The sequence below is a fragment of the Apium graveolens genome, chromosome 5, assembly GCF_009905375.1.
Source record: "Apium graveolens cultivar Ventura chromosome 5, ASM990537v1, whole genome shotgun sequence".
Taxonomy (NCBI): Eukaryota; Viridiplantae; Streptophyta; class Magnoliopsida; order Apiales; family Apiaceae; genus Apium; species Apium graveolens.
In genome coordinates this window covers 2,013,731-2,077,448 of record NC_133651.1, presented here as the reverse complement: position 1 = coordinate 2,077,448, position 63,718 = coordinate 2,013,731, and the positions used below count along the sequence as shown (strand labels likewise).

General features: G+C 36.6%; 3 protein-coding genes and 2 non-coding genes across 6 annotated transcripts; all 5 read right to left on the bottom strand.

Moving 5' to 3' along the window:
* Positions 1-37,926: 37,926 nt before the first annotated feature.
* Positions 37,927-38,000, bottom strand: TRNAR-UCG (transfer RNA arginine (anticodon UCG)). The gene has a single exon. It is a non-coding gene; the product is annotated as a tRNA-Arg (tRNA).
* Positions 38,001-38,700: 700 nt separating this feature from the next.
* On the bottom strand, positions 38,701-38,774 carry TRNAR-UCG (transfer RNA arginine (anticodon UCG)). The gene has a single exon. It is a non-coding gene; the product is annotated as a tRNA-Arg (tRNA).
* A 752-nt stretch (positions 38,775-39,526) lies between these two features.
* Positions 39,527-40,453, bottom strand: LOC141723358 (triphosphate tunnel metalloenzyme 3-like). The gene has a single exon (XM_074525146.1). It carries the CDS (start codon positions 40,382-40,384, stop codon positions 39,611-39,613), a length of 774 nt encoding a protein of 257 aa, XP_074381247.1. The 5' UTR covers positions 40,385-40,453; the 3' UTR covers positions 39,527-39,610.
* Positions 40,454-42,106: 1,653 nt separating this feature from the next.
* LOC141661924 (uncharacterized) lies at positions 42,107-45,211 on the bottom strand. Of its 2 annotated transcripts, XM_074468952.1 has the most exons (7): positions 43,846-45,211; positions 43,639-43,763; positions 43,446-43,542; positions 42,967-43,076; positions 42,771-42,845; positions 42,535-42,590; positions 42,107-42,451 (listed from the first exon to the last, which is right to left on the bottom strand). In XM_074468952.1, the coding sequence occupies exons 1-6, from the start codon at positions 43,913-43,915 to the stop codon at positions 42,579-42,581; spliced, it is 489 nt and encodes a 162-aa protein (XP_074325053.1). In that variant the 5' UTR covers positions 43,916-45,211; the 3' UTR covers positions 42,107-42,451; positions 42,535-42,578. The 2 variants fall into 2 exon arrangements, with proteins under 2 accessions (XP_074325053.1, XP_074325052.1); XM_074468951.1 differs by lacking the exon at positions 42,535-42,590.
* A 145-nt stretch (positions 45,212-45,356) lies between these two features.
* On the bottom strand, positions 45,357-50,576 carry LOC141661923 (pyrophosphate-energized vacuolar membrane proton pump). Its single transcript, XM_074468950.1, has 8 exons — positions 50,234-50,576; positions 48,213-48,787; positions 47,728-48,107; positions 47,517-47,603; positions 47,085-47,415; positions 46,278-46,688; positions 46,040-46,099; positions 45,357-45,899 (listed from the first exon to the last, which is right to left on the bottom strand). Exons 1-8 carry the CDS (start codon positions 50,478-50,480, stop codon positions 45,693-45,695), a joined length of 2,298 nt encoding a protein of 765 aa, XP_074325051.1. The 5' UTR covers positions 50,481-50,576; the 3' UTR covers positions 45,357-45,692.
* Positions 50,577-63,718: the final 13,142 nt, after the last annotated feature.

Below are 63,718 nucleotides of genomic sequence, written 5' to 3'. Positions count from 1 at the left end.
CTTGAAGTCAGAGCAAGATCATCTTTTCCATCAGTAATTTCTTCTTCCTCAGGAGGTACATAAGGCTTGATAGGTTCACCAACCTTTTCTTTACCCTTGGATCTTGGATCTATCTGTGGTTGTGATCTAGCCAAAGTTTCTTCAGTATGTATCCTTTCTTTGATCACAATGCCTTTAGGTTTTAGAAGTAACTTTTTACCAGAAGCTTCAGATTTAGATGTGACTTTCTCTGATTTAAGTCTGGCTTCTTCTTCCTTTAAACTTTCCAAGTCCATCCCTGGATTTTCTTGAAGAAATAACTGTCTTGACATTTCCTCATCAAGATCTAGAAGTTCATCAGAACTTATCCTTTTACCAGCAGCAGAACTTATTCTTTTCCCAGTATCAGAACTTGTTCTGTGACTAGCTTGTCTTGATGTAAACCTTCTACCTTGACTATGACCACTACCCATTCCAGAGTTTCCTTGGTCATCTTTTCCATCATCATTTCCTTGCAGTGTCTTGTTGGTTTTGCATTTGGACTTAATTACCTTCTCCCCCTTTTTGGCATCAGCAGGTAATAAAAGAGAGATAAGTAATTCCACTGAGGTCTGGATTTCAGTAAGTTGCGATTGCTGAGAAGCTTGATTTTTCAGAATTTGATCAATCTGAGCTTGTTGCTTCTCTTGAGTTTTCTCAATATAAGCAACCCTGTCAATGGTAGGTCGGAAGAACTTTTTCTTATCAATTTTCCAAACTTGTTCCTGTTTGATAAAGTTCTCCTGAATCTTGTATAGCTCTGCATGAGTGTTGGAATGAAGAACTTGTAGATGTTTAGTACTCAATGCAGTGACTCTAAGCTGGGTTTTAAAATCATCAGAATGTAACATTTCATCAGCTTTAGTCAAGTGCTCAGCAAGATGTAAAGCATTTGGAACACATGAAACTGAGTTCCATTCCTTAGTCCACTCCTGACCTGCAGGAGTTTCACTCCAAGGTACTGGTGCATCCCTGATAACAAACTCCTTTACCAGTTCAGACTTAGGAAGAGTCAGTGGAGGAGTATGTCCTGAAGGACCTGCTTCATCAGCATCTACAGTTGTAGCAGCCTCACCAGTATCTCCAACATTTGCAGCATCAGAACTTAGAGAATCAGTATCTTCTGATAAGACAACAGTGTGAGTAGCAATGGAGGCTTCATCATCCTCTAATCGCTGATCTGATACTAAGTTCTGATCAACAGCCATATCCTGATGCTCACCTAAAATCTGATCATCAGCATCTTGATGCAGAGAAGGTGTTAGTGATAACTCAGGAGTTTGAACAGCATCAGTAACAGGTGTTGTGGAAGGATTATTTGCTGTTGGAGCTTCTAAGAAAAGTATTTTAGGCACAACCAGGTTCTGAATATCAATTTCAGCACTTGTGCCTGGATCAACAAAGAGACACAGAAGGTGAATTAGCCTTGTCAGATACAGGTTCCTGAGATGGAGTTGATGGAGAAGAAGTGACTGGAGCAAATTCCTTGTCTTGTGAGATCAGAGATTCCTGATCCCCTTCCTTAGCTGCTTCCTCCCCATCATCTGAAACTGGCCTTTGTGCCCTCTGTTTCTTGTACTTCCTTGTTGATTTGGATTCCTTGGGAGTTTCAGGAACCGTCATACGTCTAAGCCTCTTGAGAAGCCTAGAACCCCCAATTGCAGAATCCTTCTGAGAAGTTGCCTTCTCAGCTTCATCTACCACAGGTTCTGAAGAAGGAATCTGATCCTCAGAATCTGATTCATCTCTCAAAGTAATTCTCCTCCTCTTTTGAGGTGTTTGAGGAACAGTCTTTGTTCTCTTTGGCTTAGAGGATGTAGGCTTCACAGTAGGTGCTGAAGAAGAAGGTTGAGCAGTCTGGGAAGTGGAGAGATAGGATTTGAGATAAGTTCTAAGGGTAGGTTGAGTAGAATGAGAGGTAGGTACTGAGGTTGATGGATTTTGGTTATGGTGAGTTGGTTGAACATTTGAGTAAACAGATTTGTAAGTAGCTGGATCAGCATTTACCAGAATCTGTTTCACAGACTGAGGAATCTGTAATTGTCTCACCATTGATTTCTTTGTGTCAGCATTTATCAGGTCGTTAAAGTACCTTTTTGCAACCTTAAAAGGTGGGGTTTGAGTGCTGACTAACTGAGGTTCATCAGTACAATAAGTGTAAATAAGTTGACAGAATCTAGCAAAATAAACAACATCTCGATCCTCTGTCATCCTATCCCCAATAAAACCAATTAAAGCAGTTGCAAAGTCAAAATGAGTTTGATTGATAATTGCATACCCGATGTGCTGACTCATAATGGGAATAGCATCAAAATTTGAACACTTGTTGCCAAAAGCCTTGATGATGCAATCGAAGAAGAAACTCCATTCTCTTCTGATATTAGCCCGTTTCAACTGTCCAAGTTTCGTCAGACTCTTTTCATATCCCAAATCAGTCATTAACCCCCGAAGTTCTGATTCCTCTGGTATAGAGAAGGTACAATCTTCTGAAAGATGTAATGCTCTTCGTACTGTACCAGGAGTGACCACATAGGATGAATCACCCACTTGGAAGATAATACTGGGAGTTCCTCGTTTACCACCATCATCAAAAACTCCAGTCCTCCAGAACCGCAGAACTTGTTGACTTGAAAATAATTCAGGCTGAGTTAAGGCGTACCCAACCTCACTATGTGCAAGAAGATCTTGCACAAAGTGCAATTCAGATGGAGCTTCAGCATGATCAAGAATTGCAGCATAGTTGTTTGGAACAAACTTTGCTCCATCAATGATAAAATCCTTTGGTGCCATGTGAAAAATATTGAGAGTCAAGTATGCCTGTTAGGTGTATGAGATAATGTCTGTATGAAAAACCAACGTGAGAAAGAATGAGAAATAGAGTAAAAGTAATAAGAGAGATAAAGTATAAAGAAAATAAAAGATTAAAGAAATCTTCTCTCTGTTGTTCTTATACTCTGAAACAAAATGTTACCGTTGGACACCTGTCAGACATGCAGTAATAACGGATAGTTACTGGGCTCGAGAAAACATGAATGATTACTTACCCAGTTGCCTTGTTTTAAGGAAAAACCGTTCCATTTATCAAGAGACACAGTTTTAATTCAAAATTTAAACCGTTAGCACTGATTGAATTATTTTTCACTGCAACATTAATATTCTGAAAATGAATCATGTTAAAAATGATCGAGATAATTTCGATGAATAAGTGCTGACAGAGAATCAGAACTTAAATAAAGACAAAATTTAAATGGTCATCAGAATATCAAGCAGGATTTAACAACACAAGATAAAATAACTCAGAGATAAAATCTTGAAGTAAAAACTGTTTTCATTAATATATCAAGTCAATACATATATGAAATAGAAATTACATCAATACAAGATTTTCCCTAAGCTTCTAATCCTAACGTCAACAGCTTTAGTCCTAGCTAAGAAGCCTGACAAAGCTGAGGATGAAGAAGAACAGGAAGAAGATGAGATTAAGTCATCTTCCTCTTCCTATCTTCGACGAACAAGATGGCGAGTCATATGATTCGTTCTTGCTGACGGATAGCTTTCCGCCTTTCCTCCTCCAGGCGCTCCAGATGGCGATGATAATCCATCTCGAAGAATAGAAGGTGAGCCAGCACCTCCTGTGGGACAGAGTCCCAGATCTCCTCAGGAATGGCTGTTATATGCCACTCCTGCTGCCAGTCGGCACAACTGAGCTCCATTGTGAAGGTTTGTGTGTTCAAAAACATGTTGTATCGAACCATTGTGTTTTTGACAGAAGAAGGAGGATAAATGTGTGAGAAGAATGGGATGGAGAGACTGATGTGAAGTGGTTGTTTATATAGGCAAAAGAATGCCAAGAGACGCAAATATATTTAATGCTGACAGGTAGAATTAATTCTACCTCGTCTCCCTAGACTTTAAAAAAGAATAACAGTCATTGGAAAGAGGAATCATGGTCTAGACCGCACAAGACACAAGAAACAGTGGACTGTTCAAGTACAAAACCATTAATCCTAATTATAGTGACTATTAATCTTCCACTGCAACATATACGAGTACAAACTGAGACTGTTATTAAATTTCATTCAAAGATAAGCAAAGTAAAGGATTAGACTGAGAAATCAGAACTTAGACCTATACCAGAACTTAACAGTCATCAGAACATAATTTCTTAACTCGAAAAAGGAATGCTCATCTTAGTAAATACTCATACAAGTTCTGAGTTATGAACGTCAGAACTTAATCATCATAACGTGTAACTTAGAACTTGTCCTCAGAATTTGTGCAATAATGACACAATGACTGTTTATCTAAAATAACATAGACCACCACAGAAATTTTCATCATTCAGATGGAGTGATTAGTGTGTGCATTAAGCTAAATAACAGACTAAGAGTAAAGTCTGATTCACTTCAGTACATCTTAGAAATAAGGCATAACTAAAATTTTGCTAAAGATCTGTCATGGTCCTGAAACCTACTGAAGAATGAGTTTATGCTTGAGTCCACCTCAACTGTTCTGTGCTAATTTTTTGCATCTTTTGAAATTCTATTTTACAGTGGCTTCTCAGTGTAAGTGAGTCACGACTGTTTATCAGAATTTATGCTATTATCAGAGTATTTCTCCAGTAATCATAGAGTGTGAAAAGTCACCAAAAAAATATTTTGCTTTTCTAATGCATATTTACTTAATACCAGCAATGCACTTGGGTCGTCCCTTCCACATTTTTACTCTAGATCTCAAAGGAGTACCTGATTTTATTCTTTGATCTTTTTACTTTTTCTTTTGATAAGAGAGGTTTATCAGCACTTAGTACATTCAGCAGTTTTACTAGTATCAGAACTTAACAGATGAGTAGCATTATTCTAATTTGTGACTTAGTAATAAGATATACAAAGTAAACTTAACTAAGCTCAATTATCAGAATTTGCTAGTGTCATAAGATTTCCACTGAAATAATTACTTCTTCCATGAAATCATTTGTTTATTGAAGATTACTAGGTCAGTATCTAGCACAGTTATCCTCATAGGATTGAATAATTACTGAAACAGACCTTAAAAACTTTTCTGGTGGATTGTTGTTCCACCAGAGATGGTATTTCAGAAAATCTGTGATTCTAGATGTTGATCACAGCTGCATCCTAGTACAAACTAGATAATTTTTCTCTCAAGATTTTTCTAAACAGCACTGGAAAAACTTCTTATCTAATTACTAGTTGCTACTTGGTTTATATATCACCAAGTGTACAAGTGAAGACAAAGATAAAAATACAATAATAAAATAAGTTCTCCACTTGTTTCTTCTCCATATCACTCAAGTACTTTGTTGACTATTGCCTCTTTGTACTAGAGTAGAACGGCTGCTTTTTCTGATGTTCCTGAAATTAGGCTTCCACATTTCAGTTATCTCTGTCAACCCATGTGTCTCTGTCTGCTGTTACAACTACCACTTATCAACTGCTATTTAACAGAACATCCGTTGAAGCCTTCATCCGTTGATGGCTTTATCCGTTGATGTGTTAGCAGTTGAAGCTCTATCCGTTGAAGCTTTAGAGACATCCGTTAAAGCTTTGTTTCTCATCCGTTGAAGGTCTTTAAGACATCCGTTGATACCACTTCATTTATACAAAATTACAAGGCATGAAATATTTACAATTGGCCTTCCTATTTGCATATCTTCTAGTAGTCAACATGACTTATATTTTCTTTCAACTTCTAAGAATTATATCTTGAATACAGAGACTGAAATGTGCTACAACACTAGACTTATTTCTAAGTAAAGCTGCACCATCAACGGATAGCCAAAGTGGTCTTATCCGTTGAGGCTGCAAACACTAAACTTCTACTTAAGTGTTTTGTTAAACATCTCATCAAACTAATGCACATATATACCTAACAATCTCCCCCTATTTATGTCTATAAGAATTGTAGACATAAATTCAGGGTTAACTTGATGATAACAAAACACTTAACAAATATATGAATTGAAACTAAGTAGAAATTTAAAAGTGCTGCAAAAGTGTATGTACTAGGAGGTAATTGAAGATTTACAGAATTTCCAAGGGTGCTCCTTTAGTCTGAGCAAATCATCTTTTTCTTCTTTGTTCCCTTGTTTTCTTTCCTAGCCCTTTGTCATTTTCCTCAATTTGGAGTTGGAGTTGTCTGTAGAATTCAGCTTCATCTTCATTATTGATATCCAACTTAGATTGCATTTCCTTGAGAGTTTCATTGTTGGCAATCTTGAGTTGGTCTTCAAGTCTGAAAAATCTTCCGACTCCTTTATCATCTCTAAATTCCATCAACCAATGAGGTGATTTGTGGATTGTAATTCCCCTTTCTTGAATAAGTAAAGTTCTGGGCAAAGCATTGGGCTCCCTCCAAGTTTTCCTTATGTTGGCAATCTTGTTGAGAATTTCAGTCTTGGCAGTCCTGGTAAAGCCAGAATCCTTTTGTATGGCTGAAAAGACTCTGATCAAGGTAGAGTAGCCTTCATTCAGAATCCTGTAGAGAGGCCATGTTCTTTCCCCAACTCCTTTGTATCTGAACACCAATCTCTCTGGTAGCTGTCTGTAGGCAGCTATTCCCCTTACATCCTCCAGCTCATCCAGATAGAGTTCAATGTTTGAAATTTCTTTTATGTCACAGATGTGAACATAATCATCTTTAGAAATGGGTGGCTTAGGCTTAGGTTTTTGTTTTTGAGTGAATTTCTTAGAGGTTAGGGGAGGTGTAGATTTGGATTTTCTTTTCTGTTTCTTTGGTAGTGGAAGAGTGGTTAAAAAGGTAGGCAATTTGATGGTGTCCCAATCAATAGGTTCCTCTTTTGGGATGATTAGTTCACCATGGATGTTTATAGTGGGATCAGCAACACAAGGTTCAGGTATGGGAGGTAGTGGTTTAGATATTGATTTAGTTTCTTCGGTGTTATCTTCACTCCTTCTATGTGCCTTGGCCTTTCTTCTGTTTCCCTTCTGCCATTCCTCTCTTTCCTCCATACTCTCACCAAATATACTCCCAAAAACCTCATCTAGGTTTGCAATCTTGTCTTCACCCCTGACTTCAATTCCTTTCTCTCCTTCAACTTGACTTGACTTTAGCTGTTGTTCAAGCTTTGCTTGTGCTCTTTTGTCAGCCTTGAGTTTTTCAGCTTCTTTCTTCAACCTTTTGGTTTCTTCCCTCTTGGCCTTTGGAAATTTGGGATGTCCTTGCATCACACAGATACTCTTTTCCTCTCTAAAGATAATGGCCATTTTCATTCTTTCAACTATGTCCTTGGTCTCCTTGTACTTTATGATGTTAGCATCCAAAACTTTGTCTTCATCAGGCTTTGGAAGATGAAAGTCCACTTCTTTCATCTGAGCAAAGTGTAGGGGGTTCTTTGTGGAGTCCTTGCTGGATCTAGTGTTGGGCTTGAGAACCATAGGTTTTAGATTCTTGAAAGAAGTCTCTCCAACCTTATTCCTCCTTTCTGGCTTGTGCTCCATAATGATTGGTTCAACCTTTGTGCTATGTTTCACAGATATTGATTTATCTTGTGTTGAGCCAAACACTTGTTGCACCCTTTCATCAATTCTCCCCCTTTGCTCTTTCACTTGAATTTCAGCTGCTGCTAGCTGGATTAGGTCAATTCCATCAGGCTTTCCTTTGATTTGCATAATTGGAGAAGTAGTGATGGCAGGAACTAGCACTTTAGATATCTGGATTTTTGTAGATGGCTCTCCTTCCCCTTCCCTTTTTATCTCCCCCTTTTTGTTATCATCAAGGAGAGGGGTTAAGCCTTGTGCCTTTTCCAGCTGCATAAGTAGATTTGTTTGAGATTGTTGGTTGTGAAGAATGCTGGCCACAGAATTTTCAATAACTTGGACTCTGTCTTCTAACTTAGCCAGCCTCTTTTCAGTATTTGAATCCTTTTTCAATCTCAACAATAAGTCCTTCATTGTACCATAGGGCATGACTGAATCCAATTTTTCAGAATTGTAGGATTTCAAGTCAGCAATATCCTTCATGAGTTCATCCACACTCAGATTCTGTCTTACTTGCTGCAACTTCATGAGATACAGTGAGTCCAGGTGAGCTGTAAGGATTGCCTTGGTACCAGCATGTGAAGTTTTCTGAATGGCCTGTTGGATAGTACTGATTTGTTTGACTAAGGAGACATTGAATTGCCCTGATGTAGACTCCTTTGTCAAGGCCCATTCAGGTAAATTTGGAATTGAACTATGGCCTTCATCTCCCCCTAAGTTCATGCTTCCATCAAAGGAAACAGAGTCATCATCATCAGAATTTACTCCAAATTCCTCAGATGACTCACCAGCTGTAGAAGGCATCTTGTTAATAGCAGCTTTATCCCTTTGAAGAGATTCTGTTGTATGTACTAGATGTAGTGTCTTTTCTGCCTCCTCATTGCCCTGAGCAGCCAACAACTGATAGGCTGACACATGATGAGTAAAAGTGTCAGCATCCAAGGAAATGTTATCAATTACAGCTTTGTAATATTGCTGAAATTGTCTTTCCTTTTCAGCATCATCCACAATCATTGACTCACTAGCAATGGCTGGATCCACCCTTATATCTGCTGTACCTGCCTTTCTCTCTTTTTCTCTATATTCTTGCATCAGGGGCTCCCCCTGGCTCACACTCCTCACACCCTCACCTTCACCTACTAAGGTGGTACTCCTCTCACTTACTTTTGCCATGCTGGAAGAAATAGCATGCTTATTTGAGCTCTCAATCTCTCCTTTTGCCTGGGAGCAACCCAGCCTCTCACTCAAATTGTCACTCCCTTCCTTCAGTCCTAAAAGTGATTGTACAGTAATCATGTCTTCTACACTTGGAATTGTTTCAGTTGAGTGTGTAGAGACTATCAACGGATATGAAATAGCCGTTGAAGGTGACACTGATGGTATCAACGGATAACTGCTGTTAAGCTTATCCGTTGAAGAACAACCACTTGTCAACGGATGAGTGATATCCGTTGAAGAAGGAAAAGAAGTAGAAATTAAAAGTGATATAACTGTTGAATCTGTGTGGATTGATTTGAGTTTTGGTGACACAGATCCTTCAATTACATCTGAAAGAATTTGCGGGTGATCCAACAAATCATCTAAAAGATGATGATCACCTGTATTTGAGTGGGGCTCCTCCCTGAGTTGTAAAGAGGGAGAATCAGGAATTGATGGGAATAACATATCCACATCCAGAGATGGTGATGAAGTGTGTGGTGATTGATGTGTGTGAATTGTGAGAGAATGGGGCTGTGACTCCACATTTGTTGGAGCCACATCAAACTGAGTTTGAGAAGGCATAGATACAGATGGATGTATCTGTGCAGTGTGTGCACCCTGTGTAGAAGATTGGGTTCTAGCCCTCTTTCTTCTAATAAAAGCTTTTGTAGGCGAGTGTTTGGCTTCAGTGTCCCTCCCTCGTTTGTTCTGTGTTCCTGGTTGGGAACTATTTTCAATAGTTACATCTTTTTGGGAGGATGCAGCTAGGGATATGCTAGAGACCTTTTCAACCACCACAGCTTTTTGAGAAACTGTGGCTTGGCTAGCTTGGGAAGCACTTATCTCTCCTTCCTTATCCTGGGGGTTTCTTTGATGTTCACCCCTCCCCTCACCACTCACACCCTGTTCACTCCCCTCAGGGTTAAGGGTAGGTGTTACAACTGTTGTCTTTTGAGAAATAACAGAGGTGGTTTTCTTTGTCTTTGACTTTGAAATTTTAGTTTTGGTGACCTTGGTAGGAATCTGTTGGGGCATTGTCACAGATTCCATGGGCACACTAGAAGATAAAGACATAGAGGGGTTGGAAGAAGTAGGAGTTGTGGAAACAATTACCTCATTTACCTGAGGTGCATCCATGATTGGTAAATATACCAATGGTACACTGCTGTTGAGATCCATTCTCAATAAATCTGCAAGAACTCTTTTCTCTTGTGCCCAGCACTTGAGTTGATTATTCTCATTGGTTATGACCAAACCTTCAGCAACATGGTTAGCCAATAACATAAAGAATCTAGCATAATAGATGTTATTAGGTCTATTAGCTTTGTTACCTAATCTAGTACCCAATTCTAGCATAACATAATTGCTAAAGTTAAAATACCTATCAGAAACAAGCATATAGAGCATATTAACAAGAGATGAAGTTATGTCATCAAAATTACTAATTTTCCCAGAGAAAACCTTGATAAAGGCATCCCCAAGAAAACTCCATTCTTTCCTAAGGCCTTTTCTTTTAATACTCCCTAAACTAGCAGAGTTAAGAGAATAACCTATGGAATCTAACATGCTGGATACATCATTATCAGTGTGTGGTGTCATGGCATTGTTCTCAGGCAATTTAAAACATGCTAGTAAATCATCACAGTTAACGCAGTGATTTTTACCTTTGAGAGTGAAAGAGATGGTCATATCTATGGAGTTGAACTCAGCAGTTGTCCAAATCTCCTCAACTACTTCACAGTAAATCGTTGGGGCTTCCAGCATTACATAGCTAAGTTTACAGTTTTTGATGAAGTCCATCATTTTGTGATAATCTGAGTGGGCTTCATTCTTTGCTACCAAAGCTATGAAATTGTTCTTCTCATAGATGAACCCAGATTGAGACATAATTTTTACTACAGGTGCCATTGTTGTAAGTAGAAGTTGCAGAGAATAACTTGAAGGATTTGCAGAGAGAAAATGGTAAAAGCTTTGAAATTTCAAGAAAGCGTAAAGTAAAAATGAAAAATCAGAAGGGCTTATATACTTTCTCAAATTAAAAAGTATTAATAAAAGATTAAACAATAAATATATGTTAGTGAATTTCAGCCGTTTAAGAATAAACTGTAAGTATTCTAAAAACTACCTTTAAAACAAATACATACAGCTGTATGTATGAGTATCAACGGTTAAGAAAATAGAATCAACGGCTGTGAAACACCTGAATCGACTGATGTGACATTTCAACGGATAAAGTAAACTGTCATCTGTTGAAAGGTACTTCAGTTTTATCCGTTGACGGATAAAAATTCCAGAAATGTATATGTTTTTCAACGGATAATGAACATCCGTTGACAGAAAATTTTGACTTTCAACGGATAGGAAATATCCGTTGATGGAATAATCTTTGTTAAGAAGTCAAATTTGTTCTAGCAACTAATACATTTCGGGCTTCAATTCAAATTGCAATAAGGACATAAATTTTATGAGTAATTAAGCATACCTAGCTCACTTACCAATTTTGTGAATGTTGATTCATCAAGTGGCTTGGTAAATATGTCTGTAATTTGTTGTTCACTTGGAACAAAATGTAGTTCCACTGTACCATTCATGACATGCTCCCTGATGAAGTGGTACTTGATATCAATGTGCTTGGTCCTTGAGTGCTGCACATGATTCTCTGTTATGGCTATGTCACTTGTGTTGTCACAAAAGATAGGAATTTTGTCAACATGAAGTCCATAATCAAGGAGTTGATTCCTCATCCATAACACTTGAGAGCAGCAACTTCCAGCAGCAATGTATTCAGCCTCAGCTGTAGAAGTAGAGACTGAATTTTGCTTTTTGCTAAACCATGATACAAGCTTGTTTCCCAGGAATTGGCAGGAGCCTGTTGTACTTTTCCTGTCTATTTTGCAACCTGCATAGTCTGCATCTGAATAACCAATTAGATCAAATCTAGATTCTCTAGGATACCAAATACCTAAATTTGGTGTACCCTTGAGATATCTGAAAATCCTCTTGATAGCAATTAAGTGAGACTCCCTAGGATCAGCTTGAAATCTAGCACACAGACATGTAGCAAACATTATATCTGGTCTACTGGCAGTTAAATATAAAAGTGAACCAACCATGCCTCTATAACTTGTAATGTCCACAGACCTTTCAGTCTTATTCAATTCAAGTTTGGTGGCAGTGGCCATGGGAGTTTTTACAGATGAACAATCCATTAAGTCAAACCTCTTTAAAAGATCATGAATATATTTAGTTTGACTAATGAAAATTCCATCACTAACTTGTTTAACTTGTAAACCAAGAAAATAGGTTAGTTCTCCCATCAGGCTCATTTCATACTTACTTTGCATTAGCTTAGCAAACTTTTTGCAAAGTTTATTATCTTTAGAACCAAATATTATGTCATCTACATAAATTTGAACAAGTATACTAGAGCCATTAACATTCCTAAAGAAGAGAGTTTTATCAACCGTACCTCTAGTAAAGTGATTCTCCAAAAGGAATTTTGATAGGGTTTCATACCAGGCTCTAGGTGCTTGCTTCAGTCCATAGAGTGCTTTCAACAGATAATACACATAGTCTGGAAAATTTGGATCTTCAAACCCTGGAGGTTGACTTACATAGACTTCTTCCTCCAATTTCCCATTTAGAAATGCACTCTTGACATCCATTTGATAGACTTTGAAATTGGCATGGGCTGCATAGGCTAGAAAAATTCTGATGGCTTCAAGTCTTGCAACAGGAGCATATGTTTCATCAAAATCTATTCCCTCTTGTTGAGAATAGCCTTTAGCAACCAATCTGGCTTTATTCCTTATGACAATGCCATTTTCATTCATCTTGTTTCTGAATACCCATTTTGTGTCAATAGGACTCTTGTTCTTTGGTTTGGGTACCAGCTTCCAAACTTTGTTTCTCTCAAATTGGTTCAGCTCTTCCTGCATAGCTAATATCCAATCTGGATCCAATAAAGCTTCTTCCACTTTCTTAGGTTCCTCCTGAGATAGAAAACTACTATACAGACATTCATCTTGAGTAGCTTTTCTTGTTTGCACTTTAGATGATGCATCACCAATGATCAGTTCAAAGGGATGATTCTTGGTCCATTTTCTTTGAGGTGGAAGATGTGCTCTAGATGAGGTGGCCTCAGTATTGTCATGATGTGAGACAGAGTGTTGATTAGTTGAAACTCCCCCTGAGTTGTTGGTTCTTTGCAGGGAATTTGGAGTTCTATCAACTGATGGTGTAAATCGATTATCCGTTGATGAACTATGATCAACGGATGCTTCATTTTGTACTTCAATGGATGATGCACTATGTCTTTCAACGGATACTGCATTGCCTCTATCAACGGGTGCAGAATTTTGTGCATTATCCAAGGGCATATTTTGAATCCCTTTTGAAGTGTCATCTCCATCAATCTCCTCTTCACTATCATCACAATATATCTTTAAAACTGCTCAAAACTAGAAAAAGTTTTGAGATTTACATTCAACCCCCCTTCTGTAAATCTCATTGTTAGTCCACTAGGAATAAGAAACTCTAACATGTGAAAGATTAGCTTCTGAAAATCTTACTTTTAAGAAAAGAAATGATTTCTTAGAAAAGGAGTTAGTTATGTTCCATCAAACTCAGAAAGATAGAGATGATGTTTTTTATGTTAGGGATGAAGTAATAAAAATGAATGAATCTCTAAAAACTGAGTTAGAAAAGGAAAGAGAGGTTATCAGGACTTGGACTAACTCTGGCAGAACAACTCAGAATTTGTTAAGTAGTGAAAACTGGAAAGAGGGCTTAGGTTATGGAGAGGATAAGAATGATAAAGGAACTGTAGAAATTAAGCTTGTTGTTGTTAAGCAAAAGCCAAAGTTAAAACCTGTTAAGTTTGTAGCTGTAAAGTCTGATAATGAGAAATCAGAAGTTAAAAAGGGATTAACTTCTGACAAACTAAAACAGGAAAAGACAGCTGAAGTAAACATAGGCTTAATGACAAAGAAGCGGCTTAAACATAAGCTGAAAGATGTTAAGAATGCAAACAAGGTAAAATCACCTAGGAAAAATAGGAATGGAAAGTAAGGTGTGAATAAAAGCAATGATTTTAAACCTGTTCCTAAAGCTCCTAGGAAAACATGTCATAACTGTGGAAGTTCTAACCATCTGGTTTTTTTTTGCAGGAAGAATAAGAACATAAACTCCTTACCTTCAAAGTCAGGAGTTAAGAGTCAGTCTGTTAGATATAAGCCACAAAATCCTTGTTTTCATTGTGGTAGTTTATGACATTCCATTTATACTTGTAAGGAATATCATAGTTTGTACTATGATTATTATCAAATAAAACCTTCTTTAAAGAAAGTTTCCATTGTTCCTTCTAGTGTAAATTCTGATTCAAAGTCTGATAGTGTAAATTCTGATAAGAAAAATGTTAACATAAATTCTGATACTAAATCCGCTGTAAATGTTAACAAACTTGATAAGGCCAAAGGATCCAAGCAAGTCTGGGTCCTTAAAACTAATCATTAGTGGTCTTTGTGATTGCAGGGCAACAGGAAAAACATCCTAGTTCTGGACAGCGGATGTTCAGGACATATGACTGGAAATAAAGCCCTGCTATCAGACTTTGTGGAGAAAGTTGGCCCAAGTGTTTCTTATGGAGATGGCAACATTGGAAAAATATTGGGATATGACAATATCAATCTTGGGAAAATGAAGTAGCTCTGGTCTCAGGACTTAAACACAATCTGCTGAGTATAAGTCAAATCTGTGACAGAGGTTATCATGTTGATTTCTTTGAAGAACACTGTGAAGTTGTGAGTAAATCTACAGGCAAAGTTGTTCTGAAAGGATACAGGCGTGGTAACATTTATGAAGCCAAGCTTTCAACAAGTACTGATGGTTCTGCAATCTACCTGATGAGTAGAGCATCAATTGAAGAAAGCTGGAATTGGCACAAGAAACTCTCTCATTTAAATTTCAACAATATAAATGAGTTGGTCAAGAAAGATCTTGTGAGAGGACTGCCAAAGTCAGTATTTGCTCCTGATGACCTTTGTGATTCTTGTCAGAAGGATAAACGAAGAAAATTCTCATTCAAGAGCAAGACTGAATCATCAATTCTTGAGCCTTATCACCTACTACATGTTGATCTATTTGGTCCAGTAAATGTCATGTCTATTGCAAAGAAGAAATATGCTTTGGTCATAGTGGATGAGTTCACCAGATACACATGGGTGTATTTCTTGCACACAAAAAGTGAAACTGCATCTATCTTGATTGATCATGTCAAACAACTGGATAAATTGGTCAAAGATTCTGTGGAGACAATAAGGAGTGATAATGACACTGAGTTCAGGAATTTGATAATGGAAGGGTTCTGCAAAAACCATGGAATCAAGCAGGAATTCTCTGCTCCTGGAACTCCACAGCAAAATGGAGTTGTTGAAAGGAAGAATAGAACTCTCATTGAAGCTGCACGTACAATGCTTGAAGAAGCAAAACTTCCAACCTATTTATGGGATGAAGCTGTGCAGACTGCTTATTTTACTCAAAATGCAACACTCATTAACAAGCAAGGAAAGACACCATATGAGATGGTGAAGAAAAAGAAGCCAAATCTGAAGTATTTTCATGTATTTGGATGCAAGTGTTTTGTTCTTAAGACTCATCCTGAACAGCTATCCAAATTTGATCTAAAAGCTGATGAAGGAATCTTTGTTGGATATCCACTTTCCACAAAAGCCTTCAGAGTCTATAACTTGAGAACAAGAGTGGTCATGGAATCTATCAATGTCTCTTTTGAAAATAAGAAGATTACTGGACTTGAAAATTTTATTGATCATGATCAGCTGAGATTTGAAAATGAAGACTCAAATTCTGATACTGAAAATCCTGACAATATAAGTCCTGATACTGCAAACTCTGATGGATTAAACTCTGATGTTATTGAAACTGTGGTGACTACGTCAAAGGAAGATGCACCTATACAGGGGGAGCATACTTAAGATCTTACCACATCTCAAGAAGCATCAGAACATACATCTGGCTCTTCAAGTTCTGATTCGTCAAGTTCTGATAAGCCAAGTTCTAATAGTACTGAAAATCTAAATTCTGAAGAATCCAACTCAGAGAGCATAGTTTCAGGGGGAGCATCAGAAAATAAAAATGAAGACAGCATGGATCATGAGGGAGCATCCAGTTCTAGAGAAAACCTTCCATTTGTAAGGAAGTGGACTAAATCACATACACCTGATTTGATAATTGGAAATCCTGATGCAGGTGTCAGAACTAGAACAAGTACTTCAAATGAATGTCTTTACAATTCTTTTCTTTCTCAGACTGAGCCAAAGAAAGTGGAAGAAGCTCTTCAAGATGCTGATTGGGTGCAAGCAATGCAGGAAGAGTTAAATGAATTTGAAAGAAATAAAGTCTGGACCCTAGTGCCAAGACCAAAGAATAAATTTGTTGTTGGTACAAAGTGGGTATTCAGAAACAAAACTGATAGTGATGGCATAATTACAAGGAATAAGGCAAGGCTGGTTGCAAAAGGATATTCTCAACAGGAGGGAATTGATTATGATGAAACATTTACACCAGTTGCTAGATTGGAAGCCATAAGGATATTTTTGGCTTATGCTGCTCACAAAAAGTTTACTGTCTTTCAAATGGATGTGAAAAGTGCTTTTCTCAATGGAGAATTAGAGGAAGAAGTATATGTTGAACAACCTCCAGGCTTTGTAGATTCCAAATATCCAGATTATGTCTACAGGCTTGATAAAACACTTTATGGACTTAAGCAAGCTCCTAGAGCATGGTATGAGACTTTAGCTCAGTTTCTTTTGGAAAGTGGATTTAACATAGGAACTATAGACAAAACACTGTTCTACCTCAACCATGGAAAGGACTTACTTCTGGTCCAGATTTATGTTGATGATATCATTTTTGGGTCTACAAATGACAGACTTTGCAAGAAGTTTGCCAAACTGATGCAGTCAAGGTATCAGATGAGTATGATGGGGGAACTTAGCTATTTTCTGGGCCTTCAAGTCAAGCAGAATGAAGAAAGCACTTTTATTTGTCAAACTAAGTACACCAGAAACTTGTTGAAGAAATTTGGAATGCAAGATTGTTCAAGTGCATCCACTCCCATGGCCACTGCAACAAAACTGGACAAGGATACCGGTAAATCCGTAGATATTACTGATTACAGAGGTATGATTGGCTTTCTACTCTATCTAACTGCTAGTAGACCTGATATCATGTATGCTACCTGTCTTTGTGCAAGATTTCAAGCAGATCCAAGAGAACCTCACTTAACAGCTGTAAAAAGAATATTCTAGTATCTTAAGGGAACAACTGATATGAGATTGTGGTATCCCAGAGAATCAGATTTTAAACTAATAGGTTACTCAGATGCAGATTTTGCAGGTTGCAAAATTGACAGGAAAAGCACAAGTGGAAGCTGCCAATTTCTTGGAGGCAGATTGGTTTCTTGGTTTAGCAAGAAACAAAATTCAATTTCCACATCAACTGCAGAAGCAGAGTACATTGCTGCAGGAAGCTGTTGTGCACAGATTCTTTGGATGAAGAATCAGTTACTGGATTATGGGTTAACATATTTCAACATCCCTATTTACTGTGATAATCAAAGTGCTATTGCTATGACAGGTAATCCAGTTCAACACTCAATGACAAAGCACATCAGCATCAGGTACCACTTCATCAGGGAACATGTGGATGAAGGTACAGTGGAATTGCACTTTGTTCCAACAGATCAACAACTAGCAGATATCTTCACCAAACCATTGTGTGAAGCTACTTTTACAAGATTGGTATGTTAGGTCACACACACACTGTAGAGGGGGTGAATACAGTGTATAGTACACTCAAATCGAACTTTAAGAACTTAAGTAACAGAAAACAAACTTTATTGAAATAATAAACTATGTTACATTATGGAACTGTTACCTCTCAGTGATGTACAATATCACGAGAGCTGCTAGGGTTACAATGAATAATCTTCTCGAATAATGATAACACTTATAGTGTAAACCCTATGTCTGTGTTTATATACTACACAGTTACAAGATAATCGCTAATTGATATGGAATATAATTCTGCTTCCTAAAATATATCAATCAGATATCTTTTCTTCCAAGTATTCCATTCTTTACAGAATTCCTTCTTCATGCATATCTCTTCTTATGTTTATCTTGATCTTCTTTCCTTTAATCAGCTACTGTCCTTATCTGATCGTCCTTCAGCACTTAAGTTCTGATATCTATCTTCTGATGATTATCTCCTGATAATATAAGTACTGATATCCTTAAGTCCTGACTTCCAGTATAAGTACTGATCAACAGTTAAGTACTAATTTATCTTGTTCAAGTAAGATCTGAAAGCTAAACATAAAACATATTAGCCATGACATTATCAAATATATCTAACAATCTCCCCCAACTTGTAAATTAGCATAATATACAAGTTTAACAGATATTTGATGATGTCAAAGACATTAAGTACAAATGCATGAGAATTAGACTAGATAACTACAACTTACAGTCCTTAAAGCTTTACCAATATTCAACTTCTGATAACAACTTCAGTCTGTATAAATATCAGAATTTAAGTAGTTTTAGATCTTCGACTTGGCTTCATTATTTTCTGATCTCTCTGATGTCAGGAGTTATTCTGAGATAGTTCTTCAACAAACATTTCTCAGCATATCTGAGTTCATCAATCATTCTCCTTTTGACATCTTTAAGCTCTGCAGTATCTTCACCAGTTTGAAAGATTGCATCTCTGAGATCATTGATCTTTGCTTTTCTCAACTCCTGATCTAGATATGACATAAGCTTTGTCAGACTTCAGATTGAATTCAAGTCCCTTAATACCAAGATATGTTCTGATCTGTGCAGTATTAGGCTTCATATCAACAATATCACCATTGTGATCTCTGTACTTTGGAACATATCTGCTGTCAGACTTAACAGAATAAAGCCTTTTCTGTCTCTGAATCTGTTCTTTTAAGTAGTTTGCAGCAGTCCCTTTTATTCTGTCATCCACTTGAAGTAAGAAAAGTACATGCTCCAATTCTTCAAAATACTTCAATGGAATGACATATTGTCTTATATGATAAACCCTACCATCTGTCATGAAATACAACATGATGTATTCTTTCAAGTAGGTATGGTAAACCATCTGTACAGATTCCAGTTGATTCAATCTCTCAGGAGTTGCTCCAATACCCGGTTCACTCAAGGAAGTTGGATCATTGGTAGTGTTGTGCACTCTTCTTTCATCAGCACTTCCCAATCCAGTTTTATCTCTTGCTTCCTTTCCAGTGACTACTCTTGCTTCAAAACCACTTGCAGTAGTCTTCAAAGATTGAGTCTGTTTTGCTTTAGTGAATCCTGGTAGGAGTGTCTTTGATCTATTTTCTGATATCAAGTTAACTTGAGCTATGTCAGAGGTTACTTGCTTCTTCTGAATATCAGAACTTACAATTTCTTGACTCTAAACAACTTGAGCCATGTCAGAGGTTGTTTTAAGAACTTTTCTTGAAGTCAGAGCAAGATCATCCTTTACATCAGTAATTTCTTCTTCCTCAGGAGGTACATAAACCTTGATAGGTTCACCAACCTTTTCTTTACCCTTGGATCTTGGATCTATCTGTGGTTGTGATCTAGCCAATGTTGCTTCAGTATGTGTCCTTTCTTTAATTACAATGCCTTTGAGTTTTGGAAGTGACTTTTTACCAGAAGCTTCAGATTTAGATGTGACTTTCTCTGATTTAAGTCTGGCTTCTTCTTCCTTTAAACTTTCCAAGCCCATTCCTGGATTTTCTTGAAGAAATAACCGTCTTGACATTTCCTCATCAAGATCTAAAAGTTCATCAGAACTTAACTTTTTACCAGCAGCAGAACTTATTCTTTTCCCAGTATCAGAACTTGTCCTGTGACTAGCTTGTCTTGATGTAAACCTTCTACCTTGACTATGACCGCTACCCATTCCAGAGTATCCTTGGTCATCATTTCCATCATCCTTTCCTTGCAGTGTCTTGTTAGTTTTGCATTTGGACTTAATTACCTTCTCCCCCTTTTTGGCATCAGCAGGTAGTAGAAGAGAGAGAAGCAATTCCACTGAGGATTGGATTTCAGTTAGTTGTGATTGCTGAGAAGCTTGATTTTTCAGAATTGCATCAATCTGAGCTTGTTGATGATCTTGAGTCTTCTCAATATAAGCAATCCTGTCAATGGTAGGTTGGAAGAACTTTTTCTTATCAATTTTCCAAACTTGTTCCTGTTTGATAAAGTTCTCCTGAATCTTGTGTAGCTCTGCATGAGTAGTTGAATGAAGACCTTATAAATGTTTATTACTCAATGCAGTGACTCTAAGCTGAGTTTTGAAATCATCAGAATTTAACATTTCATCAGCTTTAGTCAAGTGCTCAGCAAGATGTTTTTCAGTTGGAACACATGAAACTGAGTTCCATTCCTTAGTCCACTCCTGACCTGCAGGAGTTTCACTCCAAGGTACTGGTGCTTCCCCGGTAATAAACTGCTTAACCAATTCAGACTTAGGAAGAGTCTGTTGAGGAGTATGTCTGGAAGGACCTGCTGCATCAGTATCTACAACATGAGCAGTTGGAGCAGCATCACCAGTATCTCCATCATGTGTAGCATCAGAACTTACAGAATCAGTATCCTCTGATAAAACAACAGTGTGAGTAGCAATGGAGGCTTCAGCATCCTCTAATTGCTGATCGGATACTAAGTTCTGATCAACAGCCATATCCTGATGCTCACCTAAAGTCTGATCATCAGTATCTAGATGCAGAGAAGGTGTCTTAGATAATTCTGGAGTTTGAACAGCATTAGTAACAGGTGTTGGTGAAGGATTTGGTGTTGTTGGAGCTTCTAAGAGAAATACTTCAGACACAACCAAGTGTTGAACATCAATATCAACACTTGTGCCTGGATCAACAAGAGACACAGATGGTGAGTTAGCCTTGTCAGATACAACTTCCTGAGATGGAGTTGATGGAGAAGAAGTGACTGGAGCAAATTCCTTGTCTTGTGAGATTAGAGATTCCTGATCCCCTTCCTTAGCTGTTTCCTCTTCATCATCTGAAACTGGCCTTTGTGCCCTCTGTTTCTTGTACTTCTTTGTTGATTTGGATTCCTTGGGAGTTTCAGGAACTGTCATTCGTCTAAGCCTCTTGAGAAGCCTTGAACCCCCAATTTCAGAATCCTTCTGAGAAATCTCTTTCTCAGCTTCAGAAACAACAGGTTCTCTAGAAGGAACCGGTTCCTCAGAATCAGATTCATCTCTCAATGCAATCCTCCTTCTCTTTTGAGGTGTTTGAGGAACATTCTTTGTCTTCTTTGGCTTGGAAGATGAAGGCTTCACAGTAGGTGCTGAAGATGAAGGTTGAGCAGTCTGTGAAGTGGAGAGATAGGATTTGAGATATGTTCTGAGGGTAGGTTGAGTAGAATGAGTGGTAGGTGCTGAGGATGATGGTTGTTGGGTGTTTGTGGTTGGTTGAACATCAGAGTAAACAGATATATAAGTATCAGGATCAGCATTTACTAGGATCTGTTTTACAGACTGAGGAATCTGTAATGGTCTAACCACTGTTTTCTTAGTATCAGCATTTACCAGATCATTAAAGTATCGTTTTGTAACTCTAAAAGGTGGGGTTGAGGAACTGACTAATTGAGGTTCATCAGTACAAAAAGTATATAGAAGTTGACAGAATCTAGCAAAATAGACAATATTTCTATCCTCTGTCATCCTATCCCCAATAAAACCAATTATTCCAGTTGCAAAATCAAAATGAGTTTGATGAATAAGAGCATACCCTATGTGCTGACTCAGAATTGGGATAGCATCAAAATTCGAACATTTGTTCCCAAAAGCTTTGGTGATGCAGTCAAAGAAGAAACTCCATTCTCTTCTGATATTAGCCCTTTTTAACTGCCCAAGCTTTTCCAAACTCTTTTCATATCCCAAATCAGCCATTAACTCCTGAAGTGCTGATTCCTCTGGAGTTGAAAAAGTACAATTTTCTGGGAGATGTAGAGCTTTGCGTATTACACCAGGAGTGACTACATAAGATGAATCACCCACTTCAAAAACAATACTGGGAGTGCCAGATTTACCACCATCATCAAAGTGCCCAGTCCGCCAAAACGTCAGAACTTGTTGACTCGAAAAGACTTCAGGCTGTGTTAATGCGTACCCAATCTCACTGTGTGCAAGAAGATCTTGCACAAAATGCAATTCAGATGGAGCTTCAGCATGATCAAGAATTGCAGCATAGTTGTTTGGAACAAACTTAGCTCCATCAATGATTAAATCCTTAGGTGCCATGTGAAAAATTGAGATTCAAAAGTGCCTGTTAGGTGTTTGATAAAATATCTGTATGAAAAACCAACGTGAGAAGAAGGAGAGTAAGTAGAGAGAAAAAAATATGAAGGAAATAAAAGATTAAAGAAATCCTCTCTCAGTTGTACTTATACTCTGAACAAAAATGTTACCGTTGGACACCTGTCAGACATGCAGTAATAACGGACAGTTACTGGGCTCGAGAAAACATGAATCATTACTTACCCATTTGCCTAGTTTCAAGGAAAAACCGTTCCATTTATCAAGAGAAATAGTTTTAATTCAAAATTTAAACCGTTATCACTGATTGAATTATTTTTCACTGCATCATTAATATTCTGAAAATAAATCACATGAAAATGACCAAGATAAATTAGATAAGTAAGTGCTGAAAACGAATTAGAACTTAATATAAAACAAAATTTATATGGTCATCAGAATATCAATCAGGATTTATCAACACAAGATAAAATAACTCAGAGACAAAATCTTGAAGTAAAAACAACTTTCATTAATATATCAAGACAATACATTCATGAAATGGAAATTACATCAATACTTATACAAGATTTTCCCTAAGCTTCTAAACCTAACATCAACAGCCTTAGTCCTAGCTAAGAAGCCTGACAAAGCTGATGATGAAGAAAAACAGGAAGAAGACGAGATTAAGTCATCTTCTTCTTCCTACTCTCGACAAAAAGAATGGCGAGTCGGATGATTCGCTCTTGCTGGCGAAGACGATGAAGATGAAGTTCTCTTCGAACGGCCACCATATCACGTTTGATAACCTCTGGAAATTGAATCCAGAGATTGTGAGGAATGTTGGTGATAGGGTATGGAGTTGGAATTCCATTCAAAAAGACATGCACAGTCTCATCACCATAATTGTAGAACCAGCCAAATGCAGCCATTTGTGATGATAAATGAAAAATGAGAGTGAGTTTGTGATAAAAGTGTGATGGGAAGGCTGATGTGAAGTGGTTGCTTATATAGGCAAGAGAATGCCAGAAGACGCAAAGAAATTGAATGCTGACAGGTAAAATTAATTCTACCTCGTCTCCCTAGACTTTGAAAAAGAATAACATTCATTGGAAAGAGTTAACATGGTTTAAAACGCACAAGAAACAAGTAACAGTGGACGGTTCAAGTACGAATACCATTAATCCTAATCATAGTGACTATTAATCTTCCACTTCAACATATTCTAGTTCGAACTGAGACTGTTACCAAATTTTATTCACAGATAAGCCAAGTAAAGGATTAGACTGAAAAATCAGAACTTAGACCTATACCAGAACTTAACAGTCATCAGAACATAATTTCTTAACTCGAAAGAGGAATGCCCATCTTAGTAAATCCTCATACAAGTTCTGAGTTATAGACTTCAGAACTTAATCATCAGAACGTGTAACTAGAACTTGTCCTCAGAATTTGTGCAAAGTGGCACAGTGACTGTTTATCTAAAATAACATAGACCACCACAGTAATTTTCATCATTCATATGGAGTGATTAGTGTGTGTATTAAGCTAAATAACAGACAAAGAGTAAAGTCGGATTCACTTCAGTACATCTTAGAAATAAGGCATAATTAAAATTTTGCTAAAGAGCTGTCATTATCCTGAAACCTATTGATGAATGAGGTCATGCATGAGTCCACATCAACTGTTTTGTGCTAATTTTATGCATCTTTTCAAATTCTATGTTACAGTGGCTTCTCAGTGTAAGTGAGTCACGACTGCATATCAGAATTTATGCTTTTATCAGTGTATTTCTCCAGTAATCATAGAGTGTGAAAAGTCACCAAGAAAATATTTTGCTTTTCTAATGCATATTTACTTAATACCAGCAATGCACTTGGGTCGTCCCTTCCACATTTTTACTCTAGATCTCAGAGGAGTACCTGATGTTATTCTTTGATTCTTTTTCTTTTTCTTTTGATAAGTGAGGTTTATCAGCACTTAGTACATTCAACAGTTTTACTAGAATTAGAACTTAACAGATGAGTAACATTATTCTAATTTGTGACTTAGTAATAAGATAAAAAAAGTAAACTCAACTAAGCTCAATTATCAGAATTTGCTTGTGTCATAAGATTTCCACAGAAATAATTACTTCTTACATGGAATCATGTGTTTATTGAAGACTACTAGGTCAGTATCTAGCACAGTTATCCTCATAGGATTGAATAATTACTTAAACAGACATATCACTTATCAGAGTTGAGAAATATATATCAGACAACAGTCAGTACTTAAAAACATTTATCAATTAAGCACAGAATACACAATGAGATTAATTCTGTAAATACTGAGCATAAAGTCTGATAACACAGAACAAGACTAAGCAGATTTAGAGAAAGAACCTGAAACCATTCCAAGTTCATTTACCAATCTTGTAAAAGTAGCTTCACACAGTCGTTTTGTGAAGATATCTGCTAGTTGTTGATCTGTGGGAACAAAATGCAATTCCACTGTACCTTCATCCACATGTTCCCTGATGAAGTGGTACCTGATGCTGATGTGCTTTGTCATAGAGTGTTGAACTGGATTACCTGTCATAGCAATAGCACTTTGATTATCACAGTAAATAGGGATTTTGAAATATGTTAACCCATAATCCAGTAACTGATTCTTCATCCAAAGAATCTGTGCACAACAGCTTCCTGCAGCAATATACTCTGCTTCTGCAGTTGATGTGGAAATTGACTTTTGTTTCTTGCTGAACCAAGAAACTAATCTGCCTCCAAGAAATTGGCAGCTTCCACTTGTGCTTTTCCTGTCAATTTTGCAGCCTGCAAAATCTGCATCTGAGTAACCTATTAGTTTAAAGTCTGATTCTCTAGGATACCACAATCCCAGATCAACTGTTCCTTTAAGATATTTAAAGATTCTTTTCACAGCTGTTAAGTGAGGTTCTCTTGGATCTGCTTGAAGTCTTGCACAAAGATAGGTAGCATACATGATATGAGGTCTACTAGCAGTTAGATAGAGTAGAGAGTCAATCATACCTCTGTAGTTAGTAATATCTACTGATTTACCAGTATACTTATCCAGTTTTATTGCAGTGGACATGGGAGTGGATGCACTTGAACAATCTTGCATTCCAAATTTCTTCAGCAAGTTTCTGGTGTACTTAGATTAACAAATGAAAGTGCCTTCTTCATTCTGCTTGACTTGAAGGCCCAGAAAGTAGCTAAGTTCCCCCATCATACTCATCTGATATCTTGACTGCATCAGTTTGGCAAACTTCTTGCAAAGTCTGTCATTTGTAGATCCAAAGATGATATCATCAACATAAATCTGGGCAAGAAGTAGGTCATTTCCATGGTTGAGATAGAAAAGTGTTTTGTCTATTGTTCCTCTGTTGAATCCACTTTACAGAAGAAACTGAGCTAAAGTCTCATACCATGCTCTAGGAGCTTGCATAAGTCCATAAATTGCTTTATCAAGCCTGTAGACATAATCTGGATGTTTGGTATCTACAAAGCCTGGAGGTTGTTCAACATATAGCTCCTCCTCCAATTCTCCATTGAGAAAAGCACTTTTCACATCCATTTGAAAGACAGTAAACTTTTTGTGAGCAGCATAAGCCAAAAATATCCTTATGGCTTCTAACCTAGCAACTGGTGCAAATGTTTCATCATAATCAATTCCTTCATGTTGAGAATATCCTTTTGCAACCAGTCTTGCCTTATTCCTTGTAATTATGCCATCACTGTCAGTTTTGTTTCTGAATACCCATTTTGTACCAACAACAGATCTATTCTTTGGTCTTGGCACTAGGGTCCAGACTTTGTTTCTTTCAAATTCATTTAACTCTTCCTGCATTGCTTGCACCCAATCAGCATCTTGAAGAGCTTCTTCAACTTTCTTTGGCTCAGTCTGAGAGAGAAAAGAATTGTAGAGACATTCATTTGAAGTACCTGTTCTAGTTCTGACACCTGCATCAGGATTTCCAATTATCAAATCAGGTGTATGTGATTTTGTCCACTTCCTTGCAGATGGAAGGTTGTCTCCAGAACTGGATGCCCCCCCATGATCCATGCTATCTTCATTTTCATTTTCTGATGCTCCCCTTGAAACTATGCTCCCTGAGTTGGATTCTTCAGTATTTAGATTTTCAGCACTATCAGAACTTGGCTTAACAGAACTTGACGAATCAGAACTTGAAGAGCCAGATGCATGTTCTTATGTTTCTTGAGATGAGGTAGGATCTTGAGTATGCTCCCCCTGCATAGGTGCATCTTCCTTTGACGTAGTTACCACAGTTTCAATAACATCAGAGTTTAATCCATCAGAGTTTACAGTATCAGGACTTAGACTGTCAGGATTTTCAGTATCAGAATTTGAGTCTTCATTTTCAAATCTCAGATGATCATGGTCAATGAAATCTTCAAGACCAGTAATCTTCTTGTCATCAAAAGAGACATTGATAGATTCCATGACCACTTTTGTTCTCAAATTATAGACTCTAAAGGCTTTTGTGGAAAGTGGATATCCAATAAAGATTCATTTATCAGCTTTTAGATCAAACTTTGATAGCTGTTCAGGATGAGTCTTGAGAACAAAACACTTGCATCCAAATACATGAAAATATTTCAGATTTGGCTTCTTTTTCTTCACCATCTCATATGGTGTTTTTCCATGCTTGTTAATGAGTGTTGCATTTTGAGTAAAACAAGCAGTCTGCACAGCTTCAGCCCAAAAATAGGTTGGAAGCTTCGCTTCTTCAAGCATTGTACGTGCAGCTTCAATGAGAGTCCTATTCTTTCTTTCAACAACTCCATTCTGCTGTGGAGTTCCAGGAGCAGAAAATTCCTGCTTTATTCCATGGTTTTTGCAGAACTCTTCCATTATCAAATTCTTGAACTCAGTGCCATTATCACTCCTTAAAATTTTCACAGAATCTTTGACCATTTTATCCAGCTGTCTGACATGATCAATCAAGATAGATGCAGTTTCACTTTTTGTGTGCAAGAAATACACCCATGTGTATCTGGTGAACTCATCCACTATGACCAACGCATACTTCTTCTTTGCAATAGACATGACATTTACTGGACCAAATAGATCAACATGTAGTAGATGATAAGGCTCAAGAATTGATGATTCAGTCTTGCTCTTGAATGAAGATTTTCTTTGTTTGGCTTTCTGACAGGAATCACAAAGACCATCAGGAGCAAATACTATTTTTGGCAATCCTCTCACAAGATCTTTCTTGACTAGTTCATTTATATTATTGAAATTTAAATGAGAGAGTTTCTTGTGCCAATTCCAGCTTTCTTCAATTGATGCTCTACTCATCAGACAGATTGCAGAACCATCAGTACTTGTTGAAAGCTTAGCTTCATAAATGTTACCACGCCTGTATCCTTTCAGAAGAACTTTGCCTTTAGATTTACTCACAATTTCACAGTGTTCTTCAAAGAAATCAACATGATAACCTCTGTCACAGATTTGACTTATACTCAGTAGGTTGTGTTTAAGTCCTGAGACCAGAGCTACTTCTTTAATTATGACATTTCCAAGATTGATATTGCCATATCCCAATGTTTTTCCAATGTTGCCATCTCCATAAGAAACACTTGGGCCAGCTTTCTCCACAAAGTCTGATAGAAGGGCCTTATTTCCAGTCATATGTCCTGAACATCCACTGTCCAGAACTAGAATATTTTTCCTGTTGCCCTGCAATCACAAAGACCACTAATTATTAGTTTTAAGGACCCAGACTTGCTTAGATCCTTTGGCCTTTTTAAGTTTGTTAACATTTGCAGCGTATTTAGCATCAGAGTTTATGTTAACATTTTTCTTATCAGAACTTACACTATCAGACTTTGAATCAGAATTTACACTAGAAGGAACAATGGAAACTTTCTTCAAAGAAGGTTTTATTTGATAATAATCATAGTACAAGCTATGATATTCCTTACAAGTATAAATGGAATGCCATAAACTACCACAATGAAAACAAGGATTTTGTGGTTTGTATCTAACAGACTGACTCTTAACTCCTGATTTTGAAGGTAAGGAGTTAATATTCTTATTCTTCCTGCAAAAAGAAGCCAGATGGTTAGAAATTCCACAGTTATGACATGTTTTCCTAGAAGCATCAGGAACAGGTTTATAATTATTGCTTTTATTCACACCTTCCTTTCCATTCCTATTTTTTCTAGGTGATTTTACCTTGTTTGCATTCTTAACATCTTTCAGCTTATGCTTAAGCTGCTTCTTTGTCATTAAGCCTATGTTCACTTCAGTTGTCTTTTCCTGTTTTAGTTTGTCAGAAGTTAATTCCTTTGTAACTTCTGATTTCTCATTTTCAGACTTTACAGTTACAAACTTAACAGGTTTTAACTTTGGCTTTTGCTTATCAACAGGCTTAATTTCTTCAGTTCCTTTATCATTCTTATCTTCTCCATAACCTAAGCCCTCTTTCCAGTTTCCACTACTTAGCAAATTTTGAGTTGTTTTTCCAGAGTTAGTCCAAGTCCTGATAATCTCTCTTTCCTTTTCTAACTCAGTTTTTAGAGATTCATTCATTTTTAGCACTTCATCCCTAACATAAAAGGCATCATCTCTATCCTTCTGAGTTTGATGGAACATGACTAACTCTTTTTCTAAGAAATCATTTTTTTTCTTAAATGCAAGATTTTCAGAAGTTAATCTCTCACATGTTAAAGTTTGATCTCTATAACTAACAAACATGGTTTTAAGATATCTTCTCAACTCATTAATATCATGAATATGAAAAGCATAAGTAGTCTGAGGTACCTTTGTTTCAGCAGTTTCAGAACTGCTCTCAGCACTTGATTTATCAGCATTTGTCATCAATGCATAGTTCTCCTCACTTTCAGAGTCTGAGGTGTCTGTCCAGCTTTTCTGCTTTGTGACAAGAGCCTTGCCTTTGTCACCCTTTACCTTCTTGCAATCAGGAAATATGTGGCCTTTCTCCCACAGTTATAGCATTTAACATTGGTGTAATCTCCTCTGTCAGACTTTCCTCCTCTGCCTTCAGATCTTCTGAAATTCTTCTTATCAGAACTTATGCCTTTCCTGGAAAACTTATTTCCCTTCCTGAACTTCCTGTATGCAATCTTTGTGATTCCTTTCACCATAAGAGCACACAGCTTCATCATCTCCTCATCAGCATCAGTCTCAGGCAAGCTTTCAGAATCTGAGTCATCATCACTCTCAGAACTTGATGACTCAGTATCAGACTTTATGAAAAGAGCTTTACCCTTGTCTTTCTTTGAGGAAGCTGCTTTGGGGGATTCTTCTTCAGCCTTAAGAGCATCTGTCCTTGACTTTCCTCCTTTCCTCTTGCTTCTTTGTTCCATCTCAAGCTCATGAGTCTTGAGCATACCATAGATTTCGTCAAGAGTTGTTTCATCAAGATTATAGTTGTCTCTTATTGTCGTTGCCTTCAAATCCCAGCATTCAGGAAGAGCTAACAGGAACTTAAGGTTTGAATCTTCAAGATTATACTCTTTATTAATCAATGACAAATCATTCAAAAGTTTGACAAATCTATCATATAAATCATTCAATGACTCATTAGTCTTTGAGTCAAAGTGTTCATACTCTTGAGTGAGTATTGTCTTCCTGTTCTTCTTAATTGTCTCCGTTCCCTGACACCTTGTTTCCAGAGCATCTCATATCTCCTTAGCAGTCTTGCAGTTGATTACCCTGTTTGACATTACATTATCAATGGCACTATGCAGTAAGTGTCGTACCTTGGCATCCTTAGCAATTGATGCTATATCTTCAGCAGTATAATCACTCTTCTCCTTTGGTACGGTCTTTGCTGCTTCACCTGCAACTGCAACAACAAGCTTGGTTGGTTTGTGAGGGCCTTCCTTGATTCTATCAAGGTATTCTGGATTTGTTGCTTCCAGGAACATGGTCATCCTTACCTTCCATATGGGATATTCAGATGGTCTCAGTATGGGAACTCTGATGGTCTCATACCGACTCTGAATTTGTGTCTTTGGTGGTTCCTCAGTTTTGGTAGGCTTAGTTGGAGTTTCTGTGTCCGACATAATTGTGTTTGGATCTTTAACTGTATGTGTGTTAATATATAGGCTCTGATACCACTTGTTAGTTCACACACACACTGTAGAGGGGGTGAATACAGTGTATAGTACACTCAAATCGAACTTTAAGAACTTAAGTAACAGAAAACAAACTTTATTGAAACAATAAACTCTGTTACAGTATGGAACTGTTACCTCTCAGTGATGAACAATATCATGAGAACTGCTAGGGTTACAATGAATAATCTTCTCGAATAATGATAACACTTATAGTGTAAACCCTATGTCTGTGTTTATATACTACACAGTTACAAGATAATCGATAATTGATATGGAATATAATTCTGCTTCCTAAAATATATCAATCAGATATCTTTTCTTCCAAGTATTCCATTCTTTACAGAATTCCTTCTTCATGCATATATCTTCTTATGTTTATCTTGATCTTCTTTCCTTTAATCAGCTACTGTCCTTATCTGATCGTCCTTCAGCACTTAAGTTCTGATATCTATCTTCTGATGATTATCTCCTGATAACATAAGTACTGATATCCTTAAGTCCTGACTTCCAGTATAAGTACTGATCAACAATTAAGTACTGATTTATCCTGTTCAAGTAAGATCTGAAAGCTAAACATAAAACATATTAGCCATGACATTATCAAATATATCTAACATGGTAAATGAACTTAGAATGGTTTCAGGTTCTTTTTCTAAATCTGCTTAGTTTTGTTCTGATGCATCAGACTTTATGATCAGTATTTACAGAAATTACTCTCTTTGTGTATTCTGTGCTTAATTGAAAACTTGCTTAAGTACTGACTGTTGTCTGATGTAACTTTCTAAACTCTGATAGTGATATGTCTGTTTATGTAACTATTCAATCCTATGCGGATACCTGTGCTAGATGCTGACCTAGTAGTCTTCAATAAACTAGGGATCCCATGTTAGAAGTAATTATTTCTGTGGAAATCAATTGACACAAGCAAATTCTGATATTGAGCCTAGTTGAGTTTACTTTGTCTATCTTATTACTAAGTCACAAACTAGAATAATGCTTCTCATCTGTTAAGTTCTGATGCTAGTAAATCTGTTGAATGTCCTAAGTGCTGATAACCCTCTCTTATCAAAAGAAAAAGAAAAGAATCAAGGATTAAAATCAGGTACTCCTTTGAGATCTAGAGTAAAAATGTGGAAGGAACGACCCAAGTGCATTGCTGGTATTATAAAAATATGCATCAGAAAAGCAAAATATTTTCTTGGTGACTTTTCACACTCTATGGTTACTGGAGAAATACTCTGATAATAGTATAAATTATGATAAGTAGTCGTGACTCACTTACACTGAGAAGCCACTGTAAAATGGAATTTAAAAAGATGCACAAAATTAGCACAAAATATTGAGGTGGAATCAAGCATGAACTCATTCAATAGTAGGTTTCAGAATAATGACAGATTTTTAGTAAAGTTTTAGTTATGCCTTATTTCTAAGATGTACTGAAGTGAATCAGACTTTACTCTTTGTCTGATATTTAGCTTAATGCACACACTAAACACTCCATATGAATGATAAAAATTACTGTGGTGATCTATGTTATTTTAGATGAACAGTTTTTGTGCCACATTGCATAAATTCCGAGGACAAGTTCTGATTGCACGTTCCGATGATTAAGTTCTGAAGAATCTATATCAGAATTTGTGTGAGGACTTACTAAAATAGGCATTTATTTTTCGAGTTAAGAAATCATGTTCTGATAGCTGTTAAGTTCTGATATAAGTCTAAGTTCTGATATTAAAATCTGATCCTTTACTTGACTTATTTGTGGATAAAATCTAAAACAGTCTCATTTTAAATCAGAATATGTTTGGGTAGAATATTAACAGTCAATATCATTAGGGATAGTGGTTCACGTACATGTACAATAATGTTTACATGTTACTTGTGCGCATTAAACCCTGACTTACACTTCCAATGACTATTTTTCGTCTTCCCAGTCTAGGGAGACGAGGTAGAATTAACTCTACCTGTTAGCATTAAATTTCCTTGCGTCTCCTGGCATTCTTTTGCCTATATAAACAACCACTTCACATCAGCCTTCACATCAACTCTTTTATCACAAACTCAACCTTCATCCTCAGCACCTACTGTGAAGCATTCATCTTCCAAACCTAAGAGGACAGAGACTGTTCCTCAAACACCTCAGAAGAGAAGGAGGATTATTTTGAGAGATGAAACTGATAGTGAGGAACAAGTTCCTACTTCAGAACCTGTTGATAAAGAAGCTGGGAAAGTTCCTTCTCAGAAGGATTCTGCAATTGGGGGATCTAAGCTTCTCAAAAGGCTTAGAAGAATGATTGTTGATGAAACTCCAAAGGAATCTATACCTTCAAAGAGATACAAGAAACATAGGGCAAAAAGGCCAGTTTCAGATTATGAGGAAGCAGTAGCTAAGGAAGGAGATCAGGAATCTCTGATCTCACAAGAACCAAAATCTGCTAAAGCCACTGCTTCTCCATTAACTCCAACTGAGGAAGCTGCTACTGAAAAGGCCAACACACCATCTGTGTCTCCTAAAACTGTATCTCCTGTTGATTCAGGCACAAGTGCTGATATTGATATCCAGAACTTGGTTGTGCCTGGCGTACTTTACTTAGAAGCTTCAACAACAACTAATCCATCAACAACACCTGTTACTGATGCTGCTCAAACTCCAGAATTCTCTACTACACCTTCTCTGCATCTAGATGCTGATGATCAGAATATAGGTGAGCATCAGGGTATGGCTCTTGATCAGAACTTGGAACCAGATCAGCAATTAGAGGATGATGTTGAAGCCTCCATTGCTACTCATACTATTGTTTTATCAGAAGATACTGATTCTGTAAGTTCTGATGCTGCAAATGCTGGAGATACTGGTGATGCTGCTCCAATTGCAGATGCTGATGAAGCAGGTCCTTCAGGACATGCACCTCAACAAACTGTTCTTAAATCTGAACTTGTTAAGAAGTTTGTTACAAGAGAAGCAACAGTGCCTTGGAGTGAAACTCCTGCAGGACAGGAGTAGACTAAGGAATGGAACTCAGTTACCTGTGCTCCAACTGCACAACATTTGGCTGAGCACTTGACAAAAGCTGATGAGATGTTAAATACTGATGATTTCAAAACACAGCTTAAAGTCACTGCATTGAGTACTAAATATTTACAAGGTCTCCATTCAACTACTCATGCAGAGTTACATCACTTATAGGAAGAATTAATGAAGCAAGAACAAGTTCAGAAGATTGACAAGAAAAAATTCTTCCAACCTACCTTTGACAGAGTTGTTTATATTGAGAAGACTCAAGAGTCACAACAAGCTCAGATTGATGATATTATGAAAAATCAAGCTTCTCAGCAATCTCAACTTAATGAAATCCAAGCCTCAGTGGAATTGCTCGTCTCTCTTCTCTTACCTGCTGATGCCAAAAAGGGGGAGAAAGTAATTAAGTCCAAATGCAAAACTGATAAGACACTGAAGGGGAAGGATGATGAAAAGGATGATCAAGGAAACCCTAGAATGGGTAGAGGTCATAGTCAAGGTAGAGGTCTCTCATCAAGAAAAGCTGAAATCACAAGTCACATGGCAAGTTCTGATACTGGAAAAAGAATTAGTTCTGCTGAATTAGTTCTGCTACTGGTAAAATGATAAGTTCTGATGAACTTTTAGATCTTGATGAAGAAATGTCAAGACAGTTATTTCTTCAGGAAAATCCAGGAATGGACTTGGAGAGTTTAATGGAAGAAGAAGCCAGACTTAAATCATTAAAAGTCAAGTCTAAATCTGAAGCTTCTGGTAAAAAAAACACTTTCAAAACTCAAAGGCATTGTGATAAAAGAAAGGACAAATACTGAAGCAACAATGGCTAAATCACAACCGCAGATAGATCCAAGATCCAAGGGTAAAGAAAAAGTTGGTGAACCTATCAAGGTTTATGTGCCTCCTGTGAATGAAGAAATTACTGATGAAAAGGATGATCTTGCTCTGACTTCAAGAAAAGTTTTTAAGACAACCTCTGACATGGCTCAAGTTGTTCAGAGTCAAGAGACAGTAAGTTCTGATATTTCGAAGAAGCAAGTAACCTCTGACATAGCTCAAGTTAACTTGATATCAGAAGATAAATCAAAGAAACTCCTACCAGGATTCACTAAAGTAAAACAGACTCAACCTTTGAAGACTGCTGCAAGTGGTTTTGAAGCAAGAGTGGTTACTGGAAAGGAAGCAAAAGATAAAAATGGATTGGGAAGTGTTGATGAAAGAAGAATACAGAACACTACCAATGATCCAACTTCCTTGAGTGAACCAGGTATTGGAGCAACTCCTGAGAGATTGAATCAACTGGAATCTGTACAAATGGTTTACCATACCTACTTGAAAGAACACGTCTTGTTGTACTTCATGACAGATGGTAGGGTTTATCATATAAGGCAAAATGCCATTCCATTGAAGTATTTTGAAGAACTGGAGCATGTACTATTCTTACTTCAAGTGAATGACAGATTAACAGAAAGTGCTGCAAACTATTTGAAGGATCAGATTCAGAGATAGAAAAGGCTTTATTCTGTTAAGTCTGACAGCACATATCTTCCAAAGTACAGAGATCACAAGGGTGATATAGTTGAAATGAAGCCCAACACTGCTAAGATTATAACTACCTTTCTGGGTTACAGGGCTGTGGAATTCAATATTGAGTCTGATAAGGCATATTTGATCAGACTGGATCAGGATATAAGAAAAACTAAGATTAATGATCTCAGGGCTGCAATCTTTCAAATTGGTGAAGATACTGCAGAACTTAAAGATGCTAAAAGGAGGATGATTGATGAACTCGAATATGCTGAGAGATGTTTGTTGAAGAACTATCTCAGAACAACTCCTGACATCAGAGAGATCAGAAGATGAAGCCAAGTCAAGATCTACAACTGCTTAAATTCTGATATTTGTATAGACTGAAGTTGTTATCAGAAGTTAAAGATTGGTAAAGTTTTAAGGACTGTAAGTTATAGTTATCTAGTCTAATTCTCATGCATTTGTACTTAATGTTTTTGACATCATCAAATATCTGTTAAACTTGTATATTATGCTAATTTGAAAGTTGGGGGAGATTGTTAGATATATTTGATAATGTCATGGCTAATATGATTTATGTTTAGTTTTCAGATCTTACTTAAACAGGATAAATCAGTACTTACTGGAAGTCAGGACTTAAGAATATCAGTACTTATATTATCAGGAGATAATCATCAGAAGATGGATATCAGAACTTAAGTACTGAAGGACGTTCAGATAAGGACAACAGCTGATTAAAGGAAAGAAGATCGAGACAAATATAAGAAGAGATATGCATGAAGAAGGAATTCTATGAAGAATAAAATACTTGGAAGAAAAGATATCTGATTGATATATTTTAGGAAGCAGAATTATATTTCATGTCAATTAGCAATTATCTTGTAACTGTGTAGTATATAAACACAGACATAGGATTTACACTATAAGTGTTATCATTACCGAAAATATTATTCATTATAACCCTAGCAGCTCTCGTGATATTTGTTCATCACTGAGAGGTAACAGTTGCATACTGTAACAGAGTTTATTGTTTCAATAAAGTTTGTTTTCTATTACTTGAGTTATTAAAGTTCGATTTGATTGTACTTTACATTGTATTCACCCCCTCTACAGTGTGTGTGTGTGACCTAACAAATTATATAAAGGAACAATCAAACACGGGTGTTTATTCTTACAAACACCAAGTAACAATTTGTCAAATAGTGCATTGATTTTGGGTGATGTACCGTTTAATAGTTAGTTTTATTAAATTTATATATGTGAGAATAAATTATAGAGAATTTTATTCTGAATCAAAGTGTTTCGGAATGGGAACTTTATCACGTTCCCCGAACACGTGACTCTGCAAATTAATAGACTGTATCCGAAAATCAATGAACGCAAATAAACTAGCATCACATGCAGCATACACACTAAACTCACTTACAAGAGTAGGTAAGATAGCTAACCTCTGCCGAATACCACCAAAATGAGGTCCTTGAGATGTCATAATATTATTCAAAACTTTCCTCAAAGAAGGATCAAACTGAACAGAAGTCTCAATAAAAAATTAGTGTGACTAAGTGCGTAAAGTATAGTTGAATTTAGTTAGTTTCAACAAAATCCTTTATAAACATAACATATGTGCTTATAGTTTCACCAAAAAGTCTAACACTGTCTCAGAGTCAATTAATATCAGACAAAAATAGGCTATCTTAAAAAATACGTGGGTCAATAACACCTTATCGATTTAATTAATTGGTAAACACCGTTATTTTTTTGACTATATTTATCGTTATACAGTATTATACATTTGCTGATTTTTTGAAAAAGATTATGCTCAGTTTGATACCGTATTGAAAAAGGTACTTACTGTGACGTCTGAATGGCCTGAATTTGGTGACCTTCAATGGAGGTCGGCAACTTTGCCTATTTGTTCAGGTGGCATGGGTGTGTATACTGCAGGAGACACTGAAATATTTGCATTTGTGCATTCTTGCATTCAATGTATTGACTTGCATGATCATATTTTACGAAGATGTGAGATGATTCCAATCGAATATCATTTTACTTTAGCACAAAAATCGCTGCAAATTGTGTTCTATGGTGTAGAATTGGTTAAATTATTTACTAAAGGGCATGTCCCCACCCCCGCTCTCACCCCCACCCCCAACCCCAAAACCAATGCACTATTTGGAATACCTTTACTTTAGTGGTATTTGCGAGAATTTACCTAATAATTTAATTTTTCAGAGAGACAAACTGCATCGCTAGCGCTTGAACTTGTTGGAAGCAAGCTACCTTCAATCAATCAATGAATGAGAAAGAACCGCCGACCGAAATATTTTCCGGTGCCTGGGAGCCACACATACTCAGGATTCCTTATTAGTCACGCAATAGATGGATTAAGACATCGTATGATGCGTATGGAGTATCAAATGTCATTACGGTACAGGCTCATTATTCCTTTATATTAAATGGAGTTCAGTATCCCTTGAGCACGTGTCGGATGGATGTATTTGGATAACACGATGTTCATTGTCAAAAAACAACCAGAGTTTAAATATCAACATAACTTGGTAAGAGATGTGCTATATGATTTATCATGAAGAGTTGGGATTCTAGCTAAAAAGGAAGCACGTGTTAACTTTCTTACTTTTCTCGGTGAAGTTAGATTAACTTTTAGACCAACGTTAATTTACATTTGGAATTGAGGAAAACATGCTTGTATTGATCCAATGGAAGTTTCTCATTTAAGTAAATTTAGAAACGGAGGAAAACATGTGTTCATTCATTTTACTTTTGGCACATTCGAATTTGCTTTTGACACATTTGTATTGTTGCTATTTGATACCGTTGAATTTCTTAGGAGAGTACCGAAAATTATGAATAAAAATGTTACGAACGCGATATGTTTTTTAAAGATAGGATTTGTTATTAAACGAGTTATTACGACACAATTTGGTTGCTTTATTAGCTTGTACACTTTGACTTTCTTTTATCCTTTATAAAAGTTAAAAATTAATGATTATCATCATATTTCAGATATAATCATATAAATAATAAGTTTTCCATAAATTTTTTTGGGGTTGTTATTCGGGAAATAAGTAAAAAAATTCTAAGACATTATCATTTTTTCTACTAGTTACCATACTTGTCTCTTGAGCATGACAAATTCAAATTGAACGGGGAAAAACGACCACAGTGGGAGTCGAACCCACGACCTTTTGATCCGAAGTCAAACGCGCTAATCCACTGCGCTATGCGGTCAGGTTTATTTACTTTTTCAATATTCATAATAGCATTATGAATATTGGTTCCACTGGTCAAGCTATAGCCTCAAAGAACACCTAGAATGTCAAGTGTACAAGTCTATTATCTTCAGTCTTCACCACTATTTTTCAAGAGTTTGAAGGAAGATGGAATTAAGCATGCTATCCAGCAAATAGAATTTATTTAGACCTCATTAGTAATGCAGCATTGCAGGTGGACTGTAAACCACAAACGGGCCGCTACAATTTTTGGATTTAGGCACATTACCGGTGTTTTCATCACGTAGAGGACCTTGCTCTAAGACCTTGAGTTTTTGACACGATTGGTTCCTTAGCATTTCGTTATCTCTTGCATAACAGAAAATCTTCTACTAACATAGGCACACATTCACACAACCAAATTCACTCAGATAAATATCTTTTTTATTAACTCAAGTCCTACTGAGGGAGCTCTCTTTAAACACATATACATAAGCTGCAAACTTTGAAATTTGTCAATATTAACAATCAATCCCATCAACTTTCAACAGATCCTGAATCATTTTCAGATGCCATTTCAGGCTCCGAGGCTCTGCACACTGAACTATAACGTCCCAGAATCATACGTTTTCCTCCACTTCCATTTTCAATCCATTAAATTCATAACAAAACTCTCACATCCTGAACCTGCCAAAAAAACAAACCAAAATATAAAACTGCGACCACAGTGGGAGTCGAACCCACGACCTTTTGATCCGAAGTCAAACGCGCTAATCCACTGCGCTATGCGGTCATATTGTTGACAATTTAGATTTCATTGGAAACAACCCCTAGCTCTGCTCTACACTGTCAAATTGTTTAGGATTTAAATTTAACTATAAATGAAACAATCTCTCAGCTTATGCTGTATCTTAGTTTGGTGTGTGAGCTTGTTCAATCTTACCTTCTAATATAATTAAGGTAAATGTAACGTAGGTGAGTAAGTACGTGATTTTTTTAAGTGGGCACTACAAGTCTGCGACATTGCTATGAACAAGGGAAAGAAACTAAGAAAAAACTGTCTACATTTTCGCAGAAACCTTAAATTTTCTTTCTTTAACTCACCTGGATGTCTGTTTCTCCAATCAAGCAATCGCCTTTCTCAACTAGCGCTATAAATTGTTTATGATCATCTGAGAAACCGTAAGGTCTCCAGCACACCGCAAATTATCCAGATCAGTAGAAGACACAGCTGCACATTCTTCATTTTCTATTAACCTATCCGGACATGAGATAATAATGAACATGTTACCTAGCAAATATAATGGACTGTAAACTCATTAACAATGCAGGTGGACTATAAACCATTTGTTAGCTACTAAATTACCTGTGTATTTCAAGATTCATTATCTCTTGCACAACAGAAGATCTTCCATTGGAATAAATACACAAACCTTTGAATTAATATGATCAATCTCATAACCAATCAGCATTGTAAATGCATCCTTTTAACTGTACAATAAATTTCAACACTACAATACACAAAAGACACAAGCTTTCAACAACTTAATCATAAACCAAATCCTCTCATTCATTCAATCATTAATATCATAAAATCATAAATCATCACATTTCCTACCTACACAAAAACTAATTAGGAAGCTGCCTCGAAACGAAAGTCGCAAACTTGGAAACCTCAGAATAACAATACTCAATCCCATTACTCCTCAACAACTCCTCAATCAAAACCTTAGCTTTTTCAGGCTCAAAACTCTCACACTCAACTTCATAACAAGTCCCAAAATCATACATTGTCTCATCAACTTCCAATTTCAAGCCTTTCCACTCATAAACCCTTCTCACATTCTTAAACCCTCCTAAACAAACCAACCCCTCAACCCCAAATTCCTCCTTGACCCTTTTCACAATTCTCAATGTATCTATCAACAACAGCTTCCCAGGATCATCCACACATGATCTTCCAATAAAACAATCAATAGGCTCTTCTTCTTCGAAAACCCGAAAAATCCCAGAAATGATTTGGGGCTTGGACTTAAGAGACACAATGCAGGTAGAATCTTGATTGTAGAATCTCAAACGAAACACAGAGAGGTTTGAAGTGAGTTCTTGATTAGGCCCATCAAAAAAGATGTTTTCTTGATGATGGGTTTGAGTGTGGAATTGAGAAAGGAGGGTTGTGAGGGTTTTGTGTGAGTGTGAGTTTTTGAGCCTCAGTTTTACTTCTACTTCTATTGGGTTTGAGGGGTTTTTGTTGTTGATGGTGGTGGTGAAATTTAGGGTTTTGAATTTGAGGAGTGGTGATTTGAGAGGTTTGAAGTGGATTGGGAAAAGGGGTGATTGGGAGAGTGATGGCATGATGGAGTGGTGGGTGAAGAGGGAGTGTTTGGTACAAACTTTGATCATGTTCTTGAGGATTTGAGGTGTTTGGAGATTTGGTCAAGATTAATGGACTCCCATCTTTTTAATCTTAATGGGTACTCCATATAAAAGCTTTTTTGGTTTTTTTAGAAGTAAATTATATGTTTTGACAAATTTCGGAGTGATTGGGCGTCGTAATTTAGAATCTCCATGGTTGTGTTATCTTATCATATTATGATTTAATGTGTTTATTTTGTATTTTTTTTTATGGGAAAACAGAGTCGAATTCAGAATCTCGATAGTTGCCTTATGTCGTTGCGTTATAATTTAATGTATATATTTTGTATTTTCAAGGGAAAAAAATATTGTGGCAAGGGTTTTTTTTCAGAATTTACACAAAATTTTTAAGAAATTTAGATTGAAGTGTAGTCCACTAGAGGCAGCCATACCAAACATCTCACTAGGAAATCATGCTTTAAAAAAACCACACCAGGCATCTTGTATAATTGCTAGAAAGCTAGTTTATTCTCATAAATTTTCTTCACAGTCCACTCTAGAGGGTATTTTTCAATGCTGAGGCATCATCTTCTTGGAGGAATCGAGAAAAAGTTGATAATGATCATGAAATGTTCTTGTATTCACTTTTACATCTCTAGCAATAAGCTGTGCCTGGTTCAGTTTTTTATCCAGAACTTCTGACAGACCAGTCCTGGTTCTTCCCTTCTGTTTAGGCTATACAGAGAATGCAGCAAATGATTGATATCAGCCAAAGCATATAGTAAGTGGTTTAAACTAGTCAACGAAGGCTTGGTGCAGTGGTTGGGCTCTTGTCCTCCTTGCGGGAGGTCAGGAGTTCGCCTTCTGGAAACATACACAAGTACAAAACGGACTGAAACATTACCTTGCAGGGGTTATATCTGGAGGGTTCTTGGCTCGATTTTTGTTCTGTTTCTTGATTTTGTACGAGAAGGGAGTGGCGAATAAACTGCAAGCGCATGTATATCTCATCCATCAACTTCTTCCTTTCTTCCAGGCCTTCCAGGAGTGCCTGTTCTGAGATTCCTGTGTTTTCTTCAAGAGCTTTCATTCTTCTGTCAAGTAGCTGCTTCATTTCACTGGCAGTCACTGTGGCCTTGACCTCGGAATATGAAATTTCTGCCATGTTATCAGAACTTGAAGCCCTTGAATCTGATGACATTTTTTCGTTAGAAGAGCTGCAAGCCTCTAAAGCATATCGACAAAAATCTAAAGACTCGGTCATTAGATCCGGTACATACACAACTTAAATTTCACAGGGCTAAAGAAAAATTGCAGTTTTGTCTGGGCCCTGGGACATGGAAGCAAATGATGTTTGCTTACCAGGTACTGCTGTCTGCTGCAGAGCCAGAACTTGTTTGTTTGGAAGAGTTTCTTTGCTTTTGTTGCAAGACATACAAATTCAATAAAACCGAGACTGAGCACAGTTACAGATAAACTTCCATGATGAAAGTAAATAACAGAAAAGTTTAACAGGTCAAAATTGCAGAAGATGTTAATACGTATTTGAGCCGTCTTTCCAAAATTAGCATGTTAGGCATTGCGATTTATGTCAGATGGTCTAAGCTTTAGCTTTGGCCTCTTCTGTTGTTGCATCTATCCCTTGCTATAGTTTTTGTGTTATACTGGTGGCAGAAAACTTGCATGCATTTTTTTCTAAGATTAATTAACCCACAAACACCGAGTTCTATGTTGAGTCTTGATAAGCTGGCAATTACTGAAATGCAAGGCTAAAGTGCCAGTTTTGGCAACAAGATACAAGCATTGACATGCATAACTGAAGGTACAAGATTGAACTGAGATCGTCGGTCTCAGCCAAAAACATCAACAACACACTATTGTGCATGAACAACATGCTAGTGAGTTACATTTAGAACAGTTGTAGCCTTGTAGGTAATGGATGTAAGCATGAGTTTATGTACATAAATCCACATAGCATATGTTGGTCGTTTATTGGGGTTTTTTCTTGATTTCTGTCGTAGAGAACTACATATATTCTGCTTAAGTTGGGAAATATCACAGGCTCAGGCTAGTTGAGACTTCCACCTCCATCTTCAAGCCCGGCTTGTTAAGAATCTGAAATGTACATTCAGCACAACATTAATATTAGAAAAATTCGCAGAATGAACACAAAGTAACCAATGACATTAAGCACAGACCAGGTATGACAAAGAGTCTCTAAGCGCTTAACTGCATATGATGTTCAATGTGTACACTTCAAAATTATCAAACAGATTATATTGCAGAGGCAGCCAAAAGAAATAAGCAGTCTATTACAGTTTAGTTCATCTTCCTGATGGTGTTTGTAAATTTTCTAATCTGAAAAAAAATCATTTAAGATCTTCTGTAGCAACCCGAGAAGGTATAAAAGGACCCTGTTGAACTCTAGGCGTACCTTAATGCAGTCATCCAGCAGTAACAAAGATTCCATTGTGTAACCAGCTTCCTGCAAGATCTTGCTCAAGACTGCCTACAATCAAAAACATAAATGCCGAAGAAATTATATCTTCTTTCGTCGGAAGTATCAAGATGATGCTACTGACAGAACAAGTCAAAATATAGTTCTCTAAACTCTATTCTAACCAATGTACCTCTCTTTGCTCATCTGACATAGATGGGCCAGTTAAATCTCGCAGCACCTCTTGTATGTCACTAAAAGTCACCTTATCATTATGCTCTGACTCGTACACTTTGAAGACAACTGAGGAAACAAGATACATTTTAAGTCAGCAATTGGACTCGATAATGAAGAAAGCACAAATCTTGAAGGATTAGAAACTACACAACTGTCTAAAGCAATCTAACGTGCCTGAGCAGCGTTAAGGTTGTATACCAGATTACGATGAAATTTGCTATTAGAAGCATAGATTCACTGCCCTATCAAACATGTTGTACCATTTCAGAGGACGATGAAAATAATAACCTTTGATCTTACAAATAACAAGTGCAGAACACCTAGGTATCACATAATTTGCATTAAAGGCTCATGATTCTTTGACTCTGAGAATTACTTTGTAAGGTATAAATTATAATGGTGAACGCGGTGATTTAGAATGCATATAAAACATACATTCGATTTTCTGATTCATGCTTGCTTTAGCACTGAAGGCTAGCAAGAAAGCCACAAAGTCCTTGAAGTTCAAACCATCAACCATCTTCAACAACCTCTGCAAATATTTACAATACAGTAGAGCAATCAGATTACTTGATAATCAGTTATTAACCAAATTATCGTCGTTTTTATGTAATAAAAATTAACCAACCTCGGAAAGAGGGTTAACTGAAAATTCAGTATGCAATAAAAACTCATCAGCTGAGATAAAACCCTTGCGATCCCCATCAAGCTGGCAAAATCTTTGATAAAGTGACACTATCTCCTGCTCCGTGACTACACATTATCGAGAAAAACTAAACATCAGCATCAAAATTCAGTTTAACTACGCAAATTCAAGAACTGCAGAAGCACTCACAGAGATTATTGCAGTGTTCTTGAACTTCTTGAATATCAGACTGAGTCAAGACTGATGATGAACTCCCCATTAGTACAGTCTTGTTCTATGATCCTAAAGAACATTTGATCTCAAAGTTGAATATGAACAGGGATTATAGAGGGACCATTCATTATATAATGTGTACTATTTGTCATCTTAATTGAACTGCTAAAACGTGACGTTCTTTAAGATGACAAGGAATCATTTCCCATGTCTATCTTCCAAACTCAAATCATTCATTCTATCCAAACTGATGTCTTGGAAGTGGCTATAGCCTCCTGTCCTGTAGGACCTCGTCGATCACTACGATAAAATTAAATATTTATCGATATTCTTTTTTGAATGAAAGAATCGTCGTTGATATTATAAATTTTGTGTCTTTGTCACAAGATAGAGACATTTTTGTCTAGCAATTATCTACAACTTTTTAAGAAACTATAAAAAAGTTTCCAGCAGTTAAAACTAGATACTAACAATTACACGAGGTGTTTGTTCTTTTCAACGAGATGTTCATGGCTTAGTTGTGCTCTAGCAGGACTTTACAGGTTTGAAAATCGTATAGGCGTTCGTGTAAGGAATCAAAACTCTAGTTCACTTGGTGGTTGGGAGGTCTGCAGAACTTCGTCCATGATCGTATGAAGATTCGGAACATAGCTTATAATACCCCCGTCAAGTTTAACTTGTTCACCTGGTGGTGCAATGGTGGCTACTTTGAACTAGTCGCGTTTAACTTGTTTACTAGGTGGTGCAATGGTGGTTACTATGCACAAGTCGCGTTTAACTTGTTTACTCGGTGGTGCAATAGTGGCTACCGTAACCTAATCGCGTTTAACTTGTTTACTGTGCACTAGTCGCGGTTAACTTGTTTACTCAATGGTGTAATGACAGCGAACTAGTCGTGTTTAACTTGATTTTGGTTTGTGCAAAAAACTTTGACTTGTGTAATATTTTGCAGCAAACCCGCCTCTGATCGCAGCCGTCATAATTTTCGGAAAAAAGTTTAAAACTAGAAAATAGTTTCACTTGTGACAAGTGCTAGAAATTTTTTCCGACAAATTTCCCCAAATAACAAGACACGGCCAATGCCACGTTTTGATGTGGGGCACATATGAATGGACACAGGATCCCATCTTATTATTAGAAAATTATCGATTACGAGTCGGTGGAAAGCATCGGTGGCACTTTCCGGTATAAAAATGCTCAATTACTCTACCCTTTCGGCACCTACTCCGTTAGTCCAATCAATGGTATTAGCTGCTACAACTACTATTGCCTGTGATGCAACAACAATAAGTTGAGCATTAATTTGCAGCTACCAAAGCTCGCTGACACATCTTTTTCAACAAAGACAGGAGATTTCATTACTCATTCCAGTCATTTGCACTAGCACACCAAGAATATCAAGATGAAACAGACTTAACGTACATATATGACCCATTTCTCCCTTTTCAGTAACAAGATTACGGCAATAAACAATGAAACAGAACTCGGAAGGGAAGAAACGATAAAATAAACCAAATGTCTAGTTCTCTACCATAAGGATACTTGATATTAGATGTTCTAAAAGCTATGAAGAAAACTAGTACACATGTTATCAATTCTAACCTTGCTAGTTCGATGAAGTGTGTCACCATTACTCGCCGTCGTTATCATCATCATCATCAAAAATATTGCTTGCTGACCACGGACTAACTCGAAACATTTTTTTGGGAAGAGAACAGTTTTTGAAAAGAAGAAAAGACTACAGAACAAAAATTACTACTACAGCGGAAAAGGAAGTCCAGCGTAACCCTCCTGGTGTGTTGTGTTCCGCTTGTATATTTTCTTTAAAAGATCTTGAAAAGCACGCCGCCGTGAGTAGCAAAGAAGGGGGCAAATACAAGGGACTCAACGGCCATGAGCTTGATAAGGATATTGAGTGATGGGCCTGAAGTGTCCTTTAGCGGGTCCCCAATGGTGTCACCAATAACAGCAGCTTTGTGTGGATCAGAACCCTTTGGTCCAAGGGTCCTGGCGTGTTCAGAGGCCCCAGCCTAACAGAAATTACAGAATTTTGATCATCAAATGAAATAATAATAAATGCCCAACAGAAATAACAAAATTTTGATCATCAAGATAAAATAATAAAAAATTAAAGCACTAACTTGACACGTTCAAATAAACTTTTATTTACCTCGATGTATTTCTTAGCATTGTCCCAGGCACCACCTGTGTTGGATGCAGATATTGCTATCTGTTGGCAAAAAGTTCAAATAATTAACTACAATTTCTAGTGTCCGGATTTGAAAAACAGACTCGCAGTGATCTAGCAAGAAAATCTACGGATCCAGCATTCCAAAGGGTTAAAAATAAAATAATTTTTGGACATGCAGATAATTCATTCTATCCTAATTCTGGCTAGTAAAAATTACCTGAACACCGGAAACAAGAGAACCAGCAAGAACACCAGAAAGGGTCTCCACTCCAAATAGGATTCCAACAATGAGGGGTGTAAGCATCACAAGGGCACCAGGAGGAATCATTTCCTTGAGAGACGCATCAGTTGAGATCTTAACACAGGTTGCGTAATCAGGCTTGGCAGTGCCTTCCATGAGACCTGGAATGGTGTTGAATTGTCTGCGGACCTCCTCCACCATCTTCAAAGCTGCACTACCCACACTCTTCATGGTCATGGCAGAAAACCAGTAAGGAAGCATGGCACCAACGAGCAAGCCAATGAAGACCTTTGGGGTCAATACATCAACTGTTGTGATTGATGCACGACTTACATAGGCACCAAAAAGTGCTAATGAAACAAGGGCAGCAGATCCGATGGCAAATCCCTGCGAGAAAGTAACTTGTGATTAATAAATGCGGGATAATGTAAGGTCCAGGATTCAAGCCTCTTGGCAGAGGCATGTGTGAGTGTCGGTAATTAAATTTCTGAATAAGATCATTTCAAGAAAACAAAATAATATATAATAATAAGCACAGAATAATAAATAGCAGCAGAGTTTGGACTTTGGAGTAAATAATAGGTCTCAGATATCCGAAACTAGATCAATGCATGGGTAAGAAGAGATTGTAGTGCTCTCAGATAGAAATAGAAAATTTAATAATCTAACGATTACAGCATGCATTATAATAAAAATATGGAAGAACTTACAACACTCTGTCTAATTGCATATGTATAGAGATAAGAAGTAAAGTAACTATGTAGGAAGAGAGGATCATTGTACCTTTCCAATGGCAGCAGTGGTGTTCCCAGCAGCATCAAGGGCATCAGTCCTTTCGCGAATCCTGTGACTCATGCCTGCCATCTCAGCTATGCCTCCGGCATTATCACTGATAGGACCATATGCATCAATAGCCAGTCCAGTGGCAATTGTACTCAGCATACCAAGTGCAGCCACGGCAATACCATACATGGCAGCAAAGCTAAAACTAACAAAAATACTGACTGCAATGGCAAAAATGGGAATAATCACAGATTTGTATCCTAGTGCAAGGCCAAAAATAACATTCGTTGCAGCTCCAGTCCTGCAGGAATCAGCTACATCTTGCACAGGGCTGCCATGAGAAGAAAAATCAATTCAGATATACAAGGAAATGATAGCAAATTTGACATATAAATTTGCATAGCATTATTTTATCAAAAATTGGACAATTACCTGTAAGCATTGCTCGTGTAGTACTCAGTAACAAAACCAATAATAAGCCCTGCCCAGAGACCAACGCACACACACAAAAACAACTGCCTGAAAACACAAGTTAAAAAAATTATCAAGTTTAAGCTAGTCTCAATTGTATATGAGAAACTTGAAAAACAAGATTTATAATGATATCACAATCACGATAACGGAGGATGAAAGCAAAGCTTACCAGTTCGTTACTACTTTCTGAGTTCCAAAGTTGAAAATGGTGAAGGATGTTGGTAGTGCAATCCAGCTAACAATTGCAACTCCAACAGTCATGAGGACTGTAGAGATGATAAGCTGCTTCTTCAGTGCTGGTTCAATTTCGCTAACAGCTTTGATTTCGAAAAAATCAGTGGCAAAAAGGGTAGTTATCAAGCAAACAAGGATTCCCATGGAACTAATAAGTAAGGGATAACACATTGCAGTGAACTCGTGATTGATGCCAAAAGAGGAAATAGAAGCAACAACAAGGGCAGCACAAGATGACTCGGCATACGAGCCAAAAAGATCGGAACCCATTCCTGCAATATCACCAACATTATCTCCAACATTATCTGCAATAACCTGCATACATACCATACAGACAGATCAGTTATAATTTGTTTATTTCTATAATTCCACATATCAAAGAATCTATTTTCCAGGAAAGTTTATAATTTATAAGCTTACAGCTGGATTTCTTGGGTCATCTTCTGGAATGTTCCTCTCAACTTTTCCAACAAGGTCGGCACCAACATCGGCAGCCTTAGTGTAGATACCACCACCAACTCTTCCAAATAATGCCATAGAGGACCCCCCAAGCCCATATCCTGTAATTGCTTCGAAAAGGCCTTCCCAGTCATCACCATAATACATCTTGAAGAGATTTATGATAATATATAGAACTAAAAGACCATTGGCTGCGAGAAGGAATCCCATAACTGCTCCAGACCTAAATGCTGTAATAAAAGCTTTGCCAACACCTTTTCTTGCTTCCAAGGTGGTCCTTGCATTTGCATATGTAGCAATTTTCATTCCAAGAAAACCAGAAACAATAGAAGTAATAGCACCAAGCAAAAATGATATGGTGCTAAAGACAGCAGTGGCAAGGGCTGGCTTGCAAGTCTTGGATTTATCGTAAGTACATGCTTGACTCTTTGTGCTGAAGCCCTCAACAGACCCCAGGAAGAGGAAAATGAGAATTGCAAAAGCAACCATGAAAACACTAACATACTGATATTCAGTGTACAAAAAGGATGTCGCACCTGTAAAATGAATGCCGGCCAAAGATTAACAGTTAGTAGAGAGAACCCTAAAAGGTGGACCACATGTCCTAGAAACAAGATTAAGGTAATAGGAAAGTATCACAAAATTAAAGTCCAAATCAGAAACAATCAAAAGAGTATGACCAAGCTTATCAGGACACAATCTACTATTAAATGCATTTACAATTTTCTTAACATTTTTCTGGAAAATTTACAACTTCGCCACATATAATACACAGTTCTTATTAATCATGTAATGCTACAGTATGCCTCCTACAATCACACATACAAGTTGACAGTCGACACAGAGTAATAATTACCAGCCATGCAATTATGGACATCGGAACGGATAGGCAAAAACAGCAAAAAATTATAATTACCTCAGCACCCCATTTAACAATTAGATAGATACACAACTTCTGATAACAGAACACATAAATAGAAAGATTATGAACCACTAGCTAAGTGATAATTACTTAAATATAAACCAAGAGTTACTGTCTACTAGCACTAATCTCCACGTGGAGGCCATGTGCAAGGAGATTTGTATAATCAATCACTAATAATAAAATACATTAATAGAACTTTTTCGATACAAATGAAGGATAAAAGCTCCCCCAGATATAGCCATAAGAGGGTACTCTGTAATGTATATAATATTTAAACAATGTTCCCTTCCCAATAACCAGGTAATAACAATTTAAAAAAGACCATTAAAAGACAATTCCCATTCAACCAAAAATGCTTTCTTTTTTCAAAAAGACACCAGATCTGCCACATATCGAAACACAATCGAAACAAAACCCTAAATCCTAAAACCCTAGAAACCCAATGCCCGCAAACCAAAGAAAAACAAACTAAATCAAGTTCAAATCACATCCTCCTATCACTCTCACACCAAACCCAAACACTAAATCAACAGTAAAACACAAAGATTAGAGCTTTAACACTACAACATAACTATAAATCAAATCTTTAATTATCCAATACAAAAACAAAACAAAATCAAATCTTTATCAACAAGCAGATAAAAATATGCAAACTTTTATGCTACACCATAACTAAAAATCAAATCTTTAATCATCCCAATATATAAACATCAAATCTTCACTAACTAGCCGATACAAAGATGCAAACTTTTACACTACACCATAACTAAAAATCAAATCTTTAACCAACCCAATACATAAAAATCAAATCTTTACTATCTTAGCACATATAAAGATGAAAACTTTATTAGCAAAATCAAATAAACAAACAAAACCAACATGATTTAAACACTCATTCTTATAAAATTAAACCCTTTATTTAATTTTTTATATATACACTGTTTTATCAACCAACTACAAGATCTGAAAAATTAAAACAAACACATAAAGATAAACATATGAAAACACAACAGATCTGAGATAAAATAAAAGAGATCTAAAAGATTAAAAAAGGGACCTTCAGAAATAGCGCTTTGAATTTCAGCACACTTAGCAACAACATTGTGGTCATTAATGCCTTCTTCTTCTTCAATCAAGAAATCATTATAGCCGTTCTTGTTATTCTTCGGCGCCGACTGATTTTCCGGCGAGAGTTTGACCTGAGAAACTAAAACCCACTGGACTAACGAGAAGATAATTCCGACGAGTGCACACACCGGAATAATAATCTCCGTCGCCAGATCTGAAAGTAGAGGCAACGCCATTGTGTTTACAATCTCGCCGGAGAGAGAGAGAGAGAGAGAGAGAGAGAGAGAGAGAGAGAGAGAGAGAGAGAGAGAGAGAGAGAGAGAGAGAGAGAGAGAGAGAGAGAGAGAGAGAGAGAGAGAGAGAGAGAGAGAGAAATCTCGCCGGAGAGATAAGTGAGAGAGAGAGAGAGGGTTTAGAGAAACGAGGCAGTGTTTATATAATGGTGAGGCTGAGGTACAGAGGATAAGATGATGTGGTGGGGAGGGATGTAGTGTGGGTGGGAGTATTGGTGTTACGGTGGAGACTAGTGTTTGACACGTAGGATTTGAGTAATTTTTGGGATTTTATGGTTGCGATGAGATGTGATTAATTTTGGATATTAGAAATTATTGCGATTTTCTCGTGATAAGAAGATTTAATTTTTGTTTATACACGATAATAACGTTTGGGGTCCACTTATCGTCTGTTTTTTGTAAGATTCTGTGTTTGAGTACCCACTAATTTCCTTTTTTATATTCTTTTTGTGATAATTATGTAAATGATTATTATGTTTCCTAATTTTTCGGTATGTGCATAAAGAAAAGTGAAAACTATTTGTCCCATTTTTTCCGTATTTTCCTTTGAAAAATGGCTATCCAAAATTTAATATTTTTTATGATACGCATTTGGTAAATGTGTATCTCGATAGTAATACCCAAACTGCGAATAGGTATCTTTAGTAATTTTCTGACACATCCAATTCTCAAATGCGTATTACACTTATCCAATTAAAAAATACGTAACTAAAACGTTATTTTCAGCCATATCTTTTGAAAATGGGTATTTTCAACAATTTCACCCAAAAAATGGGTATTTTCCACCATCACCCTTTTCCTTTCACGTGCCTATCAATCCTTTCATATTTAATATATATATATATATATATATATATATTTCATGCTATAAAAATTTAACGATACTAACCATTTTTTCCGATATAACCTTATAATATATTAAATTTTAATGGGTGTCATCATTTTAATTCCTTTTTTTTTTGCTTTTTTCGCTAATTTATATTTCGCTTAATTTTAAAATCCAACTCAATGCAAAAACTTGGGTGGGACGGGTTAACGTCTAAAATTTTATATACAACATTAACTTCGTTTTGTATTCTAGAATATATATTTTTTTCACAACTTTAAAATTCATTAACTTCAAATAAACTTAGTCGGGACAAATATTCGACAGACTATGAAATCAAGTTAAAAATAAATAAATGAGCTAAATAATTAGATATTTTATTTCCAAATTGCTTAACATACAAAATACAAATATTTTTTAAACTAAAAATGAATTTGATGGCCTTCCGAGCAATTCGACCTACATCAACTTTCGATATTTTTACTGAAAACAACATTATCACAATTTAGGTTCACATACTTAATTAAATTTAAATATAGTATAGTGTCTTGTTATTTCAGTTGTACTGATTAATATCGGAGAGTAGGGTTGTGCATTCGGTTAAAACCGAACCGAGCTGAACTTTTGTTCGGTTAACCGAAACTGAATTAGCAGAAAAATCACTACCGAAAACCGAACCGAAATTTATTCAGTTTGAAACCGAAACCGAAATAAATAATTCGGTTATTACCGAAACCGAAATATAAAACCGAATTTCAAAATAAAAGGCTAAATTTATCCAAAAAACAATCAGATAATTTAAGTTTACAAGCAGCAATATAAAACAAACAGAATTGTAAGTTTTTGATACTTCATAACATTAGTTTGCATTCAAAACTTAACAACTTGGCTAATATAAAATGAGTATGGAATATTACGAAATTGCAATGTTTGGCACTTGGCAGGTGATGAAACTGGAATTTGCTACTCTGGTCCAAATTCCAGACTCCGGAGACCAGAGCTCCTATGATTCTGCATTGCTGCCACATGTTGCACTGCTCCTGCAAGTCTGTAATAAGTCAAGGATAAAAATAGAAAGAATTAGACCATTGAACATACAATTAACTGACCTGCATTCATGTTCTTATTCTCCAGAAGATAATAAAAATGCTACTGTCAAAAGTTCTAAACTATATAGATGACCAACTTATATAGATGACCAGACAATCTCACTGGAAGAGTGTTGAGAAAGCATGCTCAGGTGAATTATATTTAGTAAGCTAGCTACTGGATTGTATTCTGATCCACCAAACTCACCCAAAAATGCATGTTAGAAAGTCAGCTCACAATTCAATCATGGGGGCTTAAGTATTTTGGATTAGATTATCAAATACATAATGTTTTCTACTACATTACATGTAGACAACAATTTTTAAGTTTTCATTTGGTACTCTGTAATAGATCAGGAGATTTGAGTTTCTTGTATGTTTAACTTCAATAAAAAGTTTATGCTATACAAAAGGTCCCTTCAAATTCAAACTACAGAAAATATACTACGGAGAACAGACTACAGGGCCTCTGTAACAGAGGTATATTTCATGAATTAATCCCAATCATGAAGTATTGAATTAATACTATATATTAGTACACCTACATCATTATTCATTACCCTGAACATTAAAAATCACATCATCTACTATAAACAACTGCCAAAAAATTTACAAGGTATAAGGTTTTACCATGGTTGAGTCTGACTCGTTCCACCAGTGGCTAATGCCGCCGTAGAACTTGCATCCATGTTCATATTCTCTAGTGCTGAAAAAACATAATTTAAACAAAAAAATCATAAGTAATCTTCATAAATATATTTCTCACTAATTGAATTTAAAAAACCTATAAATTAATGTAAGGAGTAGCATACCTTCATCAAGTTGTTTCATTTCATCCGGATCCTCTTCAACACTTATAGTTTTGCGGTTCGTCCCATCCAATCTTGAGCACATATAAGTGCTTCAACCATTTTAGGTGTTAAAAACTCCTAAAATCATTGAGAACTCTACCTCCCATGCTAAGCTACGGTGGATATTGGGAAAGCTAAAATATCTCGTGCCATTTGAGATCAAACGGGAAATCTCATCGAATTATTTTTCCACCACTCTAATATGTCAGACCTCTCGGAAGTCCTAAATGTTTTTGCTTTTTCACTCAAATACTCTTCCAAGTCCGATGCACTACCATCACTTGAAATCATTCCAATATATTTCTCAAATTGCATCCTCAACAATTGAGATGGATGCACTTGACCAACATTTTCTTCTCTATTTTTTTCTCTAACATTATCTCTTTGTTTGTTTTTTGCAATTTTAGATTAGTATTCATTGAACATTTTATACAATGTTTCTTCTAAAGACTTTCCCATCACACCCCCAACATCTTCCCCGTACATGTGCCTTAACATATACACCACAAATTGCAACTTGTGCCTTAGATCAAGCACCACCGCAATAAATAAAAGATTGTTCATTTTAGCCGGACTTCCCCAATACTTTTCAAACTTTTCCAATATCTCCTTTCCAATAGCATGCATTTCAACATTAGCACTATATGTCCAATCATTCAAGGTAGAATGAACGGCATATATCTCATGCAAGAAAATGTTAGAAGTGACATAAGAAGTGCCTGAAATCTTCAAAGTTAGATCATAAAAAATTCTCAAGAATGATGCAAATTTTCTCACGGTTACCCAATCTTCACAAGTAGGTCTTCCATCAACATTACCTACCTTGAGATGTTTTTTATACCTAGGATCTTGTGTATCATACCTACTAAATGCTCTCTCATATTTTTCCACCACATCTAGCATTTCATATGTTGAATTCCATCTAGTATCCACATCAAGAATCAAAGATTTTTTAGTCTCAATTTTCTCATATTTTGCACATTCCATAAACACTACCATTCTCTCGCGAGTGATTGTCTTGTGAGTGTTTGTGCCCGAGAGACAACACTATTATGTTTATTGTTAGGTCACACACACTGTAGAAGGGGGTTGAATACAGTGTTTATCACAATCAAATCGAATTAAAGAACTCAAGTAACAGAAAACAGACTTTATTCAATATAATAAACTTTGTTACAATATGGAACTGTCCTCTCTCAGTGATGAATAAATATCACGAGAGCTGTTAGGGTTACAATCAATAATATTCTCGATAATGATAACACTTATAGTGTAAACCCTATGTCTGTGTTTATATATTACACAGTTACAAGATAATCGCTAATTGATATGGAATCTAATTCTGCTTCCTAAAATATATCAATCAGTTATCTTTTCTTCCAAGTATTCTATTCTTCATAGAATTCCTCTTTCATGCAGATCTCTTCTTACGTTTGTCTTGATCTCCTTTCCTTTCAATCAGCTGTCTTCCTTATCTGAAAGTTTCCTTTAAGTCCTGATATTATCTACTGATAAATAGCTCCTGAACCTTAAGTACTGATAACTTAAGTTCTGACTTCAGTATAAGTGATGATTTCAGTTAAGTACTGATTTGTCATGTTCAAGTAAGATCTGAAAACTAAACATAAATCATATTAGACATGACATTATCATATATATCTAACAATCTCCCCCAACTTGTAAATTAGCATAATATACAAGTTTAACAGATATTTGATGATGTCAAAAACATTAAGTACAAATGCATGAGAATTTGACTAGATAACTACAACTTACAGTCCTTAAAACTTTACCAACTTTAACTTCTGATAACAACTTCAGTCTGTATATACATCAGAATTTGAGCAATTGTAGATCTTGACTTGGCTTCACTTTCTGATCTCTTTGATATCAGGAGTTGTTCTGAGATAGTTTTTTAACAAACATCTCTCAGCATATCTGATTTCATCAATCATCCTCCTTTTAGCATCTTTGAGTTCTGCATTATCTTCACCAGTTTGGAAGATAGCATATATGAGATCATTAATTTTTGCTTTTCTCAACTCCTGATCTAGTCTTATGACATAGGCTTTGTCAGACTCTAAATTAAATTCAAGTCCCTTAATACCAAGATATGTTATGATCTTTGCAGTATTAGGCTTCATATCAACAATATCACCCTTGTGATCTCTGTACTTGGGACAATATGTGCTGTCAGACTTTACATAATAAAGTCTTTTCTGTCTCTGAATTTGAGTCTTCAAATAATTTGCAGCACTTTCTGTTATTATGTCATTCACTTGAAGTAAGAATAAAACATGTTCTAGTTCCTCAAAATACTTCAGTGGTATAGCATTTTCCCTTATATAGTAAACCCTACCATCTGTCATGAAATATAACAAGATGTGTTCTTTCAAGAAGGTATGATAGACCATCTGTACAGATTCTAGTTGATTCAATCTTTCAGGAGTTGCTCCAATACCTGGTTCACTTAAGGAAGTTGGATCATTGGTTGTGTTATGTACTCTTCTTTCATCAGCACTACCCAATCCAGATTTATCTCTTGCTTCCTTTTCAGTAACCACTCTTGCTTCAAAACCACTTGCTGCAGTCTTCAAAGGTTGAGTCTGTTTGGCTTTAGTGAATCATGGTAGGAGTAACTTTGAGGATTTAACATGAGCAATGTCAGAGGTTTCCTTTGACTTATCTTCTAATATCAAGCCAACTTGAGCTATGTCAGAGGTTGCTTGCTTCATTGTTATATCAGAACTTTTTATATCTTGACTCTGAACAACTTTAGCCATGTCAGAGGTTGTTTTAGAAATCCTCCTTGAAGTCAGAGTAAGATCAGCATCTTCAACATAAATTTCTTCATCCACGGGAGGCACATAAACCTTTACAGGTTCACCAACTTTTTCTTTGCCCTTGGACCTTGGATCTATCTGCAATTGTGATTTGGTCTTGGTTGCCACAAGATTTGTCCTTTCTTTTATCACAATGCCTTTAGCTGTAGGAGGCTTCTTTTTAACAACAGAAGCTTCAGATTTAGAGTTGACTTTTTCTGACTTAAGTCTAGCTTCTTCTTCCATTAGACTCTCAAAGTCCATTCCTGGATTTTCTTTCAGAAATAACTATCTTGAAATTTCTTCATCAAGTTCCAAAAGTTCATCAGAACTTATCCTTTTACCAGTATCAGAAGTTATTCTTCTCCCAGCATCAGAGCTTGTTCTATGACTTGTAGTTCCAGCTTTACTTGATGAATGATCTTTACCATGACCATGACCTCCACCCATTCCAGAGTTTCCCGGGTCATTACCATCATCCTTTTTCTTCAGTGTCTTATCAGGTTTGCATTTGGACTTAATTATTTTCTCCCCCATTTTGGCATTAGCAGGTAAAAGAAGAGAGATAAGTAATTCCACTGAGGATTGGATCTCATTGATTTGAGATTGTTGAGAAGCTTGATTTTTCAAAATTTCATCAATCTGAGACTGTTGCTTTTCTTGGGTTTTCTCAATGTTGGTAATTTGGTCAAAGGAAGGTTTGAAAAACCTTTTCTTGTCCAGCTTGACAAGTGTATCTTGATGCATTAAGGTTTCTTGAATCTTGTTCACCTTGTCCTGAGTTACAGACTGTTGACCTTGAAGGTGCCTTGTAGTAAGTGTAGTAACTCTTAGCTGTGTCTTGAAATCTTCATTGTCTAACAACTCATCAGCTTTTGCAAGATGCTCAGCAAGAATCTTTTCAGAAGGAACAAAGGTGATTGTGTTCCACTCCTTAGTCCACTCCTGTCCTCTAGGAGTTTCACTCCAAGGTATTGGTGTTTCCCCTGTAACAAACTTCTTGACTATCTCAGCTTTATGAACAGTTTGTTGAGGTGCATGTCCTGATGGACTAGCTGCATCAGCATCTATATTTGTAGCAACATTACCAGTAGTATCAACATGTGCAGCATCATAACTTACAGAGTCATCAGCATCAGCATCTTCTCATATAAGAACAGTATGAGAAGTTATGGATGCTTCAACATCATCTTCTAAGGGCTGATCTCCAACTAAGTTCTGATCAACATCCATATTCTGATGCTCACCTAAAATCTGATCTTCAGTATCAAGATGCAGAGAAGGTGTTGTAGGCAATTCTGGGTTAAAATCATCATCAGGAATTGGTGTTGTTGGTGGAGTGACTTGACTTGTTGGAGCTTCTAAGTAGAGAACCTCAGGCACAATTAGGTTGTGAATATCAATCTCAGCACTTGTGCCTGGGTCTGTAGTAGATATTGGTTCATTTACAGGAGACACAGGTGGTGTAAATACTTTATCTTGAGCAGTTTCCTGAGTTGGTGACAATGGAGGTGTAGATGCAGTAACTTCAGCAAATTATGGCTCCTTTGAGATCAGAGATTCCTGATCTCCTTCCTTAGCAGCTGCTTCCTCATTCTCTGAAACTGGCTTGGCCCTGTCCCTGTGAGCTCTCTGTTTCTTGTATCTCTTTGATACATTGGGAGTTTCATCAGAATACATCCTTCTAAGCCTTTTGAGAAGCTTAGAACCCCCAATTCCAATATCCTTCTGAGAAGAGACCTTCTCAGCTTCTTTGACAACAGGTTCTGACACGGTAACCTGTTCCTCACTGTCTGACTCATCTCTCAGAACAATCCTCCTTCTCTTCTGTTGTGTCTGAGGTACAGTCTTTGTCCTCTTGGGCTTTGAAGATGAAGGCCTCACAGTATGTGCTGATGATGAAGGTTGAGATATCTGTGAAGGTTTGAAATATGTTCTGATGGAGGGTTGAGTTGGTTGAGGTGTATGTGTGTTATGTTCTGATGGTTGTTGTGGTGTCTGGGATGTGCTGGTGGGTTGAACATCAGGGTAAACAGATCTGTAGGTGTGGGGATCAGCATTTACCAGGATCTGTTTTATAGACCGAGGTATCTATAAGGGTCTAACCACCTTTTTCTTAAGGTCAGCATTTACCAAGTCATTAAAAGCCCGTTTTGCAAGCTTAAAGGGTGGAATTAAATCAGTGGTAGGTTGGGGTTCATCAACACAACAGAAGTTATATATAAGCTGACAGAATCTAGCAAAGTACACTACATTCCTATCTTCTGTCATCCTATCCCCTATAAAACCTAGCACAGCACTTGCAAAATCAAAATGAGTTTGGTGAATAATAGCATACCTGATGTGCTGACTCATAATTGGAATGGAATCAAAGTTGGAACACTTATTGGCGAATGCCTTAGTGATACAGTCGAAGAAAAAGCTCCATTCCTTCCTGATATGTGCCCTTTTCAACTGTCCAAACTTGGCCAAACTCTTCTCATAACCCAAATTGGCCATGAGTTGCTGTAGAACAGGTTCCTCCGCTGTTGAAAAAATACAGCCTTCTGGTAAGTGGAGAGCTTTATGAACTGCTCCAGGAGTTACCACATGCTCAACATCATTCACTTCAAAAATATTGCTTGGAGTACCAGTAGCACCACCATTATCAAAATGCCCAGTCCGTTAGAATATCAGAACTTGTTGGCTTGAAATGACTTGAGGTTGGGTCAACGAATACCCAATCTCACTATGTGCTAGAAGATCTTGCACAAAGTGCAAATCGGATGGAGCTCCAGCCTTGTTTAAGATTGCAGCATAGTTGTTGGGTACAAACTTGACTCCATCTATAATCAAATCCTTAGGTGCCATGAGAAAAATTGAGAAATTAGGTTGCCTGTAAGGTGTTTGAGAAAATGTCTGTATGAAAAAGCGTCAGTAGATGAGAGAGAGTAAAAGTAAAGAGAGAGAGAGAGAGAGAGAGAGAGAGAGAGAGAGAGAGAGAGTAAAAGTAAAGAGAGAGATAAAATATGAAAGTAAATAAAAGAGTTTATAATCTTTTCTCTCTTTTACTTATACACGGTAGAAAAAGTAATCGTTGGGACACCTGTCAGACATGCATCAGTAAAAGATAATTAATGGGCACGGGAATTCAGTAATCAATACTTATCACATGCAGTTTTTCAAGGAAAAACCGTTTCACTTACCAAGTAATCCCATTAATCAAGGTAGTTCAGTTTTATTTTAAAATTTAAAATTGTTCCCACTTAATAAATTATTTTAACTGCAAGGCCAATATTCTGTAAAAATATGACCAATGAGAGAATGACCATAAAGAAACCAAGTAAACAAATACTGCCACGTCAGAATCAGAACTTGATTTGTATCAGAGCTAAAAAAGTCATCAGAATATGGTTAGTATCTGGATTTAAAAATAATTCATCAGAATATCAAACGACTCAGAGACAAAATCTTGCATAAATATAAAATTTCATTAATATATTAAGCAAATACATTTCATGAAATTTAAATTACACGCTGAAAAGTACAAGATTGTCCTAAGCTACAAATCCTAACATCAACAGCTTTTGTCCTAAGCTAAGAAGCCTGACAAAGCTGATGGTGAAGAGAAACAGGTAGCATAAATTATTTCTTCTTACTACTCTCAACAAAAAGAACAGAAGACGAATAATACGCTCCTGCTGTCGGAGAGCTTCCAGCCGTTCCTCTTCCAGTCGCTCAAGATGGCGATGATAGTCCATGTAAAAGAACAAGAGGTCTGTGAGGACCTCTTGGGGAATTGAGTCCCAAATCTCATCAGGAATGGCAGTAACATGCCATTCCTGCTACCATTCTGTACACCTCATGGTGAGAGTGAAAGTATCATAGTTCAGAGCTAAGTCGTAATGAACCATGGTTGTGATGAGAGAAAAAGAAATGAGTTTGAGAGTTTGAGAGAAAATGAGAGATGTGTTGGCTGAAATGAGGTGTTGGTTTATATAGCCAATAGAATGCTAAGAGACGCAAGGAAAATTGAATGGTTATAGGTAGAAATAATTCTACCTCGTCTTCCTAGACTGAGGAGAATAATAACAGTCATTGGAAGTTTAAAACAGGATTTAATGCGCACGTGAGACAAGTAAAAATTACTGTGGATAGACGTGTACCACTAACCCAAATTATATTGACTGTTAATATCTCAACCAAACATATTCTGATTTTAAATAAGACTGTTTCAGATTTTAACTACAAATAAGTCAAGTAAAGAATCAGAGTGTAATATCATAACTTAGACTTATATCAGAACTTAAGAGTCATCAGAACATGATTTCTTAACTCGAGAAATGAATGCCAATTTCTGTAATTCTTCACACAAATTCTGATTTCGTTTCTTCAGAACTTATTCATCAGAACTTCCATCATAACTTGTCCTCAGAATTTATGTAACTGACACTTAAACGTTCATCTAAAACACCATTTATCACCATATTAATTTTCATCATTCATAAGGAGTGTATGTGTGTGCAGTAAGCTAAATATCAGATAAAGATTAAAGTCTGATTCACTTCAGTACATCTTAAAAATAAGGCATAACTAAGAATTTTGCTCAAAATCTATCATGATTCTGAAGTATACTTTAGAATGAGTTCATGCATGAGTCCACCTCAACTGTTTTGTGCTCATTTTATACATTTTTGAAATTCCATTTTACAGTGGCTTCTCAGTGTAAGTGAGTCACGACTGCTTATCAGAATTTATGCTATTATCAGAGTATTTCTCCAGTAATCATAGAGTGTGGAAAGTCACCAAGAAAAATATTTATTTTTTTGCTTTTCTGATGCATATTACTTAATACCAGCAATGCACTTAGGTCTTCCCTTCCACAGTTTTTTACTCTAGATCTCAAAGGAGTACCTGATTTTCATTTCTTTTTCTTTTGATAAGTGAGGTTTATCAGCACTTAGTACATCCATCAGATTTACTAACATCAGAATTTAACATATAAGAAGTAATATTCTAGTTTTTGACTTAGTAATAAGATAGACAAAGTAAACTTAACTAAGCTCAATATCAGAATTTGTTTGTGTCAATAGATTTCCACATAAACAATTACTTCAAACATGGGATCTTTAGTATATTAAAGACTACTAGGTTAGCATCTAGCACAGTTATCCTCATTGGATTGAATAATCACATAAACATTCATATCACTATCAGAGTTTAGAAATTCACATCAGACAACAATCAGTACTTAAGCAATTTTCAATTAAGCACGAAATACACAAGGATGGTAATATCTGTAAATACTGATCATAAAATCTGATGCATCAGAACAAAAACTAAGCAGATTTAGAGAAAGAACCTAAAACCATGCCAAGTTCATTTACCAATCTTGTAACAGTAGCTTCACACAGTGGTTTGGAGAAGATATCGGCTAGTTGTTGATCTGTTGGAACAAAGTGCAATTCCACTGTACCTTCATCCACATGTTCCCTTATGAAGTGGTACCTTATGCTGATGTGCTTTGTCATTGAGTGTTGAACTGGATTACCTGTCATAGCAATAGCACTTTGATTATCACAGTAAATAGGGATTTTAAAATATGTTAACCCATAATCCAGTTACTGATTCTTCATCCAAAGAATCTGTGCACAACAGCTTCCTGCAGCAATGTACTCTGCTTCTGCAGTTGATGTGGAAATTGACTTTTGTTTCTTGCTAAACCAAGAAACCAATCCGCCTCCAAGAAATTGGCAGCTTCCACTTGTGTTTTTCCTGTCAATTTTGCAACCTGCAAAATCTGCATCTGAGTAACCTATCAGCTTAAAGTCTGATTCTCTAGGGTACCACAATCCCAGATTAGCTGTTCGCTTAAGATACTTGAAAATTCTTTTCACAGCTGTTAAGTGAGGTTCTCTTGGATCTGCTTGAAATCTTGCACAAAGACAGGTAGCATACATGATATCAGGTCTACTAGCAGTTAGATAGAGTAGAGAGCCAATCATACCTTTGTAATCAGTAATATCTACTGATTTACCAGTATCCTTATCCAATTTTGTTGCAGTGATCATGGGAGTGGATGCACTTGAACAATCTTGCATTCCAAATTTCTTCAGCAAATTTATGGTGTACTTGGTTTGACAAATAAAAGTGCCTTCTTCATTCTGCTTGACTTGAAGGCCCAGAAAATAGCTAAGTTCCCCCATCATACTCATTTGATATCTTGACTGCATTAGTTTGGAAAACTTCTTGCAAAGTCTGTCATTTGTAGAACCAAAGATGATATCATCAACATATATCTGAACCAAAAGTAAGTCATTTCCATGGTTGAGGTCGAACAGTGTTTTGTCAATAGTTTCTCTGTTAAATCCACTTTCCAAAAAAAAACTGAGCTAAAGTCGCATACCATGCTCTTGGAGCTTGCTTAAGGCCATAAAGTGCTTTATCAAGCCTGTAGACATGATTTGGATATTTGGGATCTACAAAGCCTGGAGGTTGTTCAACATATACTTCCTCTTCCAATTCTCCATTGAGAAAATCACTTTTCACATCCATTTGAAAGACAGTAAACTTTTTGTGAGCAGCATAAGCCAAAAATATCCTTATGGCTTCCAATCTAGCAACTGGTGCAAATGTTTCATCATAATCAATTCCCTCTTGTTGAGAATATCCTTTTGCAACCAGCCTTGCTTTATTCCTTGTAATTATGCCATCACTATCAGTTTTATTTCTGAACACCCACTTTGTACCAACAACAGATCTGTTCTTTGGTCTTGGCACTAGGGTCCAGACTTTGTTTCTTTCAAAGTCATTTAACTCTTCCTGCATTGCTTGTACCCAATCAACATCTTGAAGAGCTTCTTCCACTTTCTTTGGTTCAGTCTGAGAAAGAAAAGAATTATAGAGGTTTTTCACTTAAAGTAGTTGTTCTAGTTCTGACACCTGCATCAGGATTTCCAATAATTAAGTCAGGTGTATGTGATTTAGTCCACTTCCTTGCAGATGGAAGGTTTTCTCTAGAACTGGATGCTCCCCCATGATCCATGTTATCTTCATCAACATTTTCTGATGCTCCCCCTGAAACTATGCTCTCTGAGTTGGATCCTTCAGAATTTAAGTTTTCAGAACTATCAGAACTTGACTTATCAGAACTTGACAAATCAGAATTGAAGAGCCAGTTGTATGTTCTGATGCTTCTTGAGATGTGGTTATATCTTCAGTATGCTCCCCTTGCATAGGTGCATCTTCCTTTGGCGTAGTCACCACAATTTCAATAACATCAGAGTTTAATCCATCAGACTTTGCAGTATCAGGATTTAGACTTTCAGGATTTTCAGTATCAGAATTTTAGTCTTCATTTTCAAATCTCAGCTGATCATTATCATTGAAATCTTCAAGTCCAGTAATCTTCTTATCATCAAAGAAGATATTGATAGATTCCATGACAACCCTTGTTCTTAAATTGTAGACTCTGAAGGCTTTTGTGGAAAGTGGATACCCAACAAAAATTCCTTCATCAGCTTTTAAATCAAATTTGGATAGTTGTTCAGGGTGGGTCTTAAGAACAAAACACTTGCATCCAAATACATGAAAATACTTCAGATTTGGCTTCTTT

Bases quoted from the DNA above. Each gene is read 5' to 3' on its own strand.
- LOC141661924 (XM_074468951.1), bottom strand. From the start codon at position 43,915: ATGGGGAGTTCATCATCAGTCTTGACTCAGTCTGATATTCAAGAAGTT. The intron at 43,764-43,845 runs GTGAGTGCTTCT...GATAATGTGTAG, and splicing joins AGAACACTGCAATAATCTCT to TCACGGAGCAGGAGATAGTG. The intron at 43,543-43,638 runs GTTGGTTAATTT...AAATATTTGCAG, and splicing joins CAGTTAACCCTCTTTCCGAG to AGGTTGTTGAAGATGGTTGA.
- LOC141661923 (XM_074468950.1), bottom strand. From the start codon at position 50,480: ATGGCGTTGCCTCTACTTTCAGATCTGGCGACGGAGATTATTATTCCG. The intron at 46,689-47,084 runs GTACAATGATCC...ACTTTCTCGCAG, and splicing joins CCACTGCTGCCATTGGAAAG to GGATTTGCCATCGGATCTGC. The intron at 46,100-46,277 runs GTAATTTTTACT...TTTTGCCAACAG, and splicing joins CTCTTGTTTCCGGTGTTCAG to ATAGCAATATCTGCATCCAA.
- LOC141723358 (XM_074525146.1), bottom strand. From the start codon at position 40,384: ATGATCAAAGTTTGTACCAAACACTCCCTCTTCACCCACCACTCCATC.